Source organism: Pipistrellus hanaki, assembly GCF_964339955.1.
Source record: "Pipistrellus hanaki genome assembly, chromosome: 2".
Classification (NCBI taxonomy): domain Eukaryota; kingdom Metazoa; phylum Chordata; class Mammalia; order Chiroptera; family Vespertilionidae; genus Pipistrellus; species Pipistrellus hanaki.
Genome location: NC_140504.1, coordinates 53,748,926 through 53,811,636, shown reverse-complemented (window position 1 = coordinate 53,811,636; position 62,711 = coordinate 53,748,926). Strand labels below are relative to the sequence as shown.

The 62,711-nt window shown below is 40.8% G+C and overlaps 1 protein-coding gene across 2 annotated transcripts; it reads left to right on the top strand.

Moving 5' to 3' along the window:
- Window positions 1-4,205: 4,205 nt before the first annotated feature.
- On the top strand, window positions 4,206-38,378 carry CASR (calcium sensing receptor; the record flags this gene model as incomplete). Of its 2 annotated transcripts, XM_084871535.1 has the most annotated exons (6): window positions 4,206-4,390; window positions 5,969-6,275; window positions 10,105-10,989; window positions 20,574-20,804; window positions 35,290-35,413; window positions 36,668-38,378. In XM_084871535.1, 6 exons carry the CDS (start codon window positions 4,206-4,208, stop codon window positions 38,182-38,184), a joined length of 3,249 nt encoding a protein of 1,082 aa, XP_084727661.1. In that variant the 3' UTR covers window positions 38,185-38,378. The 2 variants fall into 2 exon arrangements, with proteins under 2 accessions (XP_084727661.1, XP_084727662.1); XM_084871536.1 differs by lacking the exon at window positions 4,206-4,390 and having other exon boundaries at window positions 5,988-6,275; window positions 20,574-20,808; window positions 35,261-35,413.
- Window positions 38,379-62,711: the final 24,333 nt, after the last annotated feature.

The window sequence follows — 62,711 nt, the reverse complement described above, 5'->3', positions numbered from 1 at the left end:
TAATACAGCTGCAAGAAGGAAAAAATATAACAACAGTGGCTTACACAAGCTAGACGCTTTTTTTCTCTGTCGTGTAAAAGTCCATATGGAGGTTCTGCTCCATGAAAGCCTCACCTCATGGCACTGAGTTCCCTGGCTCCTGGTTCAGGATGGGCTCAGCTATCACTTCGCCTCCATACAGCAATGGGGAGGAAAGAGGAGTGAAGGACAAACAGCAAGCACCAACTCTCTCTTAAGCAAAGGTTCCTGGAAGCTGCCACAGGCAGTTCAGCTTACATCCTAATGGCCAAAATTACCACACATAATTATAAAAGAAGTTGGGGAAAGAAGTCTTTTTATTTTGAACAACCACTTGTCCAACTCAACACTATTTTACTATGGCACAAAAGGAGTATAGATACGAGGGATGCAATTAGAAGTCTATCACAAACAGTCTATCCATTGTCCTATGCGCCCCTTGTCTTAAGTGGGGCACTTAAGAGGCAAAGGGGCGCATGTGACAATGGATAAAACTGAAGTGTTAGTGATTATTCAAGAACTTTTGTATTCTCACTGTTATAGGCTGAGGTGACAATAATGAACTCCAATGGTTCACCCACAGTGTTACAATCACGCTTGGTACTGCTCTGGTTGTCCATAGCTAGGAAGAGGAAGGAGTGAAGAAGAAAGAAAAAAAAAGCTTTTGCAATAAGGAAGTTGGGGTAGAGGTGATGCAGTGAGAAAAGGAATAAAAGGAGGGAGGCAGAGTGGAAAGAGATGGTTGAATCAACAGGACAAAGTGATTGGATATTGGAAGAAAGGGAGGGGAGGGACCTAGAATGATTCTCAGCTTTGAAAGCAAATTAGACCCTGGTAATTGGACTAAAAAGGGTGGTTTGGAGACTACATTAGACTGATGAGGTTAACTACTGCAAATTGACCTGAAATCTCTCCTTTATCTGTTATTTCTTGCCATGAATTTTCTCTTGAATGGACTAATGAAGTTAATAAAATTTCTAAGTAGCTAATCTTTCACAGAAAAAAAATTAACAGGTCTCAGTGACTTAACCAAGCCTGTTATAATGTTCCCTCTCCGAATTCAGAACATTACACAGGACTCCTTAAAATTGAGTTCTTGGGGCATTCTTAATTCAATGTCAGAATTTCTCACTTGACTAAGCTATTTGGAGAATCTATCCCCGCAACTGGAAAGTAGATTTGGTGTTGTTGCCCTCTTTACAGTTGTGAAGTTTAAAATACATTGAATGTTTAAAGGACCTGCCTCGTGACTGGTTCGGTAAATGCTAGTTTCTGTCTCCTTCCAAAGTACTTTTTCTAATGCATTCATACAAATATTTATTCAGTGGTTACTATTTCACACTATGCTAAGTGCTGGGGAGCTAAAAACTGAATTTAGTCATTGAAAATGAATTTATAATATTTTTTCTCACTTCTGGATGTTGAGGTAAAATATAATCCTCTGCAGCAGAGTTGCCTGCCCCTTGGACTGGGAGTTTTTGAGGGCAGGGAATGGGCAGGTGTTTGTTACTTTGTATTCCCAAAGTATATGTATTTACTAAATGTGTGATTGAATATATGACTAAGACTCAAAAAATAAATAAAATAAAAAAATCTAAACACAGGACTGGAGTTAGAGAACCTAATGTTCAGACATTACTGGAGGCCCTTCCATGAATGCTGAGTATCTATCTGCTGAGCTGCTCACACCATGTGTGGCTCAGGACCCTCTTCTAGAATGGCTGTTGGAGGAGGTGGGGCTCTTAAGAGGCAAGGGGAGCATATGACAATGGATAAGAGCTTGACATTTATGCATATAATTATAATAAAATTTGATGAATCTTTCAAGAAGGGAACTCCAAGATCCAAGATACAAAAGACTATAGCAGGTGGACTCCCTGGTGTGAGGGCTCAGGAAAGCCCTTGCTGAAAAGTCCTATAAGTTGCTTACTGCACAGCTGAGTTGTTAGCATAGATGGAAATCCAGCCTGTTTCACTCCCCAGGCAGTAGGTTCACATTGGCCCGTGTCTGCCCCCAGAGGAGTTATTTTCTCCATTTACACAAAGGCCTTGCCATTCTCTGTGTCTTCCTCACTGCTACCCCCCAGTCATGCCTCCAAGGTTACAGACATCTGAAAGCTGAAAGATAAGCAGATGTTTTCCAGACAAAGTTTAGGCCAGGTGGAACAATAAAGGGGAGCATCATGTATGAGGTCTGGGGGATATAAAACAAGCCTGGTGGTCTGGCTGGCATGGTTCAGTGGTTGAGCCTTGACCTGTGAGCCAGGAAGTCATGGTTCGATTCTGGTCAGATCACATGCCCAGGTTTCGAGCTAAATTCCCAGCGGTAGGCATGCAGGATGATTCTCTCTCATCATTTATTTTTCTATCTTTCTTCCTTTCCCTCTGAAATATTTTTTAAAAATATAAAAGAAGCCTGGTGCATTTGAAGATCTGAAGAAAATTCACGATGGCTGGAGTGGGGAGTTCAAGGGGAAGTTTAGCAAAAGTGAGGCTAGAAAGGTACTCATTACAACTGGCGTTTTCTGTGAATTTACTAGCTACACTCTGCTAACGGATCTCCAAGCATTATTTTATTGAGATCACAGAGGTTAAGTGACTTGCCCACAGTCATATGTTAGGAAATAGTGGAATTATGATTCAAAACCAGGTTTAACTTCAGAGCCTGTGCTCCAAACCACTTGTTCTGTGGCTTCAAATGATTTGCAACAGTGGATTGCAAAGGGACAAAATTGAAGGAAGGAAGGCCAGGGAGGAAATAGTTGCAGAAATCCAGGCAAGAAATGTTGGTGGACTTAACATGACCTTGGAAATGGGAAAGTTTAGGAAGATTCCAGAGATATTTAGGAAGTACAATCTACAAAACTTGGTGCTTGTTTGAATATGAAGGGCAATGATGAGAAGAGGGAGGAGATAAGGGTGACCCTTACATTGTGTCTTTGTGGATGGCATGTCATTTGTTGAGATAGAAAATGGTGGAGGGACAAGTTGGAAGCACCTGTGGGACATTCAAGTGCAGATGTCCAGTTGATGCTTGGATGCTTGGGCCCGAAACTCAAGGGAGGTTGTGTAGTTAGCTGACATCAACATGTAACCCACAGAGTGGATATTAGAGAATGTAGAGTGAGAAGAACAGAGAGTTTCTCCTAGGATAGCCATGCTAAAGCAGATCCAGCTGTTGAGCTTTGTAGAACATAACTGACTCTTGATTTATCTGCATCCTTCTCAAGAACTAGTCTTCAAAGGTTTGTGGAGTGTCATGATATAAATTGTAACCAGAGATCTGTGATGAGGAAGCACAAAAAAAGGAGGCTACCAAAATAAAGAAAAAAAATAACTGGCCTTCCTGACATTTTTATTTGATTTAAAGTCAGAGTAAACTTAAATATGACCCATAAGAACATATGTGCTGAATTAGGTAGTATTATTGTTATTCAAGGAATTGCCAATTGCCTATGCATTAATTACACAGAAGAATAAGTGGAATAAAATCTAGCAGCAACATCAATGGAGGCCTTAGCTTATCAATGGCCTCTTTAAAATGTGGCCCTCACCTAGCCTGTGTGGCTCAGTGGTTGAATGTTGACCTATGAACCAGGAGGTCATGGTTTGATTCCCAGGAAGGGCACATATTGGGTGTACAGGAGGCAGCCAATCAATGATTCTCTCATCACTGATGTTTCTATCTCTCCTTCTCCTTCTCTGAAATCAATAAAATATATTTTTAATGTGCCCCTCACAACTGAACACAGACCTTCTCCTACATGAACAATTAAACTTCGTTGTATCTAATATAAAGTGTTATAAAAATGAGATTCTGAGCCATGCCTTTCCCTGCTACTCTTCGGCTTCTCTAAATAAATTCTGAGCCACCTCTGTTGCAGTCATCATAAGAAGATGGATATTCAGGCTTAGTTGACTTCATTGTGTCTCTCTTTTCTCTTAGAAAGGATCGCAGCAGTCTCTACATGATGTGGCTTCTAAAGATTCAAGGCCCACCCACCTTCCTAGTCTGCAATGGAAACGGCAGAAATGGAAATTCAAACATCACGATTCCCATTCTGTTATTGATCACTCTGTAGGCATGTGCCCCCACCGCAAGGAGTGAACTGCACCAAGGGGGAAAGTTCTTGGGGCCCCCAAACTTCAGCACTTCTTGTCTCTCCCCCTGGAGAGGAAGCACAACTATGGCGATGTATAGCTGCTATTTGATCCTCTTGGCATTTTCCTGGCACACTTCTGCCTACGGACCTGACCAGCGAGCTCAGAAGAAAGGGGACATTATCCTGGGGGGACTCTTTCCTATTCACTTTGGAGTAGCAGCCAAAGATCAAGATCTAAAGTCAAGGCCAGAGTCTGTGGAATGCATCAGGTAAGGGAAGGAGCCACGTCAAAAAATCTCTTCTCTTCTGGGTGGTTGGAGAAAAGCTGTACCAAACCCAAAACAATTCTTCAAACTTCGTTTCTTCTTTTCAAAAATGGTGATTGGAAATCATGCTGAAATTTAGTATCCTCCCACCCTGACTTTTTAAACAAATTTTTCCAAAAGTGTATCACCTTGCTTAACCTGGACTTCAGAAACCATTACAGCACCCCAAGTCTTGACCCATCTTCTATGAGAGAAAATAGCACCTTCATTTTGAGATTTGCAACTTCCAAAAGTGATTCAGCACTTTTCCTTGGTCTTCCTAGTAACTGAAAAATGAAAATGAAAAGTAGTATTATCCTAAGAAAAATAACTGAATTTTTGTTTATGTGCTAATGAGTGCTCACAAATTAGATAACATTCTCACATTTTTCTTATGAATTCAGAGAAACTAAGTGCAGAATCTTATTGATCCTGCTTATATTCTTCACATATACCTGTGTGGAAAAGAACCCCTTTGCTGCACCCTGCTGGACAGAGTTGTGCATGTGCCACACTTACACCTAATTCAAGCAAGAAGCTTGACATGAAATAATATGTATTATATTAAGAGAGATAGCAAAATTAGCTTAAAAGTACATATGTTTTATATAACCAAAAATTCAATAATATCTCTTCATAACTTTGCAGATTTTAAACAAATAATTAAATAACAGAAACATAAAGAAAATGGGTAAGAGAAAACATTAAAAGTTAGATCGGGACCTTTAATACCCCAAACTAAAGTGGAGATTGTATTTCTCACCTCCTGTCATAGAGTTCAAGTAGTACAGCCCACAATGTAAAGGGAGAACCTGCAGAGTTATTTTGGGCAGAGATACACAGACTCAACACATTTTTGGAGCCTTGACTCTGAACCAAGTCTTTAGAGGATAAAACTGTGTCACTGACCCTATTTCTCTGTGTTAATTTGCTTAATTTTCGTTTAAAACTATGTCCTTTGAAAAGCAATCCATGCTCATCTTTTAGAAAGAGGAAGTATAAACCAAAAGCACACAATTTTAAAACTCATATTCTACCACCCAGAAATAGCCAGTGTTTGTGAACAGCCTTCCTATGCATAATATTTGCTGATTTGTTTATTTACAAAGGTGAGGCCACTCATTTCCCTTTCCCCTTTGACCTCCAGGACTGTCATGGTCTAAATTTGTGACTTTGCAAATCTGAGGTTATTCTTGGGCTCCTACATATTAAAATCCTAACCTATTTTTGTTTTCCCTAGTCCTTTTTCCTTTTCAATCTTTATAGTACCGAGGAACCTCAAATTCTTTGCTGGGTGAGTCAGATGCAAATTATTAATTCTGTTACTAAAACGGTCTTCATTCTTACTATTCCCTAACTCTCTGAGGCACCATGCTGGGAATTGTGCATAATTATCGCCTGTTCCCAGCCACCCTATGAGGTCTGTGCTATGCCCATTTACAGAGAGGACCTCGAGTCTCAAAGAACCCAACGTCATGAAACCAAAAAAAGTAGCAGAGCCAACTCCAACTTCCATTGTATTCCATTTCTTCTTTCTGGCAGGTATAATTTTCGGGGGTTTCGCTGGTTACAAGCCATGATATTTGCCATAGAGGAAATAAACAGCAGCCCGGCTCTCCTTCCCAACATGACTCTGGGATATCGGATATTCGACACTTGCAACACCGTTTCTAAAGCCTTGGAGGCCACCCTGAGTTTTGTGGCCCAGAACAAAATCGACTCTTTGAACCTTGATGAGTTCTGCAACTGCTCACAGCACATCCCCTCTACCATTGCTGTGGTGGGGGCAACCGGCTCCGGCATCTCCACAGCCGTGGCAAACCTGCTAGGGCTCTTCTACATTCCCCAGGTACCTGGGCCTTCTGAGATGGGGCAATGCGGGCTGGGCTCAGGAGAACAGCGTGGGGGAGTGCCATACTAGGTGTCCAAATAGTTAGCTCTTTTCCTCTCTCTGGCTATCCATGGACACAAAAGTCCTTTTAGTTACTTGGGACATTGGATCATGACCATTGGGGGGTTTTGAGACCCTCAATGTCAACATCAACTAGACCTTCACAAGTCTTCCAAAATTTATTTAAATATGCCTTATGTAGCACCTTGTATATAACTTCTATTTATTTATTTATTTGTATACCTTGCATATAAGGTATACAAATAAATAAATGAACCACCAAATAAATAAAGAACCACCAGTTCTTAATTTTCTACTCCATTCCTTTAGTAAATGACCTTTCTTCTGCCTTTACTAAAAGGAATGAGACCATATGTGTTAATCAAGCCGTTCAAACCCCAAATATGTCCCTAATCCTGCTCTACTCCCTTAAATATCTCTTCCTCTCAACTATCTGGTTGGAAATTTAGCTCAGAGAGAAGCAAAGCATATTTCCTCCAAAATAGGAACTTGGTTGCACATCCTAAAAATGGAAAATATCTTATTCCATTCAACATCTATTTATAGAGTCTATATGAAGAAGCATCTCCACCCTGTAGGAAGTCAGCCTAGTTGGGGAGATGTCTGTATTTTCAGTGAATTTCACATTGACTGAAATATGTGCTTTGATAAATGTTTGTTCAAAGTTGCATATTTTTTTCACCAAAAGGACAGCAAACTTTAAATGTCATTTTATAATGTAATTTTTCTCCCTTACAGCAAACCTTTTCTCATGATAATATTTATAGATCTATGACATCATTTTACAATAGTGAAAAATTGGAAACAACCTAAATGTCCATGGGTGGGAGAATCAGCTCAATTGTGATCCATTCCTTATATCAATTTTTAAATTAAATTATAAATCACATTTTTAAATCAAATTTAATTTTTATGCCTAATATTTGAAATTTATACATTCCTTTGATAAATTCACATTTCTATGTTGTGAGGTCCTTGTTTTGCTGGGTGAGAGCCATTATCCCTTTACATATTGGTGACAACTGAGAAAGTCTTGTCATCATTTCCCGAATCCTTACTTTCAGGGAATTAAAGGTATTTCCCATGGGGGATCCCTGGCTCTGTAACTTTTGTGCTAAAAAGACGTAACAAAGTGAATGTGTTGAGCAAAATGAGATGGGTACCTTGTAAATTTTACATATGGTGCAGTATTATTTTCAATATACAGTTAAAGCATATTGCTGTTATCTCATGTCCATCTGGTATAAGATGTAATTGTCATGAATAAAGAACATGAAGGGAAATATTTTAATTTTTTGTGATTTGAATGAAAGATAATGTTAACTTGAATTTGAATATTAGAGGTGCTGAGAAGACTACAGTGATTATCAGTCAAACCAATGTAAGTGTATCTATAGCAGTGGTTCTCTGCCCTATTGCATGTTGGAATCACTGGAGAGTTTTAAAAATACTGACTCCTGGGTTTTATTTCCCAGAGATCATGAGATGGCATGAGATGCAGCTTGGGTGTTGGGAGTTGGGAGTTTGGAAAGTTCCCGAGGCAATTCTAATGTGCAGCAGAGTTGGGAACCACAGCTCCGCAGGGTGCGGTCAGTGGTATTTCTGTGCCACTCACGCCACCAAGTGGATGAAACGAGCAGACGAGTTAGCCTGTTCTAACCATAATAAGTTGTGGTTAGAACAGTTTAGTGAATCATCCATGAAATTCTCCCCTCTTATAATGATAATTTTAAAAGTATGTGTTTTTTAAGGGGTTTTGCAGGGGGAGGAAGTACAGAGTGCTGTTTATCCCCACACTGGACAAATATTAAGAGTGCATTCTTTAAGAGAAACATATGCATGAGGGATATGTTTGTTTTTCAATTGTATTTCTTTAAAATTCTTTTTGGCCAAATTTCAAAAATCAAAAAGTAAGCAGTGATGAATGGATTTAAAAAATGCCCAAGTAGGTTTTTCATTTCAAAAACCAGATTTAGAAGCCTATTGGTTGGGTCTGCAAATAGAGCATCTCAACAAATTATTTAATTTCACTATCTATCTCATTAACTTCCAAGGTACAGCAAGCAGAGGCTTATTCTTATCAAAAATAATTTTTGTCAATTTCATATTATAGCTGCCAAATTCAAAGTTCTTATTTAAAAAATATGACCGCCCTTTCGCAAAATTGGTCCAGATTTTCATAGATCAATGCCTTTTATATTTTGGTATAGAAATGATCCAATGATAAGAAGGAACATTTTGGGGAAAAAATCACTTTAAAAACACTGAACATAGGAAATGAATTGTTTCAATTGGTGATAAATATTTAAAAAGGAATTCTCCAAAATTTCTTTAACTTCATCTTTTTAAGAAGTTAAAAATCTCTCTAGAAAACTGGAGAACAAGTGATATTAATATCCTTCATTCCCTAGAAGAAAGTCCATTAGGTATAAAAACGCTTTGTTCTTCAGAAGACATGGCCAATAACTTGGAACTTCCTAACTAGTGAGCCAGGACACACAGGAGTGCTACAAGTTCATGACCCTAAGCCTGTTCAACGTTTTGGATGGCTAAGGCAGAGCACCCTCCACCAGGACTGCTCAGCCTCTTCCATTCATTATTTGTGTTGGTCACAATGTTGGGGGTGGGGAGGTTGGGAAGCTCTGTACTAACAAATGCTTTACATGATATTCAGATACTCCTGCAGGCAATGATCTTTTACCATCAAAGAAAAGGCTTTCTTCCCTTGGTTTCCCCCCCTCCCCATTCTTCTCTCTCTCCCCTTCCTCTTCCCCCACCCTCCCACCCCCGCCGCCATGCTCAAATATAGAACAGGCTATGTCTAAGAAAGTGGAAACACAGCAAGGCAGCTTTCCAGGGTTCCTTTTTCAGCCTCTCTAGGTTTCAGAGACCCTCCTAAAAGCTTGTCCAGAGGCCTAGGCCATTACCTGAAATGAACAGAGGAAGGAGCTCTGGGTGGTGACTGAAGCCACTGAGAATCCAGGAGGGGAAAGGATGTATTTCTGACTATATTTAATAATGTGTATCATTGTTATCGTGGTGCGGGGGAATTGAGTCCTAATGGCTAGTTGAGCCTAAAAGATAAACAGTTCTTGGAAATGACTACAATTAAAGGTACTTTTATCTAAAGTACTGTGGGGAGGGAGAAGGGGAGAAGTGGGGGGGAAGAGAGTGAATAGCTAGAGACTAGAGATGGACAGGAAGAGAGAAACCAGGCAGTCTAGGAAAGGGGAAACCCTTGGGGCTCCTCTGAAGAGACTTAGGTTCATAACCCAAAGGGAACCTATACCTTTCAGAAGTGAGTCACGGGAAAAGTGTTCATCACAGTAAACGGGGAGCTAAAATGTTCCCATCAGACCCCGGACCCAACAAGCAGAAGATGTGCATATGGGGATAGTGTAACCAACAAGGCAGTGCTGAGGAGCTGAGGAGAAACAATGGGACGGTGCATAAACGCTCTCCGTGAAAGAATACATAGATCCTACTACTACTATTGAGCTGACTTTATGGCCAGACCCATTTTTGAGGGTAGCATTGTGAAGACCCACCTGCTGTGAATTAGAATGCTCCCTGACAGATTGACTGACAGGTGCTTGGATGCCCACCCTGGACATTCTGGTTGTCCTCGCCCTTTCATTGTGTCTGTAGTGAAGAACATACTTGATAAATTATATTAATAAATGCTCAACAAGCCACCTCCACATAGCCTTGAGGCTCACCTAGCATTGCCCCCATTCATTCCTTCTGTGTTCTGTATTCCTTCCAGGTCAGTTATGCCTCCTCCAGCAGACTGCTCAGCAATAAGAATCAGTTCAAGTCCTTTCTCCGTACCATCCCGAATGATGAGCACCAGGCCACCGCCATGGCGGACATTATTGAGTATTTCCGCTGGAACTGGGTGGGCACCATTGCAGCTGATGATGACTATGGCCGGCCAGGGATTGAGAAATTCCGAGAAGAAGCTGAGGAGAGGGACATCTGCATTGACTTCAGTGAACTCATCTCCCAGTACTCTGATGAGGAAGAGATCCAGCAGGTAGTAGAGGTCATCCAGAATTCCACAGCCAAAGTCATCGTCGTCTTCTCTAGTGGCCCAGACCTTGAACCCCTCATCAAGGAGATCGTTCGGCGCAATATCACAGGCAGGATCTGGCTGGCCAGCGAGGCCTGGGCCAGCTCTTCTCTGATCGCCATGCCGGAGTACTTCCACGTGGTCGGAGGCACTATTGGATTTGGTCTGAAGGCCGGGCAGATCCCAGGCTTCCGGGAATTCTTGCAGAAAGTCCATCCCAGGAAATCTGCCCACAATGGTTTTGCCAAGGAGTTCTGGGAAGAAACATTTAACTGCCACCTCCAAGAAGGTGCTAAAGGACCATTACCCATGGACACCTTCCTGAAAAGTCAAGAAGAAGGTGGTGGTAGGATAAGCAACAGCTCCACTGTCTTCCGACCTCTCTGTACAGGGGATGAGAACATCAGCAGTGTTGAGACCCCTTACATGGATTATACACACTTACGGATATCCTACAACGTCTACTTAGCCGTCTACTCTATTGCTCATGCCCTGCAAGATATATACACGTGCTTACCTGGGAAAGGGCTCTTCACCAACGGTTCCTGTGCTGATATCAAGAAGGTTGAGGCTTGGCAGGTACATCCTTCCTTTATATAGCAGTTCTCTGTATGATAAAGGAGAGTTCGGCCGATCTGGGCAAGACAGATAAAATGGTTACCACAAAGCAACAAGATCCTAATAAGGTCACTAAATGTAGCTTTGGATTCAAATTCCCTTTACAAATGCCTGAGTAACTGACTCTGAACAAATGATAGTAATTTAATTTGATTAACTGTTAATTGTTGGCTCAATTGTCCTTTGGCCTAGTGGTTCAGAATAACAGGATAGTCCCTAAAAGGTTTTTAATATTCTGGGACAGATTTAGTACTGAGGGGAGGATATTTTTCTAATGCTTTAATTTAAAGATACTGCTGTGAGTAACAAGTATTTTTTTTTTTTTTAGTATCTATTACATTCCATATGCTAACAGACATAAAACTAGTGTTACTGTGTATAGTCACCACTTTGCCATTATATTGCTCAAAATATAATGTACTAATCCACCCAATAGACCATTTACGCTTAGGACACAAGCAAGTCAAGAGTACAGAGAAAGCTTTCCTTAAAAGGATTTGGTATTGAATATTTCAAAAAAGGAGCACCGAAATAGTTACAGCAGAAAATAATCAGAACTTAAGTGGAATTCCAATAGTCATTCTATGGTTTAGTTTAGTTTTATATTTTTAAATTACATGTAGGAGAGACATCATAATCTTTTCATTTCATAGAACTTATGAAGATAAGTCTGACCTGACTTACATCTTACATATCCATTCATGTCTTGCATATGTATCTTGATTTGTATTTTTTGAAGTGTAGTTGGTATACAGTATTATATTAGTTTCAAGTATACAATATAGTGATTCAACATGTACATACCTTACAATGTAATAACCACACTAAGATTAGTAATAATCTGTCTCCGTGTAACCTTGCCACAATATTATTGACAATATTCCCCTTCACTTTTTTACCCATCCCCTCACTCCGCCTCCCCTCTGACAACCATAATTTTGATTTGTTTCTATGAGTCCATTCCTGTTGTGTTGTCTTTGATTGGTTGGTTTTATGTGTTTTTTAGATTCCACATATAAGTGAAACTATACTAATTTGTCTTTTTCTTCCTGACTCGTTTCACTTTGCATAATGCCTCTAGGTCCATCCATGTTGTTACAAATGGCAAGATTCATTGTTTTGATTGCTGAGTAATATTCCATTATGTATAACTAGAGGCCCATTGCACTAAGAGACTTGTTCAATAGGCCTTCCTTTCCTTAGCTTCCAGCATTGGTTTTACTCCAGCACCTGAGATCCAAGTCTTCTCTCTGGCCAGACTCTGCTGCCTTTGCTGCAGACCCCGGCCAGAGTTTGCCTTCTTCATCTTCGCTGCAGACTGCCATCTTCACCTTTGCTGCAGACTCCAATTGGAGTCTGCAGTCTTCGTCTTCACTACAACCAGAGTGCTGCTCCCGTAGATCCTTAACACCCCTCCCTCCCTCTCATAGCAGGCATTCTGCCTCACCCAGTCACTACTGCCTGGAGCAGCTGGACAGCCGTCATCTTTGTCCTTCTGATTTGCATATTCCCTCCTGATTGGCTGGTGGGGTGTAGCAGAATGATGGTCAATTTGCATGTTTCTCTTTTATTAGTGTAGATTATATAAGACATCTTTATTTGAAGAAAACAAAAACAGTAATTCAAAACAATATATGCAGATCTATGCTCATTGTAGCATTATTTGCAATAGCCAAGATATAGAAGCCACCTGGATGTCCATTGATAGATTAATGTACCTTGATTTTTAAATGGTGGTGGGATTTTTTGGGGGGGTTTTTTGGTTTGTTTGTTTTTTTTAATATATTTTTATTTACTTCAGAGAGGAAGGAAGAGGGAAAGAGAGAAAGAAACATCCATGATAAGAGAGAATCATGGGCCGAAACTGGTTTGGCTCAGTGGATAGAACGTCGGCCTGCACACTGAAAGATCCCAGGTTCGATTCCAGTCAAGGGCATGTACATTGGTTGTGGGCACATCCCCGGTAGGGGGTGTGCAGGAGGCAACTGGTCAGTGTTTCTAGTTCTTTATCCCTCTCCCTTCCTCTCTATAAAATATATTTAAAAAAAAATAGAGAGAGAGAGAGATTGATTCATGGTGGATTGGCTGCCTCCTGCAAGTCTCCCAATAGGGATAGATCCCACAACCTGGGCATGTGCCCTTGACCGGAATTGAACCTGGACCTTTCAGTTCACAGGCCAACACTCTGTCCACTGAGCCAAACCAACTAGGGCTAGATGGCAGTTATTATAGTAGGATTTCAATATGTCTCTAATTAATAAATTAGGGGGCAGGGGGACACTAAAGTTACTTTGTACACAGAACCAAGTCACCATAAACCCTTTGGAAAAGATACTGAGACACAAAGAATGTACAACCTGTATCACTCATTTTAGAGGTTCTCAGGGAATAAGGAGTGACTCTTGAAGCTCGGCAGAATGAGTCAGAACACGCAAGATTTTAGTTGTTCTTGTGTGGGAAATATCTAACTCAGATGTCATTGTTGGCTGAAGTTTCTAATATCTATGAAATCCTTAAAGTTTCCTTCCTTGAACTGCGCACGCCCCCGTCCCCAACCCTGTCAAAGAAAGAGGAGCTTTACTGAAGGTCAAAGACCAAAAATAATTCAGGAGCCATGACTCTAACTTGTGGAGTTTTAAGAAGAAATAAATAGACAATATTTCAGTAAATACTAGTGTCTTCCCTTGCATGTCCTCTGGAAAGAGGAACTGAGCTCCTGAAAACCTACAGAGCCAGGGTGGGGTTGAAGGGAAAGACACTTCCAGTGTATACTTTGACATTCTGCTTTTCAGTGAATCCTCTCCCAGACAAGGATATAAGACCCAGATGGTCAAAATCAAAGCTTGAACATACAAGAAAAAAGCCAAGAATCAGGCTATAGTCAAAATATGAACTTTTAGTGGCATGTTTAGAAAATACAAACCAATGGGCTTAAACAAAAGAAGAACATTATTAGTGGCTCATAATACTGAACATCTCAGAAGTACAACTAGATGCTTTCATCTCCCCTTCTCTCTTCCTTAATCCTCAGGATTAACAACAGTTTCAGGTTCATAAAATCCTTGCTGTTAGGCTCTCCTTACTTCCTAGGATCTTCTGTAAATGTGCCAAAATCCACATTGATTGACCAATCTAAGGCCACATACTCATCTCTGAAGCTAGAACTTCATAGACTGAGAGTAAGGCAGGGAATAGATCCCCCCACATTAAATCAGGATGCTATTACGAAAAGAAGGTGGAAAGAGAAATAAAACAGCCAAAATAAAATGTTCTCTACACAGACACCTCAGCTGACCCTAGTACTAGTAAAGATGTGCCTCCTGACTCACATACAGTCTGGTGCAATTCATCCAGGAGAGGAAACAGGAAAATAAGGCCGGAGCTCTAAAAAGGAATAACATGTGGGCACCGGCCAAAATGTCCGGTGCTGAAAGTCTCCTTTGAACCTCAGGATTCCAGGCAGTTGGGTGGGTATTCAGGAATTTAAGATCTTAGACATGTATCTATCAGAAGATGGACCAGCAATGATTCACACTCATTATTAAGACCTACATGGAAACTTGTCACTCATACTATCTATACAATCTAATCCAAGAACCTCAGCCTGGAATTGCACCTTCTCTCAATTGTCTTATAAGCCAACCGTTCTGATGTCTTCCCACAAAACACTAATTACTTTCCGCATAGAATTTTTGCTTAGATACTATCCCACACCCAAAGAGCCATCATTGTTGTCTATGATTGTCCACAGCAAACTTTTAACTCTTTTTCAAAATTTACTTTCTCCTGAAAGTCTTTTCAAGTCATAGTCCCCCACCCACTCACGCACAGGCACACACACTTTCTGGTCATTCTTTCTTCCTCATTTTTGCCATTTATACATCCAGTTTAAACTTCCACAGCTCTTCAGTTGACTGAAATAGTCATTTTCTTTTGTTGACCATTTCTGCACACACACACCCCCGGCTAAAATGTATCAATCAACTAACTCATATGCCTGTTTGTAATACTAACAGGTAATTTATGAGCATACAACACACAATTACCTCCTGACCTCCACGGATATCCACCACCACCATCCTCCTCATGCTGCTCATCAGCTCTCTCCTCACTGTGATCCCCCCATTATACTACTCTAAGCTTCTTGAGGGCGGGAACCACATTTGTATTGTTCAGCACTGTGTTCAGAACACCTGGCACCTGAATGAATGTGTGTAGAATAAAGGAATGAATGAGTAGCAGTCTAGTTGATTTGACCTAGAGTCCTTTGTAGAGAATTGTTCAACCCTGAATCAAGCACTGGCCAGGGTATTCTAAGCTGTTATTGGAAGAACCTGGGTCACATGTCCAATAATCAAGTTTGAATGGGACATCATGTAAGTAAGTATGGAACTGCCTTCTTCCTTCTGTCAGGATGACTGTGCACAAGACATGCTTCCTCCACCATATACAAACCACTCAGTAGACCAAAAAAAAGGCATGCATGATGACAGGACCATGGTAATAACAGAAGCCAAACAAAACTGATCTTTCCAGGAATTACTAGTACTGTTGGGGTTGGGAGAAGGGAAGTGAATTGAGGTGAGCGTCAAAGGAGATGCAAAATATGGAGTCAGAAAATAAGGATGAGGTTAGAGAAGGGAATTGGTCAAGGATTTTCCCTACTCTCTTAGCACAGGAAGTGGCCAAGAAGCAATAGGATCCTTATCTGTGTGAACTCTCCTTTAGTCCATGTGAATGCGGTTCTTTGTGCATCTTGTGCCACGGTCCCTCTGTGCTAGGAAGTGATGCCAAGAGTAGAGGGGGAGGGTAAATCATTGACTATTATGGGACAAGGTGAAATTTTTAACTTGAAAAAATTCAACACTCATATGATTTTATTTATACCCCTGCTGTGAGGATGAAACACTATTCAGGTTAGGGTTTGAAGTAAATAAGAAAATAAAACGTGTCATTCAAGTTGGGCCTTGAAGGCTGGATAGGATTTATAGAAAGGATCTGTTCCTTGGAAAAATTGTAAACTGCAAAGGCAAACACATCCAACAATGAAGATGAATCACAAAAAACATTATGTTACATGGAAAATATTCAGACCAAATACATACTGTGTGTTCCATTTATACAATATTTTGCCTCTAATGATAGAAAACAGATCCATGGTGGCTTAGAGCTGAAAGTGGGGGTGGGATTAATTTGGAAGGGACATCAGGGTGCCTTTGGGAGTGATGGTAGTGGCAGTTCACGGGCATATACATCTGCCAAAACTTGGAACTATACTCTTAAAATGGGTGTATTTTATTCTATGTAAATTGATTAAAAATACAAAACAATGGAAAGTCCCATGGGTGGGAAAGCACAGGCCTTTCATGGAGATCTGGATATCACTCAGTTTCTACCCTTTTCCTATTATGGGCTCTTGTGTTGCCACAGCATTATACATGTCTCCACCTCCCACTTCTAAAATATGTCCATTTTCTCAACCTTAATTTTTATATTAGTTAACCTATTATAACTAGGGATAGACAACTTAATAGATACTGCCTACTCTGACTCCTACACCTGTGTTGTAGTATATAGTGAAAGGGTTGAGAGTTTGGACTCTAGAATCAGACTAACTGGATTTAAATCCCAGTTGCTACCTAATAACTTTATGACTTTGGAAAGTCATTTAATGTATCTCAATTTCTTCACCTGAAAAATGGAGATATGAAACATAAATGTATTATGAGAATAACATTCATTGATATGTATAAGATACTTAGGATACTGCGTATATATAGTAAGTGTTCAGTAAATATTAGTATTGAGTATTATTCTTTGGTAGGTGAGGAAAGTAAGACTCAGAAAAGCTAAATTGACTTGCCCGAAGTCATATTTAGCCAATAATAAGAAAGGCAACTTCTGCCACAGACATTCTTTCTCTGATGAGGCCAAGGTAACTGTTAAAAGATCCATGTGCCCAGTTGTCCCTCTGGTGTATTGCTGTCATCATTCTTCCATGGAACAGTTGTTTTTTTGGACTTACTCTTCTCTTCAGGTAATGCTCAGCTGTTACTGAAACATTATTGCACTACTAGAGGCCTGGTGCACAAAATTTGTGCACTTCTGGGGGGACATCCCTCAGTTCGGCCTGCACCCTCTTGCAGTCTGGAAGCCATCGAGGGTTGTCCAACTTTCAGCTTAGGCCTGCTGCACTCACCAGCCATATGCCCCAATTCTGGCTCTTTCATTGAGTGTCTGCCCCCTGGTGGTCAATGTGCATCATAGTGACTGGTTGGTCTGCTGTTTTCTTTATTTGCATATTAGCCTTTTATTATACAGGACTAGAGGTCTAGTGACAAAATTCGTGCATAAGCGGTGGCGGGGGGGGGGGGGGGGGGAGGGGGGGGGGCTCAGCCCAGCCTGCACCCTCTCCAATCTGGGACCCCTCGAGGGATGTCCAACTGTCCATTTAACATACAGTCAGATACCTCTCTCACAATCCAGGACTGCTGGCTCCCAACTGCTCTCCTGACTACCTGCCAGATTGCCCCTAACCGCTTCTGCCTGCCAACCTGGTCACCCTAACTGTCCTCTCCTGCAGGCCTGGTCTCCCCCTCCCCCAACTACCTTCCACTGCAGGCCTGGTTGCTCCCAACTGCCCTCCCCTACAGGCTGTTGTCCCTAACTTCCCTCCCCTGCCAGCCCAGTTGCCCCCAACTGCCCTCCCCTGCATGCCTGGGTCTCCCCCCCCCCAACTGTCCTCCCCTGAAGGCCTGGTAGCCCCCAACTGCCCTCCCCTGCCGTCCTGATCACCCCTAACTGCTCTTCTCTGCCAACCCTGTCACCCCTAATTGCTCTTCTTTGCTGGCCCAGTCACCCCCAACTATCCTCCGCTGCTGGCGTGATCACCCACAACTGCCCTCCCCTGCCGGCCATCTTGTGGCAGCCATCTTGTTTCCACATAGGGACAGCCATCTTGTGTGTTGGAGTGATGGTCAATTTGCATATTACCTCTTTATTATATAGTATTATACAGGATGGTGATTCCAACTCCCCTTTCCCTCAACAGAGTGATGGAGGTTTTATAATAAGTTTATTCCATGTTTTGAGTGTTTACTGAAAATTAAATGTGTGCTAATAATAAAAAATTACACATGTAGCCCTAACACTTTGGCCCAGTGGATAGAGCGTTTGCCTATGAACTGAAGAAGGGTCCCAGGTTCAATTCTGGTCAAGGGCATGTACTTTGTTTGCTGGTTTGATCCCCAATAGGGGACATGTAGGAGGCAGCTGATTGATGTTTCTCTCTCATTGATGTTTCTAATTCTCTATCCCTGTCCCTTTCTCTCTGTAAAAATCAATAAAATATATATATTTTTTTAAATTTGACATGTAAAATATGATATTTAGCTGTAGCTTTCCTAAAAGATCACAAAGGAAATATTTACCCCAAAAAAATCCAAGACTTCTCTTTTTCTCTTATAAAGAGAAAGTTAACATTTTATCCTGTGAAAACCACAATTCTTATGTCTGCCCTATACACTATTAAGTAAAATCTTTTAGCACATTTTTTAAAACAAATTCTACTAATGTTTCACTGTTTGCCTGTTTGTTTCTTTGTCTTAATCTGGAAGGTTTTTGTTATTTTTAAATCAGAACACAAGAATATTGATTATAGTTATAGTTCAGAGGGAGAAATTGTACTGGCCCTTTATCCTAGTTTTCAGTAATTTGCTTTTCAATATACTAGTATAGGTTTAAGTTCAACCAATTACATAAAAGCTTTAAATTCTATGGTCGTCAATGGTAAATTTTTTTTAAAGTGAATCCTATGTCATTTCACTTTATCTGAAAGTTCTTTTGTTTGTTTGTTTTTGTTTTTGTTTTTGAGTGTAGAACTTAGATCTTTATGTTTTTGTCCTAAATCAGCCTGAACCAGTCCAGTTGTCCTGGTTAAGACTTCCAGTACAGCCACCGTGGGAACAGACATTCTTGTCTTGTTCATGAACTTAGGGGGAAAGCAGTCTTTTTTTTTTTTTTTAAATAAAGTTTGATTGATTTCAGATAGGAAGGGAGAAGGAGAAAGCTGGAAAATGGAGATATGAACCACAAATTTATTATGAGAATGATGAGAGAGAATCATTGATTGGCTGCCTCCTGCACACCCCCTATTGGGGATTCGGCCCACAACCTGAACATGTGCCCTTGATCAAAATCAAACCCAGGACTCTTCAGTCTGCAGGCTAAGGCTCTATCCACAGGCTGATGCTTTATCCACTGACCAGGTAGGGCAGCAGTCATTCTTTTACAATTAAATATGATGTTACTAATGTAGGTTTTTTTTATAGATGTCCTTTATAGCATTAAGGAAGTTCCCTTTTATTCTTAGATTGCTGAGAGTTTTTATCTGGAATGGAGGTTGGAGGTTATAAACATGTTTTCTGTAACAATGGAGATGATCATATGATTTCTCTTTGTAGCATGTTAATGTAGTCAAATGACAAACTCTACTTGGTCACAGTGTATTTTCCTTTTGGTAGATAGCTAGATTTGATTTGAAATACAGTGAAAGTTAGCACCCCTACACTCAGAGGCTGGATCATGCCTTACTCTTTCTTGGTGCCTCAGTGACCCCTAGCACTGGGTAGATCCCACATGAAAGACAAGCTGCTGAGTGCCCACTGCCTCCTCTTGACCTATGTCAGGGGCACTCAGGAAGCAGAGCCAGGAGCCTAACGATACTTCTGTAGGGCATACACATGAAGAGCACAGGCTTTGCACCCCTTGATAGCTATATGGCCTTGAAAAGATACTTTTGTTTTCTGTGCCTCGGTTTCCCCAAAAATAAAATGGGGTTAATAGTACTATTAGTTATGAAGATTAGATTAGAAAATAAATATAAATTATTTAGCATTGTTCCCCAAAAGGAATAAAATGACCAGAAAGGTTTAGTAATTATTATCATTACTTCTTTTGTACAAGGGCTTTGTGGCCCATAAGACCCTGTAAAAATATGAGATGGGCCATAACTATTACAATAGGACTCCACCCACAGCCTTGTTTATTTCTTCCTCTCACTTCCCTCTGTCTTCCCTTTGGTAGCAAGACTTCCACCAAAGCAGTAGCATAGAGAAAGGTGGTGCAGATCACAAGGGCACTTAGCGCCTCACTCCTTCCCAAAGCCCATCTCAGAAAACACCAAGAATGGCTCTGGCTTACAAACCAGTCCCTCCTGGGGCACCACCAGATGATAAGGCACCTGTGGAAGTCTTGTCTTGGCCTTTGGTGAGATATATCTCCTTTCCTTCCCTAATTTCGAGAAAGTCTTTCCTACCCCAGGTACAATTTAAGCACCGCGTAAAGCCCCTAGCTTACCAGGGCTGCTGCTAACACATGAAGTACCCCCGTATAAATGAGAAAAAGGGACCGCTTCCTCAAGTCATGTTCCTTCCACTTTGTTAGATAAGATAGTTTACTGTCCTCTCACCATGCAAAAACCTACATAACCATATGTGGCAGCCCTGTGGCTCATACTCAGAATATTCATCTCTGTTCCTCTTTAGGTCCTGAAGCACTTACGTCACCTAAACTTTACCAACAATATGGGGGAACAAGTGACTTTTGATGAATGTGGTGACTTGGTGGGGAACTACTCCATCATCAACTGGCACCTCTCTCCAGAGGACGGTTCCATTGTGTTTAAGGAAGTTGGATATTACAACGTCTATGCCAAGAAAGGAGAAAGGCTCTTCATCAATGAGAAGAAAATCCTGTGGAGTGGGTTCTCCAGAGAGGTATGTGCTGCCCATCTGAACACCACATGCCTCCACCCTGGCAGGAAATGTGCTGGGCTTTGGAGGGCCTTGGACCATTCACCACTGGACTTTCAGAATGAGTCCACTTCCCTCCGCTCACTCACACTGCATTGCCAGGGCACCCCATGAAATTCATGAGGGTTTAGTGTACAACAGAGAATCCTTGGAACCCGAGCCCTATGCTTATCATTTTAAAACAATTTTATTCTTTACAAATCTGACTCCCTGGCTAGTAATGGTTTCCTTAACTAAAACTTTCTCCAACCCAAGCAAAATATTTAAGCAAACATAAATATCACTCAAGGCAAAGCCTGGATAATTAATTCACAAAGAGATAGTTCCCTATGATTCAAACACCTCAGGGCTGCTGACCTATCAACCAAAATGAACATTTATTTTTCTCCTTGGGAGATGTGTAACACATAGGAGGATGTTTGTGACCATGATCAGGGTCCTCCTCCCTTGAGTATCACCGTATCCAGACGCCTGGTTAATAACCAGAAGCCCATCACCCAGTGAATATGCTCTCCAGGAAAAGACACGTGATATGCTAAAATGATGAACATTCTGTGGGGGTAGTGTTCCAGAATATAATAGGCTACTGAGGACCCAAGTCCTCTGTAGATACAAATCCTGGACAAGAGTTAAATCCTCTTTAACTTTCCCAAGATGCCTGGATGAAACCCACTACAGTACTCTTTGTGTTTGCCTTTCTAGTATCACTTTTGAGTATCGTGAACTACTTTATAAAATGTGACCAAAGATTCAACTTCATCTGTTACCAAATGCTCCTTAGGTTGGTTGGTGGGTATCTGATCAGATGCTATAATTTTATTGGTTCCCAATATGTAGGACAGTTATCCATGCAAAGGTCTATTATAGATAGTGAAGCTTATCCACAGGGTGCGAGTTATTGCTAGCCTCTTACTCAGAGAATGGATTCTCAATTTTAAACATGTCACGACCCTTTCCAGACAGAGATTTGGGGCTTCCAGAGATTATACAATTCTCTCCACTAACCTTGTCTAAAGTTTCAACTGACTGTAATCTAAACTGATCTGCTATACTATCACTAATTCCCTGTTGTTAAATCACCCAGGTTATCTTTTACCTCCATTAATGTACATAATTGATTGTCTCTAATAGGTGTATGCCTCATCTCCCTTGAGAGGTGTATGTCTCATAGGTGTATGTCTCATCTCCTGCAATTTCCTGTATAGTTCTCTATAACCTATAACAGCCTGTGCAGACTGTGGGTTTAAACATTGGACAATGAATAACAACGAATCTTCATGAACTCAGTCACTTCTGTTCCTGAGGTAGTTGACAGAGTTTATAAATTAAATCTAATTTTTCCACAGAAATGTTACTTCAAACTTAGTACACATAGGTACTCAACAAATATTAGGGTCTAATCCACTTTTTTCTGCATTTTTATAGAAATGACCACAAAAATGTCCTCTATCTTGACCTATAAATAATGTATTAATAGTTTCTCAACATAGCTCACAAAGTTGTTAATGAAATCAAGGATATAAAATTAATAATGCAAACTGTTATTAATATATCATTTATGTGTTTAAAAGCCCAGTGACTTTGATGGCAGAATGACCAGAACGACTGGTCACTATGATGTGCACTGACCACCAGGGGCAGTCGCTCAGCACAGGAGCTGCCCCTGGTGTTCAGTGCGCTCCAACAGGGGGAGTGCTGCTCAGCCAGAAGCCGGGCTCATGGCTGGCTAGTGCAGTGATGGTGGTGGGAGCCTTTTCCATCTCCACAACAGCAAGCCAAATGGTAAGGAGCAAACAGGCGGGCAGTTAGGAGCAAGCAAGTGGGAAGTTAGGAGTGAGGGGTCCCAGATTGCAAGAGGGTGCAGGCCAGGCTGAGAGCCCCCCTGCCTATGTGCACAAATTTTGTGCATCTGGCCTCTAGTTATAATATATTAATCAATATCTCGATTTACTTTCTAATGAAGCACTTTAGAGCCAAGCTAGAGGGGCTTTAAATATCTTTGTATCCAAAACCCCAATGTGAAGATGATGACACTGAGGTTTAGAAGGGAAAGAGTGATTTCAAGATAAGATAAAAGGTCAGTATAAGAGTTGAGACTAGGATCCAAGTGTTCTGACTCAGACCCTAGTGCTCCATCCTACACTATACTCCCCATAATTATTTCCTTATTTTATTACAACAAATAAGAAGGAAAAGAGGGATCTTCTTTGGGGTCTTGGAATTCAAATGGTCTTGCTTGGCCAGAATTGGATAGGTATCTTTGATGAAGCTATTCAGAAGAATTAAAGATACTTGCTGGCTTTTTGCAAAATGGATTTTTCTTGATGGCGATCCAGCCCACTCCTTTGGTGGTGGGATTTCTCTTTAGCTGAGGGATGCAGAAAGAGGCAGTAAGGGGGCACAGAGGATGGCATTATTACAATTCTTCACTAGTTTAAAGCAGGGTTTTCATACAGTGAAAAGTACAGACTTTGGAATACTTACCTGGGTGTGAATCCACGCTCTCCAATAAGTCACTGTATGACCTTAAGTTTGTTTTTTAACCATTATGGAGAAAAACTTGGCATGACAGAGACTGCTAGAGGCCCCCAGTGTTTGTTCTCCTTTTTACTTTTAATAATAGAACTCAGTTTTAACTGGGCACATGACCATCCAGAATTTTAAAATTTCCCAATTTCAACTAAGTATGGCCACATGACTAAATTTGGCAGAATAGGATGCAAGTGGCAGTGTTATGTGATGGAATCTGGGAACCTTCGTTTAAGAAAGTGCTTGTAAGAATCCTTTGCTCTCTTCATCTTTTCCTTGATCCTGCCTCCTGAAAACCAGATGCCCCAGCAGGTAGCAGCTAGACGGGGTGTACACTGGGATTTTTACTGAGTAGCCTCAGAATTTGTACTGGCATGGAGATTGAACCTATATAAATCTGATGAACCCCATTCACCCTACCTGGTGACTCACTGATAACTTGCCTCATGCAACTCAAGTACCACCAGAAACTCTTTCAGTAACTGAGCCTAATAGGAAGCCAGCAGGTAGAAGCGGGCAGAAATGGGCCTAGGGGTCCCTTAGGCCTTTTTGCTGACATGTCCCCAGCGTTGGTGCTGGTGGAATTCTGCCTTGGTGGACACCGTGGTCCTTCTCACACACATTCAGAGGCAGAGGCAGCCACAAAGTGACAGGTAGCTCAAGACCAGTCATAGGCAGTGTCTGATATTGATCTGCACCAGAGTTCCTCCTAAGAGACCCCAGAACCAACACACTCAGTGGCCAACTTCAGACAATATCAAGGCAGGATTCAATTAGTTTCACAAGTAGCATATCCAAAGGGAGATCTCAGCAGGCACCAGAACCTGCTGAAGCAAATTTTGCTTACTGTGGTCAGTACCTACACAGCAACTTATACACTGTGCTCAAGGTTGAACCTCATCCTTGAGGGCTGAACCCACCCACAAATGAGCCAATAAAGATTCAATTACAACAAGGGGATTGATATAACCCACATAAGAAATATTCCTGCCGAAACCGGTTCGGCTCAGTGGTAGAGCGTCGGTCTGTGGACTGAAAGGTCCCGGGTTCAATTCCAGTCTGGGGCATGTACGTTGGTTGCGGGCACATCCCCAGTAGGGGGTGTGCAAGAGGCAGCTGGTCAATGTTTCTCTCTCATCAACGTTTCTAGCTCTCTAGCTCTCTCCCTTCCTCTCTGTAAAAAATCAATAAAATATATTTAAAAAGAAAAAAAAAGAAATATTCCTACAGCACCCAACTCAGGTTATCAAAAAGACTGCACTACTGGAACCCATAGGACACCTATTATATAAGGACACCCTACCAATACTGGAAGACATAGCATATCTACTTAATACATAGAAACAAATATAGAAAGGCAGTCAAAGTGGGAAGACAAAGAAACATGTCCCAAATGAAAGAATAGGAGAAATATCCAGAAAAAAAAAAAAAAAAAAGAGGGCTAAATGAAATGGAGGCCAGCAATTTACCAAATATACAGTTCAAAAACATGGTTATAAGGATGCTCAAGAAACTGAGTAAGAACTATGAGGAACTTATTGAGAACTGCAACAGCATGAAAACAGCCATAGAAACCATTTTTTTTAAAAAAAAACAGTCAGAAATGAAGAATATAGTATCTGAAGTGAAGAAATCACTATAAGAAATAAATAGTAGGTTGGATGAAACAGAGGATCAAATCAGTAATTTGGAAGACAAGGTAGCAGAATTTGAGCAGCAAAAAGAAAATAGAATCCAAACATATGAGGACAGTTCAAGGAACCTTTAAGACAATATGAAATATAATAATATCTGCATCATACAGGTACCAAAGGAAAAGAAAAAAGAAAAAAAAAACACAACAGATCAAGAACCTACTTGAAGAAATAATGGCTGAAAATTCCCTAATCTGATGAAGGGAAAAGACACACAAGTCCAGAAAGTGCAGAGAGACCCAAACAAAATGAATAATCCAAAGAGGCTCATACCAAGACACATCATAATTAAAATGGCAAAGTTTAAAGACAAAGAGAGTGCTAAAATCAGTTTGGCTCAGTGGATAGAGTGTTGGCCTGCAGACTGAAAGATCCCAGGTTTGGTTCTGGTCAAGGGCATGTACCTTGGTTGCGGGCACATCCTCAGTAGGGGGTATGCAAGAGACAGCTGATTGATGATTCTCTCTCATTGATGTTTCTAACTCTCTATCCCTCTCTCTTCCTCTCTGTGAAAAATCAATTTAAAAAATATATATTTTAAAAATAAAGACAAAGAATCTTAAAAGCAGCAGGGGGGAAATAATGAATTACCTACAAAGGAAATTCCATAGGACTTTCAGCTGATTTCTCAACAAAAACATTTCAGGCATGAAGAAATTAGTATAAAATATTCAAAGTGAAAAAGCAAAGACCTAGAGCCAAGACTACTATACCTAGCAAGGTTATCATTTAAAAAATTGAAAGAGAAATTAAGAGCTTTTCAGACAAGAAAAAGCTCAAGGAGTTCATTACCACCAAAACATTGTTACAAGAAATGTTAAAGGATCTTCTTTAAGAAGAAGAAAAGAAAAAAGAAAAATAAAGACAACAACAACAGAGGAACTTAGTTACAAAGAATAAAATGGCAATATTATGTAACTTCAATAATCACTTTAAATATAAATGGCTTAAATGCTGTAATCAAAATAATAAGGTAGCTGAATGGATAAGAAAGCAAGACCTAGCTGAAACTGGTTTGGCTCAATGGCTAGAGCATCGGTGTGCGAATGGAAAGGTCCCAGGTTTGATTCCGGTCAAGGGCATGTACCTTAGTTATGGGCACATCCCTGGTGGGGGGTGTGGTGTGCAGGAGGCAGCTGGTCAATGTTTCTCTCACATCGATGTTTCTAGCTCTCTGTCCCTCTCCCTTCCTCTCTGTAAAAAATCAATAAAATATATGTGTTTTTTTTTAAATAAATAAGAAAGCAAGACCCATATATATGTAGTCTACAAGAGACCCACCTCAAAATGAAAAATACACAAAGACTAAAAGTAAAGGGATGGGAAAAGATAGTTCATGCAAATAGAAATGAAAACAAAAGCTGAGGAAAGCATTTGAGGTTTTGCTCCACATCCTGTTGTCTATTGGCTCAAATAAACCCTTATAAAAATTCAAAAGACAAACATGTCCCGGCCCGCGGGGCAACAATGGGAGCACGCAGGAACCACCTAAGAGAATGAAACAAACAAGGAACTCGAAAGAATGGAGGCAAGACAAGGTTCTGATCAAGCCTCGACTTTATTTTTTGAAATAGCTGTATATATACAGCAGAAACAAAGGGGGGCAGGGTTGCCTATGCAGAGGGGTCTTTGGCAGTGTATAATTGTTTTTAGGCACTGAGTGGCAAGGTGGTAAGGTATCTGGCAACACAGGATTGGCTAACTGCCAGGGTGGCGTAACATTCCAAGGTGTAACATTCCAAGGCTGGGCTACCATTCCAAGGCTGGGCTATCTATGGGGGAGGATCAGGAAGGGGAAGTTGCAAAGATGTTAAGCGGCAGGTTAATCTTATCTTCTGGCCAAACCCTCAGAGCACTGCATAACTTCTGCTAGAAGGAACTTAATTCTATTTCCTTAAGACGGAGTTGCTTGTCTCAACTCTGATGGCTCCCAACACAAACAAACAAAAAGCTGTAAAGAAATACTTATATCTGACAAAATACATTTTAAAATAAAGAATATAATAAAAAATTAAAAGGACACTACATAATGATAAAGGAATTAATCCAACAAGACGTTATAACTTTCTAAACACTTATGTACCCAACATAGGAGCATCTACCTAAATATGTAAATCAAATCTTGACTGAGATAAAGGGAGAGATAAATAGTAATACAGTCATTGTAGGGAATTTTAACACCCCTTTGACATCAATGATAGTTCTTCCAGACAGAAAATTAATCAGGAAACAGCAGCCTTAAAGGACACACTATATCAAATGGGTTTAATTTATATCTTCAAAGCATTCTACCCCAAAGCAATAGGATTTATATTCTTTTCAAGTGCACATGGAACATTTTCTAGGATAGACCACATGTTAAAACACAAAACAAGTTTCAAAAATTTAAGAAGATTGAAATCATATCAAACATCTTCTCTGACCATTATGGTATGAAACTTGAAGTCAATCACAAGAAAACACTGGGGAAAAAAAACACAAAGACATGGAGGCTATATGTTACAAAGGATACCTAGAAACAAATGAAAATGAGAATACAACAAGCCAAAACTTATGGAAGACCATAAAAGCAGGCCTAAGAGGGAAATTCACAGCATTACAGGCCTACCTCAAGAAACAAGAAAAATCTCAAATCAACAATCTAACTTTAAACTTAAAGGAACAACAAGAAAGAACAACAAATAAAACCCAAAGTGAGTACAAGAAAAGAAATAATAAAGATCAGCAATAGAATCCAAAAAGAAACAACACAAAAGATCAATAAACCAAAAAAATATAAATAAGATTGACAAACTTTAATTCAGACTCGTCAAGAAAAAAATAAAAAAAACACACAAATAAGTAAAATCATAAATGAAAGAGAAGTAACAACTGACACCACAGAAATACAAAGGATTGTAAGAAAATACTGTAAACACTATATGCCAACAAATTGGACAATCTGAACAAAATGTATAAGTTCCTAGAAACATACAATCTTCCAAAACTGAATCAAGAAGAAACAGAAAATCTGAAAGACTAATTACAACTAATGAAATTAAAGCAATAATCAAAAAATTTCCAGCAAACAAAAGCCCTGGATCAGATAACTTCACAGGTAAATTTTACCAAACAGTAAAAAACTAACACTTGTCCCTCTTAAATAATTCCAAAAAAATTCAAGAAGGCCTAGCTATCATGACTCAGTGGTTGAGCATTGACCTATGTACCATGAGGTCATGGTTCGATTCCTGGTCATGGCACATGCCCAGATTACAGGTTTGATCCCCAGTGTGGGGCATATAGGAGGCAGCCAATCAATGATTCTCTCTCATCATTGATGTTTCTATCTCTCTCTCCCCCTCCCTTCCTCTCTGAAATAAATAAAAATATTTTTTTTAAATCAAGAGAAAGAAAGACAAGGCCAGCATTATCCTAGTTCTAAAACCAGAAAAAGCCACCACAAAGAAAAAAATTATAGGCCAATATCCCTAATGAATATAGATGCTAAATTTCTTAACAAAATATTTGCAAATCGGATCCAGCAATACATTAAAAAGATCATATAACATGATCAGGTGGGATTTTTTTCTAGGGATTAAAGATTGGTACAATACCCGTAAATCAATAAATGTAATACACCACATTAACAAAATGAAGGATTTAAATCACCTAGATGCAGAAAAAGCATTTTATAAAATCCAGCACCTATCTATACTAATAAAAGCCTAGATGGCCCTAACACCCACCCCCATGCCATCACAAGATGGCCATCACGAGATGGTTCCACAAGATGGCCAGCAGGGGAGAGCAGTAAGGGGTGATCAGGATGGCTGGTAGGGCAGTTAGGGGTGACCAGGCCAGCAGGAGAGGGCAGGACGGTGACCACGCTGGCAGGGGATGGCAGTTGGAGGTGACCAGGCCAGCAGGGGAGGGAAATTGGGGGCAACCAGGCGGGTCAGCAAGGTAGGGCATTTGGGGGTGATCAGGTTGGCAGGAGAGCAGTTAGGCATCAATCAGGCTGCCAGGCAGAAGCAGTTAGAGGTAGGCAGGCAGGCAACTGGTTAGGAGCCAGCAGCCCCAGATTGTAAGAGGGATATCCCAGATTGGAGAGGGTACAGGCTGGCTGAGGGACATCCCTCCAGTGCCCGAATTTCATGTACCAGGTCTCTAGTTTACGATTAAAAACTCTTAGTAAAGTGGGAATAGAGGAAACATACCTCAATATAATAAAGGCTACCTATATTTAAAAAAAACTAAACAAATACACAGCCAACATCATACCCAATGTACAAAAACTAAAATCGTTTTCCTTAAGAGCAGGAACAAGACAGGGATATCTACTTTCACCATTCTTTATATATATATATATATATATATATATATATATATATATATATATATATTATTGATTTTTTACAGAGAGAAAGGGAGAGAGATAAATGAAAGAGAAACATCGGTCAGCTGCTTCCTGCACACTCCTACTGGGGATGTGCCCGCAACCAACGTACATGCCCTAGACCTGAATCGAACCTGGGACCTTTCAGTCCTCAGGCTGACTCTCTATCCACTGAGCCAAACCAGTTTTGGCTCACCATTCTTACTAGTATTTAACATAGTACTAGAAGATCCAGCCGTGGCAATCAGACAAGAAAAAGAAATAAAAGCCATTTAAACTGGAAAGGAAGAAATAAAATTATCACTATTTGCAGTTGACATGATGCTGTATATAGAGAACCCTAAAGATTCTATTTTTTTAAAAAACTATCAGAACTGATCATTGAATTCAATAAAGTATCAGGATACAAAATAAATATCCAGAAATTGGTTGCATTTTTAAATAAATAAATAAATAAATAAATAAAATACCAAGGAGTGACTTTAACCCAGGATATAAAGTTGTGCTCAGAAAATTATAAGACACTGAATAAAGAAACTAAAGGAGGTACAAATAAGTAAAAGCATATTCCATGTTCATGGATAGGAAGAATTAGCTTCATTAAAATGTCCATACTACCCAAAGCAATCTATAACTTCAACACAATTTCTATCAAGATACCAATAGCATATTTCACAGAACTAGAATAAATACCCCCAAAATTAATATAGAACCACAAAAGATTCCAATAGCAACAGCAATCTTGAGAAAGAACAAAGTTGGAGGAATCACACTACCTAATATCAAACTACACTATAAGGCCATAGCAAAATAAACAAACAAAGTAGAAATGGACTTATAGATACAGAGAATAGAATGACAGCTGTCAGAGGGGAGGGTAAGTGGGGGGCTGAGTGAAAAAAGGTGAAGATATTAAGAAAAAAAAACACAGAGAGTATGGTGACTATATGAGGAAAATGGGGTGGAAGGAGGTAGAAAGAAGGGATAAACAGTAATGGAAATTGAAAACTTTGAATGGTGAACACAATATAATATACAGGTGATGTGTTACAGAATTGTACACTTGAAGCCTATATAATTTTATTAACCAACTAGAGGCCTGATGCATGAAGATTCGTGCAAGAAGTGGCCTTCCTTCCCCTGGGTGTCAGCAATGACTTCACTCTGGCACAGAGCCACCTTTCTGCCTTCCCATGCTGCCCAGAGGCTGTGCAGAATGCCTGCGTTGTCACCATGGTGATGATGTAAGCATCCTGCCCTGGGCCATTCAGTGCCTTTGTATGCAAATTAACTCACCATCTTTGTTGGGTTAATTTGCATACTCACTCCTGATTAGCTGGTGGGTGTCACAAAGGTATGGTCAATTTGCATCTTTCTCTTTTATTAGTGTAGCTGTCACCCCAGTATACTGTATTCAATAAAAATGTTTATAAAATCAATTAAACTTGGGCTTCATTTTCAAAAACACTATTAGGCTATGATATTTTAGTCTGAAGCTGCTCTCCAATTATTTTTAATAATTTGACTGTTGACTCTTTTGGACAACCTTATCATCTGCAAATATAACAGTTTTATTTAGTCCTTCCAATATTTAAGCCTCTCTTTTTTTCTTCTTTTTTTGTCTTATTCTACCTACTAGTTAGGAACTCCAGTGCAGTATTTAATAATAGTTGTGATACAATCTACATTAGCTAGAATTTGGAAACAGCCTAGGTGTTCGTCAGCAGATGATTGGATCAAAAAACTATGGTACATCTACACAATGGAATACTATGCTGCCATAAAAAAGAAGGAATTCTCATCATTTGCAGCGACCTGGATAGAATTGGACAACATCATGCTGAGTGAAATAAGCCAGCCAATGAAAGAGAAATACCACCTGACCTCACTCATTTATGGATAATAAAGAACATTATAAGATGAACTGAAAGATAGATATAAAGACAGTAAAGCAACAAGAAGACTGTCAAATTACAGTGGGGAGGGTAGGGAGATCTGGGGGAGATAAGAGATCAACTGGGAGGATCCAAGATGGCTGCACAGGTAAACACCTAACCGCAGCCGCACACAACAATTTCAATAAAATACAACAAAAATATAAAATGGACATTACCCAGAACTACAGGAAAGTCGACTGACTGGAAATTCTACAGTGAGAAGCAAGGAGAAAACCAGAAGGAAGAGCGGAGGAGCTGTAAAAGCCTAAGGGAAGCTGCGAAAATGCCGAGACAAGGAAATATTGATAGATCACAAATGACAGAAATGGAGGACAAAAAGCGACTGGATATAGAGTTCAAAACCACACTTATAAGGTTGTTCAAGAATCTCCTAGAAAAAGCCGATAAAATAAATGAGACCTTTGAAGATATGAAAAGGGATCAACTAGAAATAACAAGGGATCAACAAGAAATAATAAGGGATCAACAAGAAATAAAGAATACATTAAAAATAATATACAGAAATAAAAAATAATATACAGAATCCTAAAAAACAGAATGGAAGATCACAAGAATCAAGTCAAAGATTTGGAACATAAATGGCCAGAAGATACTCCTCAGCAGAAACAAGAAGGCAAGAGAATCCAGAAAGTTGAAGATAATCTAAGAAACCTCTGGGACAACTTCAAGAGAACCACATCAGAATTATGGGGATCCCAGAAGATGAGAGAGAGCAAGATACCGAAAGAATACTGGAAGAAATAGTGACAGAAAACTTCTCCCACCTGGTGAAAGAATTAGACTTACAAGTGCAAGACGTGCACAGAACTCCAAACAAAAGGATTCCAAAGAAGACCACACCAAGACAAATCATACCGGTAATTAAAATTCCAAGAGCAAAAGACAAAGAGAATATTAAAAGCAGCAAGAGCAAAGCAGGTAGTTACCTATAAAGGAGCACCTATACGATTGTCAGCTGATTTCTCAACAGAAACCATGCAGGCCAGATGGGAATGGCAAGAAATATTTAAGGTGATGAATAGTAAGAACCTACAGCCAAAAATAATCTACCCAGCAAAGCTATCACTCAGAATCGAAGGACAGATAAATAGCTTCACCTTTAGCTTTATTAAAAAAAAGCTAAAGGAGTTCATCACCACCAAACCAGAATTATATGAATTGCTGAAGGGGGTTCTTTTGGAAGAGAAAGTAAATAAAGATAAAAACTATGAACAACAAATACATAACTATCAACAAGTGAATCTAAAAACCAAAAAAAAAATTTTTTTTTTAATCTGATGAACAATATTAATTGTTGAATATAATAGAATCAGAAGTATGGAAGGGGAGTGAACTGACGATTCTCAGGGAAAAGGGGAGAGGGGGTTGTGGGAAGAGACTGAACATAAACTGTGCACCTATGGATGAGGACAATGAGGTGTGGGGAAAGGGCAGAGGGTGGGGTGGGAACCTGGTGGAGGGGGGGGGGGGGCGGGAAGAGGAACATCTGTAATAATATGAACAATAAAGATTTATTTAAAATTTTTAAAAAAAAGAGATCAACCGAAGGACTTGTATACATGCATATAAGTACAACCAATGGACACAAAACTCTGGAGAGGGAGGGAATGTATGGGAGGTGGGGCAATGTTAAAATATGTACACAGATAACAATTTAATAAAAAATAAAAATAAAATAAAATAAAATAAATTTTAAAAATAATAATAATAATAATAGTTGTGATAGTGGGCACCCTTGTTTTAAAGAAAATGCTATAAATAATCTTATGTGGATGATTATTTTGTTACCCCTCTGCAAGTTAAAGATATTTCTTCCTGCTCCTTTTCATTAAGTTTTTATCCCTAGTCTTTGTTAAATTTCATCAAATGCCTCTTTATTTTTTTAATCCTTACTGGAGGAAATGTTTTCATTGAATTTAGAGAGAGAGAAAGGGGAGAGAGAGAGACAGAAAAGAGAAATATTGATCAATTGTCTCCATATATGCCTCACCAGGGATCGAACCCACAAACTATGTGACCTGCCAGGGAACTGAACCTGCAACCTTTTGAGGTACAGGACGATGTTCTCATTAACTGAGCGACGTGGCCAGGGCTCATCAAATGCTTTTTTTTTTTTTTCATCTGTTGATCATATTTTTTTCTGTGTTAATATACTATTGCAGTGAATGACACAGATTTTTCTAATATTAAGCTTTTTTGCATTCCTGGCATAAACCTAACATGTTTTCTTTTTTATGTCCTTTGAATTTGTTTGTTCATTGTTTTCGTATTTTTCATCTATTTTCAAGAAGTGGAAAATAGTTGTACTCTTCTCAGATCCTTTCACATTCCTTTCACTTTGCGTGCACCTCCAAGACTTCGGTATATTTTTGTTTCCAATAACCAGAACTTGCTGCTCTTTCTCAGAAGACTGCCTTGCCTGCACACTAATAGAACCCACTTTGCCCACAGGCTCAGAGAGGCAGAAGGGCCTACGAGTTTACATTTCCCTGAAATGACTTCTTAACCAGTGAGTAGGGTGAAAGTCTGAAAGCTCTAGCCCCTTCTCCCCAGATCAGGCCTGTTCTGCGTTCCCCTGGGGACCAGTTAGGAGCTACCCTCTGAGGGACTTCGCTTAAGATCACACTCTTGCTTCTCCCCTCCCTTCTGTGTTCTACTTCCTCCATTCTCTTCCTGTTTCCATTGGAAGAATTTTCTTTATAAATTACTCAAGCATAAATTCCTGACTTAAGTCTGTTTCTGAAAACAACTTAATGTGTGAATGGGCCTGTATTTGTTTTTTTCTTTTTCTTCTTCATATTGTTCTTGTCTGGCTTTAGACTCAGTGTTATAGTGACTTTTCAAAAATTAGGTGGAGGGTGTTCTTTCTTCCCCCCCACCCCCCCCACCCCGCCTCTCTAATTTCCAGTAGAGTTTGTATAAGATTAGGTTGGTCTGTCCTTTGAAAAGTTAGTGTTATTTGCCAGGGATGGACCCAGGATATGAATATGTGGTGGGGGTGGAAGTCAGGGGCAGAGGAAGGATATAGTTAGATGTAGTGTAATTGTTTCAGTCTTAGCTTTTGTTTTGGGTGGTTGTCATTCAAAATGACTAACTAAAAGTGAGTCAAACATGAACAAGTAATAATGGAAAGAAACAAGGATTATGATTAGTTAAATTCTGTACACCTAAAGTCCATTAAGGAAATAAACATGTCAACTAAAATCTATGTTATCTGAAATTAATGTAGTTGCTGCAGCTTTCTTTTGGTTAAAAGTTGCTTGATATATCTTTCTGATCCACTTACCTTCAACCCCTTCATGCCTTTACTGCCTGCCTCCCCGAGGATCTCAGAAATCTCCCTGAAAAGCCTAAAATAAAATTGCAAGAATTACAATGCACTGCAAACTTTACAGTCCCGTTTTCAGACAAATGTCCCCTCACCTCTGCATTTCCCTTGTGATTGTCTCTCTGTGTGTAGGTCCATGTCCTTGTATCTTTTAGTTTGTCTCAAACTTCTACTTCCATGGAGAGTAAACAGATGGCTTGTTCTGGGACCTGGAGGGAATGGAAGGGGAGGGGAGTTATTTAAGAAGGATTTTGATCATGGCATCTTCCCAACAATTAATTTTCCTAGAATCTTACAGGTGTGTGTGTGTGTGTGTGTGTGTGTGTGTGTGTGTGTGTGTGTGCGCGCGCGCGCGCGCACTTGCATGTTCACTGGTCCACAGGCATCTCTCCCCTTTATAGACCCCATGCGGTAGAGTCTCTGGACCTTCCTCTGCCTGGAAAGGGCCTAGAGTCTGCCACACTGGTCCTTGAGCCCAACTCCTCCCCCTTATATGTGTCAAAGGAGCCGTAAGACTGATCCCACAGCTGCAGCCCTCACTTGTGTGCTCTCCATCTTCCAGGTGCCTTTCTCCAACTGCAGCCGGATCTGCCTGGCAGGGACCAGGAAGGGAATCATTGAGGGGGAGCCCACCTGCTGCTTTGAGTGCGTGGAGTGTCCCGATGGGGAGTACAGCGACGAGACAGGTAAAGGAACAGCCCTCTGTGGGCATCGCGTAGAGCTTTGGGGACCTGGTGTCAGTGGAGTCCCCGGAAGGGCTAGGCTGAGATGGTGCTCAGTACAGTTTCTCATTTAACAAGGTGTATCTGAGCATCACGCTGGGCTGGGCCCTAAGGGAGGGAGAAAAGATATGTTAGATTTCTTACAACACCATGAGAGCTTGCAAACACCCCTGCTGCACATCTTTCTTTGACTTTGGCACTACTTCCCAATATTGTTTTTCTTTTCTTGTAGCTCAGAGGCCCTGAATAGACAAAATCCTGTCTGTTCCAGGCTCCAGAGTTTATAGGCCATGACAGGTGGCCTCTGGGTGCCTGGCACTGTACTTGCTGTCTTACGTATGTTTTTCCTGTGCCTCAGTTTCCTCACCTCTAAAGAGAGAATTAAATGAGTTAATATTGGTAAAGCACATTGTAAGTTCCAGGTAAACATCTATTCAATACAATCCTTGATGGGCATATTGAAAGCACTCTATAAATATTAACTATAATTGCTATTATCTCATTTCATCCTCCCCATAGCAATGGAGTTATTATGGCTTCCAGTTCATACATGAGAAAACGGAGGCCCAAAGGTCATACAGCTAGTAAATAGCAGGGCCAGGATTCCCATCCAGCTCTCTGACTGCAAAGCCCATGTTCCTCTCACATCCCCAAACTTCACGCTGTGAGGGCCATGCCAGAGACTTACTAAACGCTCCTTGATGAGATGAGTCTATAGCCTCCTTCACTGGAAAGTTTTGGAGGAAGGCACAGGTCATGGGTGTGCGATACTCTGCCTTGATGTGAGGATGTCTTCTCTGGCATGTCTACAAAGCCCATCCACATTTCCAGAATGAGTCAGGCTGAGCTTGAATCGTTCTGTGGAAAGTTGGTGGGCTGTGTCATACCTCAGGGCAGCCACCTGATTGATCATTCTCTGCTGCAAACCATCAGCAGACAGTCTTACAGGAAGCATGTACACTCCCCTCCCACCAATGTACCAAGGGGCAACAATTACAGAATCATCAAAGGCCCATGAAATTAAGTAGAGAATTAAACATATCAGGGTTCCCTATATTATTTCACCATGTAAAAAAAAAAATCACCGTTTTCATCGGTAAGCGCCATACAAAGTGACCACTCCCAGTAACCCATGTACTCTCACCAGCACATTCACACCCATCCATTTTAGTCTCTGCTACACTCAGTCACTCCCTCTTTCCTGGGACATTTTGACAGATGCAAGTGCCTGCGACAAGTGCCCGGATGACTTCTGGTCCAACGAGAACCACACGTCGTGCATCGCCAAGGAGATCGAGTTTCTGTCCTGGACGGAGCCCTTTGGGATCGCGCTCACGCTCTTCGCCGTGCTGGGCATTTTCCTGACGGCCTTCGTGCTGGGCGTCTTCACCAAGTTCCGCAACACGCCCATCGTCAAGGCCACCAACCGCGAGCTCTCCTACCTCCTCCTCTTCTCCCTGCTCTGCTGCTTCTCCAGCTCCCTGTTCTTCATCGGGGAGCCCCAGGACTGGACGTGCCGCCTGCGCCAGCCGGCCTTCGGCATCAGCTTCGTGCTCTGCATCTCCTGCATCCTGGTGAAAACCAACCGCGTGCTGCTGGTGTTCGAGGCCAAGATCCCCACCAGCTTCCACCGCAAGTGGTGGGGGCTCAACCTGCAGTTCCTGCTGGTCTTCCTCTGCACCTTCATGCAGATCGTCATCTGCGCCATCTGGCTCTACACGGCGCCGCCCTCCAGCTACCGCAACCACGAGCTGGAGGACGAGGTCATCTTCATCACCTGCCACGAGGGCTCGCTCATGGCGCTGGGCTTCCTGATCGGCTACACCTGCCTGCTGGCTGCCGTCTGCTTCTTCTTCGCCTTCAAGTCCCGCAAGCTGCCCGAGAACTTCAACGAGGCCAAGTTCATCACCTTCAGCATGCTCATCTTCTTCATCGTCTGGATCTCCTTCATCCCGGCCTACGCCAGCACCTACGGCAAGTTCGTCTCGGCCGTGGAGGTGATCGCCATTCTGGCGGCCAGCTTCGGCCTGCTGGCCTGCATCTTCTTCAACAAGGTCTACATCATCCTCTTCAAGCCCGCCCGCAACACCATCGAGGAGGTGCGCTGCAGCACCGCCGCGCACGCCTTCAAGGTGGCCGCCCGCGCCACGCTGCGCCGCAGCAACGTCTCCCGCAGGCGCTCCGGCAGCCTCGGCGGCTCCACGGGCTCCACCCCGTCCTCCTCCTCCCCCATCAGCAGCAAGAGCAACAGCGAGGACCCCTTCCCGCAGCCCGAGAGGCAGAAGCCGCAGCAGCCGCTCGCCCTGCCCCAGCGGGAGCCGCAGCCGCAGCAGCCGCCCTCGGCCCTGCAGCCTCAGCAGCAGCAGCAGCAGCAGCAGCCCAGGTGCAAGCAGGTCATCTTCGGCAGCGGCACCGTCACCTTCTCGCTGAGCTTTGACGAGCCTCAGAAGGGTGCCCACCGCAATTCCACGCACCAGAACTCCCTGGAGTCCCAGAAAAGCAATGACACCCTCTCCAGGCACCAGGCGCTGCTCCCGCTGCAGTGCGCGGAGCCGGACTCAGAACTGAGCGCCCCGGAGACGGGCCTGCAAGCGCCTGCGGGTGGAGACCGTCAGCCGCCGCCAGGGACCGAGGACCCCGAGGAGGTGACCCCGGCTCTGGTGGTGTCCAACTCCCGGAGCTTCGTCATCAGCGGGGGAGGCAGCACTGTCACAGAGAACAGGCTGCACTCCTAAGCCAGGAGGAGGAGGCCAGTGGTCCAGGAGGGATCCAGAGATTTCCTGGGATCCACACATCCTCCCACAGGGAGGAGGGGCTGCTCCCAACTCTTCTCCTCCGAGGAAGGAGGAACAATAGTCATGCCAAACGCCTCCAACTTAGCTGCACTGTTTTATGGGACAGTGAGTTGACTAATGTTCCCTTTAACATTAAAGAAAAAGAAGAAGAGCCATGTGTGCTTCTGTGGTTGGATTCGTCCCAGCGCTGGGGTGGCCATGGTCAGATTCACTGTTCTTGTCTCTTCTTTTGTGCTCTTCTTCTGTTCTGTCTGACCCAGCAGCCCGGAGGTGGAACAGGCTTTAAGGGATTCCCTGACCCTCCACCCTCTCCTCTTCTTTCCCCACCCCACTCCACTGACATGGCTGCCCTGAGCATTGCCGACTGCCTGGCCCAGGGACAGTGTGCAGAGTGGCAGGACATCATCTTGGCCACCACTAGAGTTAAGAGTCTCAAAGTCAGAATGTCTCCAGTGTTGCCCAACACCTTGATAAGGGGAAGAACGTTACACGTTCAGAACCATAGGCCAGTGGTCGGCAAACTCATTAGTCAACAGAGCCAAATATCAACGGTACAGCGATTGAAATTTCTTTGGAGAGCCAAATTTTTTAAATTTAAACTTCTTCTCATGCCACTTCTTCAAAACAGACTCACCCATGCTGTGGTATTTTGTGGAAGAGCCACACTCAAGGGGCCAAAGAGCCGCATGTGGCTCGCACAAGCCGCAGTTTGCCGACCACTGTCCTAGATGACTGTGTCCCCTCCTACATATGGAAACCATAAGACAGGTGGTCTTCTACTTGCTGCTGCTGTAGAAGGGTTAGCCCTCCTCCTGCACCAGTGGCCCTCCTGCACCAGTTCCACACACCATGTGAGCGTGATGCCACACTTAGATTCCAGGAGGATAAAGAACCCTCTCAAGTTGCTGGGCAGGGACTGCATCCCTCCGATGAGCTGTCTCTGAAATGAATATGGCTCTAGGTACCTTTCTCCTTAGGAAAATGCTTCTGTTGTGACAGTCCATGGACAATATAAACTGAAAAAAGTCACAGTTTGGCTGATATAAGGCAGTATTACTGAGCTCCGTATTCCTTGCCCACCCCACCACTCCCCCACCCCATGAGCTAAGCCCTATGTGAGCCCTCTCAGGGCCCCAGGAGCCCAGAATCTGCACCCGTCCTTGCCCCAAAGGCTTCCTGAAGCCAGATGTGTCCTTGTGCCTGTGGAGAATAAGCTCTCAGCCACTGGTCCCCTGCCAGCTGCTGGGGTGAGACAGTGTGGTTTCAAGAGAGCTCTCCCAGGGCATTAGCCTGGCCCTCCACTTCCCAGTGCCATACCACGTTCCCTCCGGCAGTGGGAGCCTGCCCATGCGTAGTTCAAGAGGTTAAATGGCATGCAGCTGAGATGTCAGGCTCTAAGCACAGAAACCTAGGTTCAAGCCCTGGGTTGATCACCTGTAAGTTGGGAAACCATAGACCAGGAACGCTGGCCTTGCTAAGCCTCAGCTTCTTTGTCTCCAAAATGGGGGTAATAACCATTCTTTTCTCTCAGTGCTCTTATGTGGATTAAATAAGATAATGTATGGGTCTCTCTCTCTCTCTCTCTCTCTCTCTCTCTCTTTCTCTCTCCCTCTCTCTCTCTCTCTCTCTCTCTCTCTCTCTCTCTCTCTCTCTCTCTCTCTTCCTCTCTTTCTAGCAAACCCATGCCTTTCCTGACCCCCTTCCCCAGGCGTGTGTTCCTTGCCTCTCTCTTTCTCCTAAACTCCAAGGGCCTTTCTTTTGCCTCTGTCACTTGTTTCCTGAACCCATTTCTTCTAGGCTCACTTCTTCTACCTCTGTGACTTCCTAAATAAACTTTCTCTTATTAAAAAAATGAGATAATGTATGTAAAGTATCTTAGCGTGGTGCCTAGCACATAGTAAGTACACAATAAATATTAGTTACTATTATTACTAATATTGTAATTATTTTTTCACTTGTTTAAAAATACAAAACAAGCTTGTTTGTCCTTCCAATTTTAATGGCAAGCCCACTGATGACAGTAACGTTCTCCATAATAAACCCAGGTCAAGGTGTGAGCCCTGGTGATACTGCATATGCTGCAGAAGGCAGCTCAGACACTGGCCCAGTGGCTCCACACTCTGCCTCGGTGATGTCAGCAGCCAGATCTCCAGCACCAATGGAAGACCAACCCAGTCTGGCAGTAGTCTCTCAGGTAGTTTATATGACAGTGAATTGACTAACGTTCCCTTTAACATTAAAAAAAGAAGAGCCACCGAAACCGGTTTGGCTCAGTGGATAGAGAGTCAGCCTGTGGACTGAAAGGTCCCAGGTTCGATTTCGGTCAAGGGCATGTACCTTGGTTGCGGGCACATCCCCAGTAGGGGGTGTGCAAGAGGCAGCTGATCGACGATTCTCTCTCATCAATGTTTCTAACTCTCTATCCCTCTCTCTTCCTCTCTGTAAAAAATCAATAAAATATATTTTGAAGAAGAAGAAGAAGAAGAAGAAGAAGAAGAAGAAGAAGAAGAAGGAGAAGAAGAAGAAGAAAAGGGCCATGTGCTTCTGTGGTTGGATACATCAGAGCACTAGGATCGCCATGGTCAGATTTGCTGTTCATATCTCTCCTTTTGTTCTCTTCTCAATTGCTGCTCTTTTTTTAAGCTTTTAATATATATATATTGATTGATTGATTTCAGAAAGGAAGGGAGAGGGAAAGAGAGATAGAAACATCAATGATGATAGAGAATCATTGATTGGCTACCTCCTACACATCCCCCATGGGGGATAAAGCCCACAACCCAGGCATGTGCCCTTGGCTGGAATCGAACCTGGGACCCTTCAGTCTGCAGGCTGATGTTCTTACTCACTGAGCTAAACCAGCTGGGGCTCAATTACTGCGCTTAAGCCACAGCCAAACATAGCAATTATGTCTGGGTGAGGCCTCAAACTTCACAGCTGCTAACTCCTTCTCTGACCGCCTTCCTCCAAAGGGCTGCCTTTCTGTGATTTTTAAAGTAGCCTATGGATACGACAGCTGTTCATCTGGATGAAAAGACCATAGAGGGCACCACATGGGAGCATGACTGAGATTAAGAGAAGGTTTCACACAGGAAAGCCCTGGGGAGGCATCTGCTCCCCTAGCCAGGCCAGCCTGCTGTTCCCGCCCTGCTCACACCTATGAGCAAGGCACAGAGCTGAGGGAAGGTTCATATTCAACATTTCACTCAGTCTGCTTTTCTCAAAGCTGAAAAATGGATGGCTTGGTTTTTATGTGTCAGAATAGTTATGTGGAAATAGCTATGAGCTATGCAAAATGTCACATGCTTATCATTCCTGAGATTGATTTCACTGCGCAGCTCACCCATCATGTAGTGATCTGGAGGGGAGCGAGGGGGCTCATCACAGACCACACACACCGGTTACCCTGAGCTTCATCTCACCAGGTGCTCGAAAATAAAGCACTCTCTCCCGTTGTTCTCGTCAGAAAAGGAGACTCAGCACCACTGTCCTCATTTACATGTAGCTGGGATAGCTCTCAGCACAAAGCCAAAGGTATGAAATATGAACTCGCATTATTTTTCTGTGATAAACTAGTTTCTATCTCAAATTCCCATTCAGCCTTGTGACAGGAACGTCATCTTAGTCATGATGTTACTGGATTTTTCCCAGTAACATCAAAGGTGTCTGAATCAGAGCATGGCAATGGATTTTTTTTTTTTTTGGGGGGGGGGGGTGCTTCTCTGTAGGCCTCTCATAGTGAACCCATGCCAGAATTAACTGCAGCCCTGAATCATTGCTCCGCCTCCTTACCCCCTGGGCTGTGAGCACTGAAGGGGAGTGCTCCGTATTCTGAATCAATTTAAATTTCTAGGGGTCTGACTTCAGAGGTTTGTTCCTTTCCCCTCCCAGGAGGGTTTTCTGTAGTGTAAACTGGGTGGGGTTCCTCATATATGGGCAGCTGCTGTTGACATCCCTGAGAACATTCTTATATTGTCCCCCAATAATTAATGTGCCTCCATGCTAGCATTCTCTGAGGCATTGCATCCCCCTAGAGTCCCCACACATGGGATCCGCAGTGATTTCCTCAGCTGCATCATCCCTCTCAGGCCTGCCAGCTCTCTCATGAGAGAGGGCACTGGGGACTGGGAACTACCAGGCAGCTCTCAGGCCCCTCCCTTCGGGCACCCTACACTGCCACGTCTACTTGACTGCTGCCTCCCATGCAGGCATGAAGAATTCAAGAAGGCTAACAAGCTTCCAAGGCACCAGAAGAAAAACGGGGCACATGCCTCTACACCTACATAGGCCTTTGTGGGAGACAGAATAAGGTTCCCCAAAGATGCCCTCATTCCAATCTTCAGAGCCTGTGATATGTTATATCGCGAGGGTAAATTAAGGCTGCAGGTGGAATTAAAGTTGCTAATCAGCTGACCTTGGGATAGGAAAATGAGTCTGAATTATCCAGGTGGGCCCAATGCAGTCATAAGGCTCCTTAAAAGTGGGAGGGGGAAGCAGAAGAATCGGTGTCAGGGTGATGCATTGTGATATCAACTCCACCAGCCATTGCCGCCTTTGAATAGGGAAGGTGGCCACAAGCCAAGGAAAGCAGGCAGCTTCTAGAAGCTGGAACAGGCAAGAAGACCAATTCTCCTGAGTTTCCTGAAGGAACCAGCCCTGTGAACCTTAATTTTAGTCCAGTGAGACCCTTTTGGGACTCCAGAATTGTAAGATAATACTTTATGTTGCCTTAAGCCACTAGACTTGTGGAAATCTGTTCCAGCAGCAACAGGAAATGAGCACAACAGTCTTACTGTCATCTTCTTCCCTGAGTGGTGGCAGCTCAGGGAACAAGCCTGGATCTTTCTCAGCTCTCTGTAGCATTCTCCCCCACCAACTAGTTTCTTCTCTCTCCCCTCAGGAGAAAGCTCTGATAATGTTCTACTTCTCCAGATCCTTTTGGGGAGAAGTATAAACCTTGTTTTTCTGAGTCTGGATTTTGGTTTTAGAGAATAGCCATTTTCTCTCAAATCTATTATCTGTTAGTCGTAGAAATCTAAAAAACAGTGGCGTCAACAAACCAGGGTGTGTTTTTCTCTTGTCTAAAATAGGTCTGCTGGCATGACTCAGTGGTTGAGTGCTGACCTATGAACCAGGAGGTCACGGTTCGATTCCTGGTCAGGCACATGCCCGGGTTAGGCTCGATCCCCAGTGTGGGGAATGCAGGAAGCAGCCAATTAATGATTCTCCCTCATCATTGGTGTTTCTATCTCTCTCTCCCTCTCCTTTCCTCTCTGAAATCAATAAAAATGTATTTTAATTAAAAATAATAATAAAATAGGTCAGGATATTTTCCTTTAGATTCTCTGGCAAGATTCTTTATAGTCCTCTGGCAAACTATTTATTTTTCTTTGGAAAAGAAAAATGAATTAGACAGTTATAAAGGACTTTCATTCAAAGGAAAACATTTCCCAGAAGTCTTTAAAAACTTTATGCTGGTAGTTCAGAGGTAATGATTAGCATATAACACTGTCCCCCTGAAAGTCCCTATGATCATTAAGAGCTGTATAATTGCATTAGTTTCCATTTTGGGGAAATCAGGGCTGCCCTACCTCTGTCTACAACAGTTGTATTTAAGGTCAATGTTATTTCTCCTTTTTGCCTGGCTAAAGTAATATAAGCTGTGAGCTACCTCCGCATTGAACCAGGGTTTCTTTCCCTCGGCTCATCTGCATTCAAATTTACCAGTGATAGAAGAATAAGAGAACATCAGTAAGGAGTGCTGGTTGATCACTGCAGGAGGTAGCCTGCATTGGTCTAAACCTAGCTGGGCATTTTAGGAGTCTCTTGGGGACAAAGGCTTCTCCCAAAGGTGGGTGGAATTTGGGTAGGTGGAAGAAAGTTATCATAGTGAGATCACTGGTCTTCAGGGAGACCCCGAATTTCCTGTCCCAGGTCATGAAAGAATACTCGGGATTGAATGAAAATTTTGCTATTGTACAATGAAGTGAGGTAAGGGTCAGGGATACTACAGATACAAGGTAGAACCAAGTTGTATTTCATTTTAAGAATAGGAAGAAGTGTTTTAGCCTTAAGGGAAACTGCTCAACCAGTGGTATGAGAAGTGGAGAATTAATAGAAGAAGGCCAAATTGGGGAAATGGGGGGGGGGGGGGGGGAATAGAGGCAGAACCAGCATGAAATGTACTTAAGGTTTGAAGGAACAACCAAGGCATCAAATAGAGTTAAGGAGACTTTCTCTATTAACTGGAATAACCTGCATATACTGCCCTCCCATGAATTCTGCACAAGAATGGAGTTTGGAGTAGAGGTGAGGTACCTACTTTTATCAAGAGCTGGATTGGAGGGAGCAGTGAGCTATGGAGATATGTCACCAGCTTCCTTCCTCTGAAATTTAGACACTAGCTACCTGGATAACTAGCTAGAGTAGGAGGCTAGAGTTAATGAAAACTATTAATTAGGCCTGAGTTCCCAGCACATGATGGGCAAATGCTTACGAGTATAGTGAAAACAGGTAAAAGATCAAAGCCCAAGAATAACCTTCAGGGTCAGTACAAGACTTGATCCCTGACAAAAGCATCAGCTATTCTTTTTTTTTTCTCTTTTTTACATTTTTTTCTCTTTTATTGTGTAAATTTTTACATATGTCTCCTTTTTCCCCAATTGATCTCCCTCTACCTCGCCCCAGCCATTCCCGCCCCAGCCATTCACACCCCAGGGCAAACCCCCACTGCCCCAGTGTCTGTGTCCATTGGTTATGCTAATATGTATGCATACAAGTTTTAACACCCCCCCCCCCACCATTTGTCTCTAGATCAATCTATTCTTGTTCATCAAATTATGTGGATCGTTATATCCCAGATATGAGTGAGATCATGTGATATTTATCTTTCTCTGACTAGCTTATTTTGCTTAGCTAATGTCCTCCAGTTCCATCCATGTTGTTGCAAATGTTAAAAGTTCCTTCTTTTTTATAGTGGTGTGGTATTCCATTGTGTAGATGTACCACAGGTTTTTAATCCACTCATCTGCTGATGGGCACTTAAGCTGTTTTCAAATCTTAGCTATTGTAAATTGTGCTGCTATGAATATAGGGGCGCATATATCCTTTCTGACTGGTGTTTCTGGCTCTTGGGATATAGTCCTAGGAGAGGGATTGCTGGGTTAAATGGGAGCTCCATTTTTAACTTTTTGAAAAACTTCATACTGTCTTCCACAGTGGCTGCAGTGTGCATTTCTACCAGTAGGGCAGGAGGGTTCCTTTTGCTCCACATCCTCAGCAGCACTTGTCATTTGTTGATTTGTTGATGATAGCCATTCTGACAGGTGTGAGATGGTATCTCATTGATTTCTGAGTTCTCTGTTTTGTTCTATTGGTTTATATGTCTGTTCTTGTGCCAGTACCAGGCGGTTTTGAGAATTGTGGCTTTGTAATATAGCTTGATATCTGGTATTGTGATCCCTCCAACTTTGTTCTTCTTTCTCAGGATTGCTGTGGTTATGTAGGGTCTTTTTTTTTTATTCCAGGTGAATTTTTGGAGAGTTTGTTCTAGATCTTTTAAATATGCCATTGGTATTTAATGGGATTGCATTGAATCTGTACATTGCTTTGGGTAATATAGACATTTTAATGATGTTGATTTCACCAATCCATGAACATGGTATATTCTTCCTTTTGTTTATGTCTTCCCTCTATCTCTTTGTTCAATGTCCTGTAGTTTTCCAAGTACATGTCTTTTACATCATAGTTAAGTAGGTATCTTAAATTTTTTGTTGCAATGGTAAATGAGATTTTTGTTTGTCTATTTCTCTTTCTCTGAGTTCATTATTAGCGTATAAAAAGGCCATAGATTTCTGGGTGTTAATTTTGTATCCTACTATATTACAAAATTCATTTATTAGGTCTAGTAGTTTTTTGATGGAGTCTTTGGGGTTTTCTATGTATAGTATCATGTCATCTGCGAACAAGGAGAGTTTTACTTCTTCTTTTCCAATTTGGATGCCTTTTATTTCTACTCCTTATCTGATGACTATAGTTAGCATGTCGAGTAATATAGGGAGCAGGAGTGGTGATAGTGGGCATCCCTGTCAGGTTCCTGTTCTTAGGGGAAATGAGTTTATTTTTTTGCCCATTGAGTATGATGTTGGCTGTAGGTTTGTCATATAAGGATTTTATTATGTTGAGGTGTGATCTCTCTAATCCCACTTTGCTGAGAATTTTTATCAAGAAAGGGTGTTGGATTTTGTCAAATGCTTTTTCTGCATTGATTGATATGATTATGTGATTTTTGTCTCTCAGTTTATGTAATGTATCACATTTATTGATTTGTGAATATTGTACCATCCTTGCATTTCCAGAATAATGGTAATGCTGAATCTGATTTGCTAGAATTTTGTTGAGGATTTTATCATCTATGTTCATTGGCCTGTATCAACTATGGCCTGTAGTTCTTTTTTTTTTTTTTTTTTTTTTTTGTGGTGTCTTTATCTGGTTTTAGGATTAGGATAATGCTGGCTTCATAGAAAGAGCTTGGAAGTGTGCCTTCCTCTTGAATTTTTTGGAATAGTCTAAAGAGTATAGGTTTTAGTTCTTCTTTGAATGCTTGGTAGAACTCCCCTATAAAGCCATCCAGACCAGAGTTTTTGTTTGCTGGAAGATTTTTAATTGATACTTCAATTTCTTTGGTAGTTATTGTTCTATTCAGGATTTTTTTATTCTTCTTGAGTTTTGGGAGCTTGTATTTTTCTAAGAATCTGTCCATTTCATCTAGGTTGTCCATTTTGTTGAAATAGAGTTGTTCATAGTATCCTATCTAATAAAAGAGTAATATGCAAATTGACCTCACTCCAATACACAAGATGGCCACCCGCATGTGGTCAAAGATGGCTGCCCTCATGTGGACACAAGATGGCCTCCACAATATGGCCATAACAAGATGGTAAGCAGAGGAGGGCATTTGAGGGTGACCAGCCTGGAGGGGTGGGTAGTTGGGGGGACCCAGGCCTGCAGGGCAGGGCAGTTAGGGGTTTCCAGGCTGGCAGGGGAGAGGTTAGGATGTGATCAGGCTGGCAGGCAGAACTGGTTAGGAGCAATCAGGCAGGCAAGCAGGCAAACATTAGGAGCCAGCAGTCCTAAATTGTGAGAGGGATGTTCGACTGCCTGTTGTGGGATCAGACCTAAATGGGCAATTGGACATCCCCCAAGGGGTCCCAGATTGGAGAGGGTGCAGGCTGGGCTGAGGGACACACACACACACAAACACACACACACACACACACACACACACACACACACACACGCACGAATTTCATGCACCTGGCCTCTAGTTTTTTTCATAATCATTTGTGTTTCTATGGGATCGGTTGTCACTTCACCTTTTTCATTTCTAATTTTATTTGGATCCTCTCTCTTTGCTTCTTGGTGAGCCTGCCAGAGGTTCATCAATCTTGTTTATCCTTTCAAAGAACCAGCTCTTGGTTTTGTGGATCTTTTGTATTGTTTTTTGTTTTGTTTGTTTGTTTGTTTGGTTGTGGCTATTCTTAACATTAACCCAAAGATGTTGTTATTGCTGAAAATCTCCCAATTTTCTTTAAATGTTTTGTTTCTACTTGACCTCTAAAAACATTCAAATTATAAACTGAGACTTTGGCTTCTTTAGAATTGTCTATACTTTCAAATTTTTATACATTAAGCATTAAATTATATTAGAAAATAAATAATTTTAAATAATAACCATGCAATAAGGTTTTAAACAGATAACCATACAAACTTGGGTAAGAATAACCCTGTTAGGTCAGTTGCCACTCCTATAAAGTTTTTCTAGAACTATATTTGGTCTCAGGAACTATCTTTTATCTGTTTTACTTACTCATTAACAGGCTGAATATATGAAATAGTGGAAAACCAAAAGTGGGATTCTAAGCAATACAACAGATACACTAACATCTTTGGATAAGGTACTTAATCTTCCTTTGTCTCACTTTCTTATATAAAGAGGATATAATTATTACCTGCCATAATTACCAACTATTGTTATTTGCCAAATAAAATAATTGTTGTAAAAGTGTCACCTTCAGAAGCATAGGAAAAATATAGAAAATCATTAAAAACACAGATGATTAAAGTTTAGAGGGATTTTTTTTTTATAGATACTCAAGAAGTAACCTAGAGTTCAATGATTTCTCCTATAGAGTTTCTTAGTTGGAGACAATAGAATCCACTCTGACTAGTTTAAGCAGAAAGGGATTTGTTATAGGGCATTAAGATGCTTCTAAACTGATGAACAAGCTTGCATGCTACATAATCAGGAACAATGCAACCAGAAGAAATACTTAATCCCTCCATCGGTTTGCTCTTACAGAAACTTCACTACCTCACCTGCCTCACACTTAGCACCCATGACACTGGAAACCAAACACTGGAGCCTACATTGTAGCCAGAGGAACCAAACTTCTCTGCCATTGGTCCTATGCTTGGTCCTATTTACATCCAAACTTCTGTGCTTGGTCCTATTTACATCAACTTTCCAAGTGTCCCACTGACCATGTGCAGAACCATAGCTCCAAGGGAGTCTGGAAATGTAGCTTTTGCTGCCCAGCCTCTATCATCTAGGAAGACATGCTCCAAGGACGTTAAAGTGAGTAATGAATAAGTTGATCTGGAATATTCTCTGCCCACAAAGTATTTTTAAGATCAAACACAAAATGAAAAACACTCCTGAAGGGAGGAAAGAAAAGCAAAATATGATTCCCTTTCATCTTAACAGCTGTGGTAAATCAGAAAGATATTGTGCTTAAAACAGAGCTGCAACTGGCATTTTTCTATGAGAGAGCCTGCTGTCTACAAGAGAGCAAGCCAGGGCAAGCACTTCAAGGGATGGGTCTGGAGGGAATGGGAAGATGGGAATCAGTATGTTTGATTATAAGTCTGTTACTACTATCTGACTTTTTATATAATGTGCATATGTTTGTTTGTGTGTCTATCTGTGTGTGTTTGTAGTCTAGAAAAATACATAATCATTTAATAGTGATTAAGTCTGGGTGTTAGAAATATGAGTAGTTTTTATTTTCTTTTAAAATATGTTTTGGTTATTTTCCCTTAATTTCTTTCCATGAGCATGACTTATAGAAAATAAGAAAAATATGTTTCTGGATTATTAGGTGTGATTATATTATGGTCATTTTGTTTGTTTGCTTGCTTGCTTGCTTGCTTGCTTGCTTTTACTTCTTATTATTGAAATAATTTCAAACTTACAGAAAATTTGCAAAAATAAGTAGTACAAAAAACACTTGTATTCATTCTACCCAGATTTATTTATTGATAACATTTTACCCCATTTACTTTCTCATTTACACTGTGGTCATTTAAAACACACACACACACACACAAAAAAAAAAAAAAAAAAACACAAAAAACAAACAAACAAACAAAAAAAACTTACAAAAAAAACACACATGACCACATGGTTCCTCTGGCTACAATCTAGGCTCCAGTGTTTGGCTTCTAGTGTCATGGGTGCTAAGTGTGAGGCAGGTGAGGAAGTATTTATGGGTAAAACTATATAATACTCGGGATTTGCTTTAATATACCATGAGGTGAGGGAAGGGAATAAGCATCTAAGGAGAAAGATAAGGAAAAATAGCAGGAAGTTCATGTTACTGAAGCTGGATGGTTGATACATGGGGCTTCGTGTTTCTATTTCTTCTTTTTTGTGTTACTTTTAACTTCTATAATAAAAATTTAATTTAAAAAACCAGCCAAAGGATAACAAAAATTCATCCGTTAAAAAAAATCACACAAAAGAATTTCAAAATTAGATTGATTCCATTTGTCACAAAAGAAGTCAGTGCATCAAACACTCAAACAAAAAGAACCTAAACGTCTGCCAAGCAGCTGATATTTTATTTGAAAGCAAAAATATTTAAATAAAACTAAGATCTTTACAACAAGGTTCAAAAAGTATTTTTTTTGAGGCTCCACCTTCAAGCTGAGGAGAGAGGCTTCACCAGAAACCAAACCTCTGATCTTAAGCTTCCAGCCTCCTGAACTATTAAAAAAAGAACTTCTGTTGTTTAAGTAAAAAATAATAATAATTATTATTATTATTTGAATTACTTTTTTCAGAAAGGCCTTCTTGAGAGACAAGCCTCCCTGGAATTTCTGACATGATCTATTATGATCGATCTTATCCTGAGATGAACCAACTGAGGGCTGGTTTCAAGTTTTCTAGATTGTCCTCTAGCAAAAGGTTTAAAAGTCTTTAACAAATCCTTCTTGGCCTTTGCACCAGTCATTTCTCGTTTATGTACACACTCCCAAGAAAATAATGCAACAGGCAAAGAAATTAATTAGCACCAATGTGTTCTGGCTAAATGAAAAACTGCCTGGGCCTCGTGCCAGGAGGCCTACACCCAGGGGAGCTCTGACACACTGCCGAATCCTGTGATGTAAACAGAGAGAATCCAGATGCCCAATACCCAGGGGATGGCTCAGGAAATGAAATTACGCTATAATCCCATTGTGGGAGAGCCACAAACATCAGCTATGACAAGTGTGTGCACTATGTCAAAACGGGTAACCAAGTTTAGAAGGTTAAGGGGAAGAGCAGGACACAGAATAGTATGTCCACACAAAATAACATGAATAAAATTTCATTGGAAAGGAAGAAGAGGGAATGGATGCAGGGGAAGAAAGTAGCTTATTATCTGCTTGCTTCTTTCTTTTGTAAAGTTATATAACTTAATTGAAATGAGGAGAGAAGGGAAGGGGGAAAAGAGAAAAAAACACAGCCTTGCCTGAGGTATTTTAGCTACCATTTAAGGACCAATAATGCCAAGACAGTAGATTAGAAGAAATCACCTGTGGCTCTTGATTGGATAAGCTATGGACAATATTAATTCATTTCCCTACACCCTAGCCAATCTTAAGTGACTTTACTCTTCTTTTTATGTTTATTGTTGAAAGTATTACAGATGTCCCTTTTTCCCCCCATTGACCCCTTCCACCTTACCCCACCCCTCCCAGGCCTTCACCACATTGTATCCATGGGTTATGCATATATATGCATATCAGTTCCAATACTCTCCAGGTCCCTTCATGCTGTCTCAAATGGTAAGAGATCCTTCTTTTTTTACAGCTGCATAGTGTAAATGTACCACAGCTTTTTTAGCTAATCATATACTGATGGGCATTTGGGCTGTTTCCAGATCTTAGCTATAGTAAATTGTGCTGCTATGAACATAGAGGTGCATACATTCTTTCTGGTTGGTGTTTCAGATTTCTTAGAATATATTCCTAGAAGTGGGATTACTAGTCAAATGGCAGTTCCATAATTAATTTTTGAGAAAACTCCATCTCAGACATCTCTCATAGCAATATGTTTACCAATACATCTCCCAAAGCAAGGGAAACTAAGGAGAAAATAAACAAATGGGACTACATCAAAATAAAAAGCTTCTGCACAACTAAAGAAACCATCATCAAAATGAAAATGGAACCTACTGCATGGGAGGACATATTTGCCAACGATACATCTGATAATGGGTTAATTCCCAAAGTATATAAGGAATTCATACAACTGAACAAAAGGAAGACAAATAATCCAATTTAAAAAATGGGCAAAGGACCTAAATAGACACTCTCCAAAATGGACATACAGTAGGCCAAGAGACAAATGAAAAAAATGCTCAGTCACTAATCATCAGAGAGATACAAATTAAAACGATAATGAAGTATCACCCCACACCTGTCAGAATGGCTATCATTAACAAATGACAAGTGCTGGTGAGGATGTGGAGAAAAGGGAACCTTAGTACACTGATGGTGGGAATGCAGACTGGCATTGCCACTGTGGAGAACAGTGTGGAGTTTCCTCAATCTTAAGTGACTTTAGATAAGGTGGAAGGTAAAACATTCAAGGAATGCATTTTAAAATCCCTTTTTTGTTAGACAATGTGGTTAAGTAAACATTAAGCCAAATATAAAACAAACACAATGATATTAGCATTCCTCCCACACTTCTTTTCTCTTGACCCTCCTACCCTCCTACCCCAGCATGCTATTTAAGGCACCAGACATCTCTGTCCTAGACTTTCACAATTGTAACAATCATACTGAATGAGCAAGACTCATGAGATATAATCCTAAAGCAATGTTTATTTCCCATCATCCATCTAAAATCTGTTCCATGAGGCTAGTTCTGCCTCTAAATAAAAAACTTGCGTATGACTTCTCTGGTAACTCTTAAAAGACACATGGTCCTAATCAGTAATTAAAATGTCCAGTTTTGCCGAAACCGGTTTGGCTCAGTGGATAGAGCGTCGGTCTGGGGACTGAAAGGTCCCAGGTTCGATTCCGGTCAGGGGCATGTACTTTGGTTGCGGGCACATCCCCAGTAGGGGGTGTGCAAGAGGCAGCTGGTCGATGTTTCTCTCTCATTGACTTGATGTTTCTAGCTCACTATCTCTCTCCCTTCCTCTCTGTAAAAAATCAATAAAAATATATTTTAAAAAATTAAAAAAAAAAAAAGTCCAGTTTCATGTTACAGTCTGAATAACGTGGTTTCATTTAGGCCTCCTCCCTTTCCTCAGCTCAGGCTTCCTGCAGAAAGAGAAGGCAGCAGTCAGAAAGGGGGTGTGGTCAGTTATTTCCCAATTTCCCCCACTTGTAATATGACCTTTCCTCCCTATGTGTATGATTAACCCCTCTAAGGTTGGGTCTCAGAGAGAAAGAAAAGTTAAATTGGTGCCTGGTGGGCCAGGCAAAGTGGTTGAGCGTAGTTCTATGAATCAGGAAGTTGGGATTCCATTTCCTGTCAGGATACATGCCTGGGTTGCATGCTCAGACCCCAGTGGGGAGTATACAGGAGGCAACTGATCAATGATTCTCTTGTCGTTGATGTTTCTATCTCCCTCCATTTCTGATATAAAATATATATATATATTTTTAATCTTTATTTTATTTTTCTTTTTAAAGTTCAATTATGCAGAAAACCCTCATTCTGGCTGGTGTTTAAAGCTGACCTTTTTGTTCATGGGCCTTTTATACATTCTTTGGAGACCACCTCCATTGCTAGAGACCCTTCTCCTGCAGATTCCTTAATGGAGGTGATATGCTCTCCTCACTTATCTCGCAAGCATCCTGCAGTATCGGTTTGCCCCTACTGGTAGCCCTCTTGGTCAGGATCTAAAGAACACACAGAAGAAATAAACTCTACATTCTCATTGCCCTGGGGTTCTCTTTCACTGGGTAGAATAAATGATGTAATGCAGATACACAAAAACATTCCCGTTTACTTCCCCTGACACAATCACAATGGTGGGACATTCAGCCCAGTTAAAGCTCCCAAGATATTGTAGATCTTCCTGTGACTTGTAATCCAAAACCATGCCCTCAGGGTCCCTTCCTCGGTCCACTGCACAAGCCCCTCCCAAACTCCTTCTAAGCCTTCTCCTGGCATGGAGGTTGTGGTTTTCCCAGTGTAATACCATTCGTTTAAAGAGTAGGTCTCATTAACAGGGCACTCAAGAATCCCCTGATATACCTAGTTCAACTCTAGCTTTTTTTTTTTTTTTTTTTTTTTTTAGCTCAGCTCTGTTGTATACTCAAGATTCTAATAGTCTCTTCCTTATTTTTTCTGACTCGCCCAATGAACTCCCTAAATTCACTCACTTAAGACATTTCACTTCTATTAACTAAAACCTCATAATTTTCCTTTCCCAATAAACTAGATTTCCCTACCTGATTAGTAATACTTAACAATTTTCATTTGCCACTTCAGAAAAACCCCACCAACCTTAGTGGGACAGACTTCGTTGCATTTAACAAGACATCAAGGAATGTGATTTTTTTTAAACCTGAGAAAATAATATTTATTTAACCAGTAACAAAAATTCTACTGCATTAGCAAGTTATAAAAATTACAACAAGAGACGAGCACCCAGAAATCCCTGTGGACATTGAGTGGGCCCAAAACCACTCCAGAACCTCACCTTTCAATAGAGTGTTAAGTCCTGACACTATACCAGACTAGGTGTCAACAGCAAGATCCACCTCAAATCTGATTTGAACAGACAACCCAGGGAGGAGATGTGTGAGCCCACCTGCATTTTTGGACTCTTACTATACCTTGAAGAGATAGAAGAAGACAACTTAGAATGTTGATTCGAAGTGAATTGGAAGATTTACGTCATTTGGATTCTGTAATTATACTCACAGAAAACTCATAACTTCCTTACCAAAATCCAGTGAAAGTAACAAATGGAACAATCTGACTTCAGATATATCAGATACACAAATCAGCACTATCCTCCAGAACCACGTGGTTATGAGAATTTGATTATGTAATAAAATCCTCCTAATGCCTCTTTTATTAAAGTTTCATAGACAGGATTAATCTTACGATCATATTGTACTGAATTCCCAGACAAAACAAACAAACAATGTAAGGTTGCAATGTATTAAAAGGACCCTTGTGAGTAATTTACTAATCTTTTTCAGATCGCTTCCTGTCCTAGGCAGAATAATGGCCCCAGTGATGCCTGCATCCTGATGCCCAAAAACCTATGAATATGTTACATCACATGGCAAGGGAAAATTCGGCTGTGTATGCAATTAAGATGGCTAATTGGTTGACCTTGAGATAGGGAGAGTATCCTGGATTATTCAGGTTGGCCCTTTGTAATCACAAGAGTCCTTTTAAGTGGAAGAGGAAAGCGGGAAAATCAAGGTCAGAGTCGGAGAGAAATTGGAAGATTCTATACTGCCGTCTTTAAGGTTGGAGGAGGGGACCATAAACCAAGGAATACAGGTGGCCTCAAGCTGGGAAAAGGAAGGAATAAGTTTCAGCTTTGATTTTAGCCCAGTGAGACACATTTCATACTGCTGACCTCTGTATTGTTTTAAGCCACTATTTTTGAAGTAATTTGTTACAGCAGCAAAAGTGTCAGTGTGAGGTGGGCTTTCCTGCTGGGACATTCTATGGTTGCATGTCTTCCCAAACCTTGAAAGAATCAGTCAGACCAAAAGATTTTGTGGCTTCAAACCACTGCAACTCCTGAAAACTTTCACATGGTAGGTAATAGGAATTGGTTGTCCTAAAGTTAATTTGACAGAAATATGCTCTTAGAACTAAATGATACTACAAGTCAGACAACTGGCCTAGCATCTTCAGAAAGTCGGTATCATTGTTTTCAAGGCCTTTCTAGATTAAAAAAAAAAAAAAAAAAAAAATTCTAAATAGCAACCAGAAGTAATGGGTGGAACTTGAATTTGAGGGAAATTTGGAAAATGTAAATATGGACTAGTTATTAAATGAAATTTAAAATGAATTGCTTATTTTCTTAAGGTGATAATGTCCTTTTATTTTTAGGGGATGCTGACTGAATAGTTTAGGGGTAAATGTCAGAATATCTGCACCTTACTTTTAAATGTTTCACCAAAAATATATAGAAATTTATTAAAATATAAGGCAAAATATTAATAATTGTTTAATCTGAGTGGTGGTATATAGGTGTTTATTGCCTAGAAACTTTACATTTGGTTTTAAATATTCTCTGTGAATAGAACTTTCTAACATTATTTGTAATGACTTAGATTTGTGGCTAGGATGTGACAAGGTAAGTAACCATCATATGTAAAATAGTTTAAATGAGTTTCCAGTTAGAAAGCTGATGGGGAAAAAGTGATGTCAGTCTATGAATCAGTGGAAAGTTGCTGCCCTGCAATTGAATAAAGTAACCGATGGGACGGGGATTTTTGGTCTCGGCAGATCACATATTTTCATTTCTTGATTTTGCCAAGTGAAGGGATAAAAATGAAACTTTGAAAATTTTAAAAAAATGGAAACTTAAGGTCAAGTAAAAGACAGGTACAAAATTATTTCCTAAACACCAACATCCTAGAGGTAATAGCAGAAGGAAATTGCAAGAAAATTAAGTTACCCAGTTTCCTATTGACATATTACTATACGCGAACATAAGAGGATATTAAGAAATAGCATTCTAGCCCTAGGCAGTTTGGCTCAGTATACAGTGTCAGCCCTGGGTTCCTGGGCTGCAGGCTCAATCCCTGCCTGTTTACCGCCAAGTATGGGAGGCAACCAATTGATGTGTCTCTCTGACATTGATATTTCTCTCTGTGTGTCTTTCCCCATTCCTTCCACTCTCTCTAAAAATCAATGGAAAAATATCCTTGAGTGATGAATAACAACAAAAAACAAAAAGAAGAAAATAAATAAATAGAATTCTAGTCAGTCTAAAAATAAGAACAGGATTAGCTGCTGATAAAAAAATATTTTTTTGTATAATTTTTAAATAAATCTTTATTGTTCAGATTATTATAGATGTTTCTCTTTCTTCCCCCATATCTCCCCTCCACCCGGTTCCCATCCCACTCCACTCCATGCCCTTACCTCTCCTTCCCCCACTGTCCTCATCCATAGGTGTATGATTTTTGTCTAATCTCTTCCAGCACCCTTATTGCTATATATTTATTGTCACTTTGTTGCTCATAATTTTTATCTTTACTTTTTTCTTCTTCTTCTTCTTCCTCTTCTTAGAGAATACCCTTCAGAATTTCATATAATACTGGTTTAGTGGTGATGAACTCCTTTAGCTTTTTCTTGTCTGTGAAGCTCTTTATCTGACCTGCAATTCTAAATGATAACTTTTCTGGATAGAGTAACCTTGGTTGTAGGTTCTTGCTATTCATCACTTTGAATATTTCTTGCCACTCCCATCTGGCCTGCACAGTTTCTGTTGAGAAATCAGCTGACAGTCGTATGGGTACTTTCTTGTAGGTAACTAACTGTTTTTTTCTTGCTGCTTTCAAGATTCTCTCTTTGTCTTTTGCCCTTGGCATTTTAATTATGATGTGTCTTGGTGTGGTCCTCTTTGGGTTCCTTTTGTTTGGGGTTCTCTGCACTTCCTGGACTTATAAGTCTATTTCTTTCACCAGGTAGGGGAAGTTTTCTGTCATTATTTCTTCAAATAGATTTTCAATATCTTGCTCTCTCTCTTCTTCTGGCACCCCCCATAATTCGGATGTTAGTATGTTTGAAGTTGTCCCAGAGACTCCTTACATTATCTTCATATTTTTGGATTCTTTTTTTCTTTTTGCTTTCCTGGTTGGGTGTTTTTTGCTTCTTCGTATTTCAAACCTTTAACTTGATTTTGGATCCTCTAGTCTGCTGTTGGATCTCTTATTTCAGTCAGTGTATGCTTAATTTCTAGTTGGTCCTTTTTCATATCCTCGAGGGTCTCACTAAATTTACCGTATTTTCCGGCGTATAAGACAACCCCCTAATTTTCCAGTTAAAACATAGGTTTAGGCCTATATTCGCTGTATAAGACTACCCCCCACTTCAAAGAAAAGACTTACTTTGCCGTCAAGATCTGCAGGTAATTTTTGTGCAATTTTGGTCTTTTGCCCCCGATTTTCGGTTGACTTTTTTTTTGGTTCAAAAGTCGTCTTATACGCCGGAAAATATGGTATTAGCGGTTTCTAGAAAATTCTTTAAAAACCTTATACCATGGTTTTGAACTTCCATTTCTTTAATTTGTGACCTGTTTCTTTGTCTCCACATTTTGGCTTCTTCCCTGTGTTGATAAAGTGGCTTTGTGTGCTAGGTGTCCTATAGGGCCCAGTGGCTCAGCCTCCCCAGTTACCTAAGGTGGACACTCTTGATGCACCCCTTTGTGGGCTATGTGCACAGTCTTGTTGTAGTTAAGCCTTGTTGGTATCACTAGGAGGAATTGACCTCCAGGCCAATTGGCTGTGAGGATCAGCTGCATCTATGATGGGAGAACTTCTGTGCTGAAGACACACTTATGAGGCAAGACTTGCTTCAGTGGTGCTCTGGTGCTCTCTGAGTCTGCACCCTGAGTGTGTCCCTTATGGATCTAAGGAGTTGTACTCTGGATGGTCCCACTCTGACCCCTGAGTACACTGGCTCTTGGATCTCCAAGGAGGTGCTAATTTAGCCTCTGCTAGAGGCCACCCAGCTGGACCTACGGAGAGATCTGAAAATTCCTCTTCTTTGTTTGGGTTTTGGAGGTGCCCAGATGAGGCCCAGCTGTGAAACAATGCAAGCCGTTGTGGGGTCTAGGGCCTTCTTTTGAATGTTTTGGGTCTCTCTGACTCAGTTGCAGTTTGTTAGGTAATTTTAGATTTCAAAGGACCAGGTCATTCATATGCAAAAGCCTCTGCACACAGCTTGGGTGGGTGTCTCAGGGTAGTGCAAACAGCAATGGCTTCCCATCAGCCCTGCCCTAAAAGGCCCCTGGGTCTCAGTGTCTCTCGGTAATCACTGCAACTACCTCTGAGAGAAAGCGGCCCTCAAGTTCCTCCTGATGCCAGACAGTCCAGTTTCTCCCTGTATGAATCTGTGTCCCGTGTTTCACCTGGAACTGGAGTTCAGAGCAATCAGAAGATTATGTCTTCCTGCGGATTGAAAAAGACAACCACATACTCAGTTGCCAGCCCTTTTCACGCACACGCGCCTCTGTACCTCTGCACTTTACTTCCGCAGCTCCTTTGAGTCTCAGTGTGCTTTTCTCTTTCCTTCTAATTGTAGAATTTCCACTCAGCCAGCCTTCCTGTGGTTCTGGACAATGTCTGTTTTGTCTTTTAGTTGTAGTTTTGAAGTGATTATGCGAGGCAGCTGTTTACCTATGCTGCCATCTTGGTTTCTTCTATTGTTTTGTATAATTTGCCTTTTAGGCTTTTTAAATACATATATGTGAATGGTCAATGCTGATTTCTATTTGTATTAAAGCAGCACTTCATAATTCAAAGTTTTTAATTAAAATACTCAATGTGTTCATTTCTATTTGAAAAATATTCAGTTAAAATTCACAATGGAATTTAAGCAGAAAACTATTTGATCTCCTAGACAGCATAGCCAAGATGTCTGGTACCACCTAGTGGAGCATAACTGAATTACAGGAAAAAATGCCTAAGGTGAACAGGAAAGAGAATTTAAAAAATCAAAATTCTGATTCTCTGAAAAGCTAACAAAAATCAAACAGAATAATACATGACAAAAGAGAAATAATCATGGAAACAGAAAATATTTTTAAGATGTAAGCAATTACTTTGTACATCACTTTGAAAATACATTTGAAAAGTTAGATATAATAAAATGGATAATTTACTACTAAAACACAGTCTACAAAAATGGACTCCAGTAGAGATAAAAAGCTTGAACAAACCAAAATAAATGGAGAACATTATCAAATTACCCACAAAAAGGCACCAAACTAGTTTATATCACATCTCCCAAGATCAGATAGTCCCAATGCAACATAAATTATTCTATAGAAGAGAAAATGTCCAAATTCTTTTCATGAGTTAAAGTATAACATTGATTGCTAAACCTGACAAAAATGGCACAAAGAAAATGACAAAACAATACTTCTTATGTACATTGATGCTAAAATTCTAAAATAAATATTAGTGAATAGGATCCAATGCCATGTTAAAAAAAAAATAATAATAACACACCATATCCAATGGATATTTTTTCAGGAATACAAGAGTGGTTCATTATTAGAAAATAAATTACTATAAGTCACCATATTAAGAGATTTAAATGAAAAAAAAAATCGTATGATAATCTCCAGAAAGATTGAAAAAAATATTTGACAAAACTTAACACCTATTCCCAATGTTAAAAAATAAAAAAGCATTCAAGAACATGGAAAATAGCACTGGCCAGTGTTTCTCAGTGATTAGAGTGTTGGCTCATCCACCAAAGGGTCTCAAGTCTGATTCCCTATCAAGGGCATGTACCTGGGTTGCAGATTTGATACTGGGCCCCAGTCAGGGAGCATGCAGTAAGCAAACAATCAATGATTCTCTCTCATCGTTGATGTTTCTGTCTCTCTCTCCCTCTCCTTTCCTCTCTGAAATCAATAAAAATAAATAAATAAAATAAATAAATAAACTGAAAAACCAATTTAAAAATTAGTTTTGGATACACTTTCCTTTTAAAATATATTTTTATTGATTGCAGAGAAGAAGCAAGAAGGGGAGAGAGCTAGAAACATCAAAGATGAGAGAGAATAATTGATCAGCTGGGGATCCAGTCATCAGCCCTGATAGGGATTCAATCAATGACCTCCAGGTTCATAGGTCAACACTCAACCACTGAGCCATGCCAGGCTAGGATACACTTTAGAACATTCCATTAGGATATATTTTTGGAGCTATAATAGAAATGTTTCAAAGGGAAAAGAGAATCGCTGACTGGTAGTGATAACTAAGAAAAGACAGACTAAAAGAGATATCATACTAAGAACCTCCTACTGTTTAACCTCTGAGTTGCGTGAGCCAGTTACCCTATGAAGGCCACAGTTTCTTTGCCTGATCTCTGAGCTAGATCAGGAGTCTTCAAATTTCCTGTAAAGTGTCAGATAATAAAATGTTTTAAGCTCTGTGGACCATTGTCATAATTACTCAACCCTGTTGTTGTAACAATAGATAATACATAAACAAATAGCATGGCTATTCCAATGAAACCTTAGGACAGCCCACGTCAGTGTGGCTCAGTTGATTGGGGTTGTCCCAAGCACCAAAAGGTCACATCATAGGTAGCTCAGGTTGTTTTAGAGGTAGTTAGTTTTGGTCTTCCAAACAGATTTACAAATATGAGTTTTCAAACTTTACATGTCTTCCCTCTCTCCTTGCCACAAAGAGATTCCCAGCCACCGAAATACGTTTGGCTCAGTGGATAGAGCGTTGGTCTGCGGACTGAAAGGTCCCAGATTTGATTCCGGTCAAGGGCACGTACATTAGTTGTAGGCACATCCCCAGTAGGGGGTGTGCAGGAGGCAGCTGGTCGATGTTTCTCTCTCATTGATGTTTCTAGCTCTCTATCCCCCTTAGTATTATTTAATTATTAATAAAAATCAATAAAATATATTTTTTAAAAGAGATTCCAAGCCCTGTACTCTTGTGTTTGAGAATCACAGCTTTTACTTGAAAATTTCCAGTTAGAAAGTCCCCCTAAAAGCCTCACTTCTCCTTTCTGCTAGAAAAGAGCATGTTTTCCACGAACTCTGCTGTGAGTGAGGAGGCAACTTAAAGTACTTCGTGGAACAGCGTCTTCCAGGTAAGACTGGGCTGGACTTCCTGTCAGGCCTTTCTTTCTTCCCCACAGCCAGACTCCAAAGCGTGCAAGGGAACAAGGACCCCTTGCATTTGTCCTTTTTCCCTGGTCAGTTTGATGACTATAATAACAACAAGAACGAAACGTAGGAAATCTACAATTATGGGCAGTCCATGTAAGTGTTTTTAAATTATAGATAAGGAGAGAAAGAAATTAGCTACTTTTAGATTCATACCTGGCAATGAGCAGCCTTAAAACTTCTCCTGGAAGGACATAGGGATTATAAAATGGCTCGTTCCCATAAATAAGTCTTTCTCTGTTAAGGAGCCTCATCAGAAAAGAGCAGAATCCTGGGGCCATGAACAGGGAATGCAGCATCCTTGCAGCATTTGATCACATCATCTCTCGCGTGAGCCTGTGCACAGTGTAAAGTCAGTAGACACCATTAGCACCCTAGTGGCACATGAGGATCAGGGCCTCCAGGTTTAACTCACTTACCCCAGGGCCCATAAGTACCAAGGAGGAGATAGGACTCTAATTCAGACCTCTGTAGAAAAGCAATTATCCGTTCATTATATTTGTCTATCTTATCTGTCTGTCTGTCCATCTCCACATTTACTCCCTGCAAAGCATTAAGTCACTTATGTTTGAATAATTAAAAGTTCTCTGGTAGTTAGTTGGCCAGTCAAACAAAGTTTTAAAAAAAAAAACTCCAAAGAGAAGTTGCCCACTGGCAACAGACCAAATAATATAACCTACCATGTTCTCTTCCAATCCTTATCACAAACCATGCTATAGAAATGTTGTTTTTGCAGGATACTCAGGGCGGGCAGGGGGAAAGCTCATGCTCTAAGTACTCCAAGTTTGACTCTTAAATCAAGCCAAAAGATTAGAGATTCTAGAAGCCACTGTTTGACTTTACTGAATTATAAAACATGTGACATGGTTAACCTGTACTGAGAGCTAATATACATAACAAAACAAGAACTAAAATATGCTTTTAAAGTTCTAAAGCAAAGTCTAAAGTTTCTAAATACAAGTTAATTCTCAAAATGTCCAAATCACTACTTCATTCCTTTGAAATAATATGAAAGAATATCATATATATATATATATATATATATATATATATATATATATATAAACTCCATGATATTATCAGACTTTACATTACTTATGTCCTACAATTGTACCTCATAAAATTATGCCTCAGCCCTAGCTGGTGTGGTTCAGTGGTTGAAATATCAGCCTTCAGATCAAAGGGTCTTAGGTTTGGTTTCCGGTCAAGGGCATATACCTGGGTTGCACATTCAATCCCTGGCCCTCGTCAGGGTGCATGCAAGAGGTAACCAATCTATGT